Source organism: Mesocricetus auratus, unplaced genomic scaffold (assembly GCF_017639785.1).
Source record: "Mesocricetus auratus isolate SY011 unplaced genomic scaffold, BCM_Maur_2.0 Super-Scaffold_4256, whole genome shotgun sequence".
Taxonomy (NCBI): domain Eukaryota; kingdom Metazoa; phylum Chordata; class Mammalia; order Rodentia; family Cricetidae; genus Mesocricetus; species Mesocricetus auratus.
This window is the reverse complement of record NW_024429182.1, coordinates 21,694,379-21,766,467: the sequence shown is the minus strand read 5'-3', so window position 1 is coordinate 21,766,467 and position 72,089 is coordinate 21,694,379. Positions and strand designations below refer to the sequence as shown.

Sequence of the window (72,089 nt, the reverse complement as noted above, 5' to 3'; positions counted from 1 at the left end):
AGACTTGAACAACAGCACAAATTGCAGAAAGACTTTAAACTCATGGAAACTGAAGAAATAATTTTCTTGACAATGTTTTTGTTATTTATCTTGATGTTTGCTGACATATACTTCTAGAGTATGAATGATTTATTTTGGTATTCTGCAGGCATTTTAAAAATGAATCATATGAGCCATAGTCCTGGAATCCAGTCATAGAGAGGGAGGAGGGATGAGCAAAAGGGTCGAGTCTGTGTTGGAGAAACTCATAGTAACAACTCATTTGACCAAATGAGAGTACAGGGACCCCAGTCGTAAAGCTGTGGTACCAGATTTAGAGTGAACCAAGCCCTCTTTATGTGTGTGCCAGTTAAGAGGCCTTGGTAGACTATGGGACCTCTGACAGTGGAACCAGTATTTATCCCCAGTGCACAAATGGAATTTGGGAACCCATTCCCCATGGAGGGATACTCTCTCAGCCCAGATATGTGCCCCAAATGATATGACAGGCTTTGATGATCCCCCATGAAGGCCTCAACCTCCTTCAGAAGTGGGTGGGGGTTTGGTGGGGTACATGGACAGATGGGAGGGAGAGGGCCCTAGAGTTGATATGTAAAATAATATTATTTCTAAATTAAATAAATACATATAATAAAAAATAAGCTATAGTGTGCTTGTTGCATTTAGGGAATTAGATTAACTACTGACTTTGAGTCTTCATTTTCAATATTGTTTTGTCTTATATATCTTAAAATATCTTTTCCCCACATGTTTGACAAGAAATTTCATTGCAATATTCTTAATTTACTGGTAATGAGCTTCTTCAGATACATAACATATTCCTTTATTAAAGATAAACCTACTGAATATTTTGTGGGCCTCAACTATTATTTCATGTTTTGTCTCTGACCTGTGTATCTGTATTTATTATGCATATGTGGTACTTCTAGACTGGTTTTCACAATGTTTATTTTTCTATTCCTTTTATATACCATGTATTTATGTATAAATTTTGTCATAGTTATTCTGTGTCTTTTGATAATTTACCGATTTTTATACAACTTTATATTCTTAACTTTTGTGAATTTTTTGATTGTTTTACTGACTAGGTAGACAGTTCAGCAGGTGAAAGCTCTTATGGCACAAGAAGGAAGGTTTGAGTTCAGATTTCCAACACTCACTTGAAATCTTGGCATGTCTGCACACTTCTGGAACCTGGTACCCTGATTTAGTATTGTCACTTCTGCTTTTGTGAATCCAAACTTCCCGGCACTGGCCAGGGCACACCCTCCAACTGTCCTCAACTCACAGGCCCCTTGTGCCACTTTCTAACCTCTATGTTCAACCGTATGCTGTGTATCTCTCCCCAGGGTTGAACAAGCTGATTCAGCCTGATTGTCTCCTCTATCTACTCAACCCCAGATCTATCCCTTAACATCAAACTTGAATCAGGACATTTCCTTCACATCAGCCAATCTCTATGTATCCATCTGACTTCATTGCATATAAACCCTTTAGGCCCAACCTACTCCACACATCCTGTATTCAATCCCAATCTGATCTGTTGGTACCAGATATAGAATTGACAAAAGGAAATGGGCCCTGCACCTTGCCTTCACCACAGTAGTGTGGTGATATATTATTTATGATCCAAGAAAGCTTGTCTGAAGATCAGAATGCAAAGCTAGTTTCAGCCATAGAGGCCAGGCACTGGTGGCACACACCTTTAATCCCAGCACCACACAAGTTGCCCATAGACGCTGGGTGGTGGCAGCACATACCTTTACCCCTGCACTAGAGATGTATGTAAGGCAGCAGCAGGGTTTCAGAGCAGGTATTCAGTTTGGGAGACTAGTCTTAAACTACGTTTAGGACAGGATTGCCCCAGCCTTTGTGGCGGTTAGAGCTCTCTGGTGGTTTGACTACTTTTCTTTTCTCACCTTCATCTTGAACCCCAATATCTGTCTATGGTTTTATAGTATTTGAGCTACACAGTAGAGCTGACCCTATTGATAGGGGTGCAGGTGAACCGGCACTGAGAATGTGAGCATGGGAGACCTTGTCTTGCCCCTCATCTGCCATATGGTAGTGTGAACAGAGAGAGATGACCTATCAATTCCTGCCTTCCTACACAGCCTGTGGCAAGTGGGGGAATTCACCCAAGATAATAAGAGTGGGAGAGCTGTCCATGCTTAAGCATTTGGCAGAGTGGCCCCTGTACCTCACCTGGACAGCACAGTGGAGTTGGCCCTGATGGTGTAATTGTGAGAGCTGATCTTGAGGGTATGAAATCAAAATAGCTGACCATACCCCTGCTCATTTTTGCAAGGAGTGAAGGAGCCTGAACAATGCTGGAGAGGGCAGAGCTTGGGGGATGACCAATCCTGCAACTACCCTGGCCCAGAAAATGGTTTATGAGTTGGCCCACACAACATCCAGACCATCTGTGATCTGCTGGAGCATGTGACGGGGCTGGTCCTACAGACCCAAAGCTGCAGGATCTCTATGACACAGAGTAACAATAGGATTTCCAAGAGGTGTCTCAGTCAGGGCCCAGCATTGATAGTGTATCTGTGACCAGGAGACTAGCACCAGACCAATGACTCTTGGCAAGGAGCACTTATAAGTAAAGATACATGGACAGTTATCCTTTGCTCTATGTCTAATAACCACTTATGAGTTAGTACATACCATGTTTGTCTTTCTGTGTCTGGGTTACCTCACTCAGAATGATTTCTTCTAGTTCCATCCATTTGCCTGTGAATTTGAAGCCCTCCCCCCACCGCCCCCGCACCTGGCTGACTAGTATGCCATTGTGTAAGTGTACCACATTTTCTTTATTCAGTCTTTGGTTAGATTTATTCCTAGTGCACTAATGGGTTTTTGGAGCCCATTCACTATGGAGGGATACTCTCTTAGCCTAGAGACGAGGGAGAGGGCCTAGGCCCTGCCCTAAATGATGTGTCAGACTTTGATTATCCCTCATAGGAGGCCTCACCATCCCTGGGGAGTGGATGGAGAGGTGGGATGGAGGTTGTTGGGGGGCATGGGAGGATGGAAGGGAGAGAGAACTGGGATGTATATATAAAATAAGATTGTTTTTAATTTAAATGAAAATTAAAAAGATTCATAACAAAAGAAAAAATATATATGGAGAGAAAGGTTTATTGTATGACTCGATGTGTCACACTAAAGCTTCCATTGAAGATGAAACAATGCAATGGGGAAACAAGGATAGTTATTAACAGGAGTATAACGATATTCGATGCTATATAGGGAAAACAATATATTTATTTACCAGAGAGAGAGAGAGAGAGGGAGAGAGTCACACAGACCAGGAGTTAGAAGCGTGGCTGGCTTCCAGGAGAAAAAGGGAAGCCCCTTTTCCTTTCACTTCCTTTTATCTCTACCTTGTACCTGCCCTGATGGGTGGATAGCTTTGTGGGGCTCACTCCTACAATTCCCCTTTTAGTCTAAATAGAAGATTTAAATTTGAAACAAACTCAAACATATACAACATATATACGTAGAGGGTGATAATTAAGTTATAATCTACTTATCCTAAACTAAACATATCCATTCCACCTAAATTCTAAACTTGTCTGAAAGGGATGCCTAAGTCTGAACACCTCCTTCCAATCCCAACCCTAAAATAATTGCAAATTAACACTAACAGGTCTAAACTATCCTCTAATGTCAATAGTAGGGAGACGGGACATGGAATTCTCAAATTTACTTCCTGCTGAAGTGGGACGATGACAATCATGGGGACCTGTGGGAAGAAATTGTTAGTGTAACAAGAGTCTTAAGTAGGTCAGTTAGTCTCTGCTTTGCAGGAGAGGCTTGACTGAAGTTCCGGATTAGATTTCTGATTTTGATTGAAGCTCTTGCCTGAAGCTCTGATCAGATTGTAGAAGATGCACTGTATCAGTTCCTTGGCCTGACGATGTGTCGAGTGATACGGTTCCAAGCTGGTTTCAGGATGGTGCTTGTCAGGTGGGGTCGATGATGTGGGGCAGTTTAGATGTATCCAGTCGGATCAGGTGGAGTCGGGGAAGTGAGTCCACATTCTCTTTCCGAAGCAGTTGAAGATCACTGTCAAGAAATCCTTTTGTCTCTGGAAAACTGAAATATTAATGTTAGCACAGAAATTCTTAACTTTTATGTGTATGAATACTGGGAAAGGCGACCCTAAGGAAGATAATACACATGAAGGAGATTAGAGTTTTAGAAAAGAATCAAATATACACAGATGACAGTCCCCATATATCTATCTATATATCTGTCTGTCTGTCTATCTATCTATCTATCTTTTTTTTTGTTGTTGTTGTTGTTTTTGTCTTATATCAATGGCACTTTGATATAATACAGAAAGTCTGAATTGCATTTTAACAATATGCTTGGGTTTAAAGCAGGAGCCCTAACTCCAAAGCCAGCATTAATTAGATGAATTGGGACTCAGGCATATTAAGAAGTGGAAGAAATAGAAATTATAATAACAAAATAGAGAGATTTAGACATTGATAACACATTGTATTATTGTATGTTTGGTGGTCCTCTGAGTAGCTATCATTTCTTCTTTAGGTATCCATATACCTAGGGTTTTTCACTGTTCAGAACTAATTTTCCTGTAAAGACACAAACAGAATACTTCTCTTTCCTTTAATGAGGTCTCCTTATACATAGCAGACCCTGTAGATGAGCCGTCATCCTTCCTCCTCCTGAGACGTTTTCTGTTCTGATCGAATCTTAATTAATTTAGATGGGGCCCAAAGCCTTTCTTCTCCTGTGGAAACAAAAGCATAACCCATTCCCCAACGTAACACATATCCTGGTTTCCAGACTGAGGTCATAACATCCTTAAAATACACTGGTTGTTTCAGTTCAGAAGTCTTCTCTGTAGTCCAGTGTCTTTCTGCTGCAGTTTGTCCTTTTTCATCAGCATTAAGAAAATTCAATGTTAGTAAATCATTATGTAACCTGTGTTTAGGGGCCTTTGTTCTCCCTGGCTGTTTATGAAGCATCTCTTTTAAGGTTTGGTTAGATCTTTCAATCACTGCTTGTCCTGTGGTATTGTAAGATATACCAGTTACATGTTTTATATTATAATATTTGAAAAATTGTTCCAATTTACTGGAGACATGCTGGAGCATTGTCAGTTCTTATTGTTTTAGGTATAACCATAACAGCCATCACCTCTAAGAGGTGTGTAATAACAGAGTCAGCCTTTTCAGAGCTGAGGGCAGTAGCCCATTGGAATCCTGAGAATGTGTCTATGGTATGGTGTACATATTTTAAACTGCAAAATTCTGGGAAGTGAAATACATCCATTTGCAAAAGTTCATTACTGTGAGTAGCTTTAGGATTACAACCTGCTGGCAATGGAGTTTGTTTGTAGAATGAGCAACTGGGGCAATTTTTTACTATTTCTTTGGCTTGTTGCCGGGTGATAGAAAAATCCTTCTTTAAGCCTTTGCTGTTAACATGGTGTTTCTTATGAAATTCTGAAGCTTCCAACACATTACCTACTAACAAACAATCAATTTCATCATTGCCTTGTGCCAGAGGACCTGGTAGACCTGTATGGGATCTGATGTGTGTTATATATATAGGATGAGTCCTGTTTCTGATGGTTTCCTGTAATTGTAAAAATAATGAGGTTAATTCTGTACTATCAGGAACAAATTCTGCAGTCTCAATGTGCAAGACAACTCTTTCTGCATACTGAGAATCCGTGACTATATTGAGAGGCTCTGTAAAGTCTTTAAGTACCATGAGAATGGCATATAGCTCTGCCTTTTGTATGGAGTTGTAAGGGCTTTGAACTACTTTACTTATATTTCCTGATTTATACCCTGCCTTACCTGATTTGTTTGCATCCATGTAGAAGGTAAGAACTCCAGAATTAGGTGTTTGTTTAATGATACATGGAAGAATCCAAATTGTTTTCTTTATGAATTTGATTCTCTCTGTTTTGGGATAGTTATTACTAATAGTTTCCAAAAAGTCACTGCAAGCTATTTGCCAATACTCATTATCCTTCCATAAGGAGGAAATTTCATCATTTGTTAAAGGTACAATAATTTCAGCTGGGTCTTTCCCAGTCAGTTGACAAAGCCTTAACTTAGCTTTTAATATCAAATCAGAGATCTTTTCTATATACGTTTTCAATTTTTTATTCTGTTTATGTGGCAGAAATACCCATTCTAGTATGATGTCTTCCCTCTGCATTAATATTCCTGAGGGGTATTCTCTAGATGGCAAAATAACCAGAATACAGTCCAGTTTTGGATCCACACGGTCTACATGTGCTTCTAATATTCTCTTTTCTACCCATTCTAATTCTTTTTCAGCCTCAGCTGATAGTACTCATGGGCTGTTTAGGTCTTTATCTCCGTTTAAAGCCATTTTTAGGTGTTTTAATTCATGCCCTTCTACACTGATAATTGTCTATAATTGAGAGATTTCTCCTAATAGTTTTTGAAGATCATTAAGAGTCCGGTAACGATCTCTTCTGATCTGTACTTTCTGCGGTCTAATTTTCTGAGCATCTATTTTATAACCTAAATAGTTAATAGAATCTCCTCTTTGTATTTTTTCTGGGGCAATTTATAATCCCCAGCGAGGCAAAATTTCCTTTACTGCTTCAAACATCTTTTCCAAACTATCTTTATTTGAATCAGACAATAATATGTCATCCATATAATGATATATTAATGAATGTGGAAATTTTTTACGAATTATTTCTAGAGGTATATTCACAAAACATTGACACAAAGTTGGGCTGTTTAACATACCTTGAGGTAGTACCTTCCACTGGAATCTCTGTACCGAATGGGAATTATTATAGGTAAGTACCGTGAAGGCGAACTTTCTCCGTCGTTTTCTTGTAACGGTATGGAGAAGAAGCAATCTTTTAAATCTCTAACTATAATTGGCAAATCCTTAGGAATTAGAGAAGGTAACAGCACCCCAGGTTGTAGAGACCCCATAGGCTGAATTACCTTGTTGATGGCTCTAAGATCAGTAACCATTCTCCACTTACCAGACTTCTTCTTGACAACAAAAACAGGTGAATTCCATGCACTAGTTGATTCCTCAATATGTCCAGCATCTAGCTGTTCCTGAGCTAACTTCTCCAAAGCCACTAACTTCTCAGATGTCATAGGCCATTGACCCACCCAGATGCGTTCATCTGTCAGCAATTTTAAGGGTAGAGCTTTTGATTGCTCTGTTGGTTTGGCACTAGCATCCTGCTTCTGTACAGCCTGTACATTTGGCATCTGTTTTCTGTACTGCCTTACTATATTCTTTGTACCACTAAGAGCTTGTCTGTAATTCCCCGCTGATACACGAGGAATGTTAATCTGCGTATTCCATTGCTGGAGTAGATCACGACCCCAGAGGTTTATAGCAATATCTGCAACATATGGCTTTAACCCTCCTCTCTGTCCTTCTAGCCCAATAAAGTCAATCCATGTAATGCTCTGTTTAACTTCAGATAGGGTTCCAATCCCTAAGAATTGAACATTAACCTCTTTTAAAGCCCACTTGGAGGGGCCAGGACTTCTGATTAATGACAGTCACGTCACTTCCGATGTCTAAAATGCCATTAATCACCATATTATTTACCTTAACTGGTAACTTGGGTCTGTGATATTTTATAGAACTTTGCCAAAATATATGTTTTGTATCTCCTCCTGATATAATTGATTCATCCTCTGGAGCTAATGTATTATCCAGTGCCATATTATTTACAATGGGCAGTGGATCTTCTAATTGTCCTGGGAGAGGCTGTCCTCCACTGTCACTGGGAATGACCGGATAATCTTTCTTTCTGGGGGCTCGCTTGAGTCCCTGATCCCTGTTTCCCGGCTTTAAAGATCTACCTTGTCTATCTCTTGTGGACCAGCATTCGTCATTCCAGTGTCAGCCCTTTCCACACCTCCTGCAGAGACCAGGAGGCTGAGGCCTTCTGTTTGATGCATTCCTGTTAGAAGCATTATTCCTAGGAATGCGTTGTCTACAGTTCCTACTCAGATGTCCTATTTTACCACAATTAAAACATCTAAAGTTTTGATGTCTTTTGAAACTTCTAAAGATTGTTTCCCCAACCCAATTTGGTATCTCCTCTTGGGTAGGCCATATTTCATCCTGATTGCTCCTAAATCCTTTAGAAATGGCTTCTCCTATCCAGGTTCCTGCCTCTGGATTGTCATACTCAACATTAGTTGTATATAAGCACTCACCTTGGGATGCCGATTTCAGGCGGTTACCTGCCACTAAGGTGTGGGCTTCTGGTACCAGATATAACGATATTTGATGCTATATAGGGAAAACAATACATTTATTTACCAGAGAGAGAGAGACCAGGAGTTCGAAGCGTGGCTGGCTTCTAGGAGAAAAGGGAAGCCCCTTTTCCTTTCACTTCCTTTTATCTCTACCTTGTCCCTGCCCTGATGGGCAGATAGCTTTGTGGGGTTCACTCCTACACAGGAGAAATCACTTATGTGAGAAGCTGGGAAGACTAGAAGCTCTCATAAACGTGGCCTGCATCAAGAGAGAGATTTATTTTCTCTTTTCCTTTTCTCTCACCTGTCCCATATTCCCTTGCCCCTGTCCCAGTATCTTGGGCATGTGACCTTTCCCCTACATTCCATGATGGAATTTTTCAATATTTCCTCTTACATTTTATTTTATATTATTTTGTCAGGGGCAGGGGAGAGGTTGCTAGGGGAAATGGGAGAAACAAAGGGGTACAGAAATGAATGGAATCAAGATGCTTTATATGAAAGACACAAAGTTTAAATTAAAAAAATAAAATAACACTTGAGAATTTTGAAGGAATTACCTAATAAAAAGAAGTCACTTTCTGTAGTTTAAATTCATCTCAAATATTTAACACAGATTTATCATGAAAAAATTCAAAATTCTTTCCCTTGCTTTTGGGAATACAGAGTACATTTTAAGTAGTAGTATTTATTCTAAAATAGCACAATAGAATTTGTACTTCTATGAAACTATTACTACCAATTGATTAACTTTTGCTCATCTTCTATTTTCATCAAACTCTGATGAACAGCAGTCTATTCCCAATTTCTATTAGAAAACCTTTTAAAATACATATGCCACATAGGTGAGAAATTGTCAATAACTGCTGTGCTGTTCCCCACATACTTTCACCTAACATAAGGATGTCCAATCCATTCATGTCACAAATAGGATTGCGATTTCCTTTGTTGAATAGTTAGTTGTTTTGTCTAAACACTCTCTCCTGAATGGTAAGTTTAAGAAAGGAATGAAACATGGCAAATTGAGAAAGTAAATAAGAAATATAAAACATAGACAGGCCTTGAAAGTTACAAGATTCACAATGTCTTCCACATTATCAAATAAATTGTAGCAGTAGTTGAGATGTGATTTTGTAATGGGTCCATCTGCCTTTAGAAGTTGTGCAGTCAATTCTAGGAATGTAGCTTTGGAGAGTAGTCACTGAGGCTGGCTGTTTGGTGGTACAGCTACTTTGAGTCACACTTGCTCCTCTGAACAACACTGTGCCAGGTATTGGTTCCGTCTTGTGAAGGGGCCTTCAATCCATTCACAAAGTTGATACTCACATAACATCGGTGCCACTGTTGAACCAGTAGGCAATCTTGCCAAACAGTCATTCTTCTAGCTCACATCATACACAGTTGAGGAAGACTGATGATTAGTTTTCTCCTCTTGTTACATGCATAGCATGGTCAACAACAGTGATGAAATTTCAAGATCAATAGTCCATTGATTTCTCCATGTTCTACAGCTCAACCATATGATGTCTTCAGAACTTCAGTGATAGTCATACCTCCAGCATTCCCACCTTGCTCTACCATCTCTCACAGTAATAGTAATCTTTTGCCTGGTTCATGTATCTCTACCTCTTTAAGTATTTCAGTTCTTGCTGAAAAATACACCCCTTAAGCAATTGGACAAACTGGCTTTAGATCACCCTCTACTGATGAGATGGAGACACTTCATTGTAGAGGTCTGTCTTGTGTCAAACCTAAATTCAAGGTACTGGATACTGCAAGATAACAATGTAAACATGCAGGCAAGTACTCATCAAAACCACAATGTGTTACATTAACTATTCATAGTAATATTGCTTACTATTGAAAAGACAATGAATTTCTACCATTCTTCTAGTCCCAAGTAAACCCACACCCTGAATCTCAGGCCCAACATTCTGTAGTCCTCATATGTTCCAGTACTGCAGGTGAGCGGTCTTCAGAACCACACACCAAGCCCCACATTGCTGCCCTCCCCTAAGATCAGCACTGACAGGTCAAGTTCCCCCAAGCTTTCACCACCTCTATCCCCACATTTCCATCCACCCTGCTAACACCAGATAAGCAAGTCTCAGTACAAAACCAAAACCACACAAAAAAGTCAACATGTTGAGTCACAGGTTGTGAAATGTCCTTTGGACATGACCTATCACCTACATTCCTAGCCACAGGTGAAGACCCTGGCTTACACAGACAAATGTAAATCATTTTCCTGTATAGTAGTCCTCACATCCGATCAGGAAGTAGTTAGTTGCGCCCGTAATAGTTGCTTCATTATTATATCAATTGGCGCATCTTCCTGGTAAGGTAGGGGAGACCCTTATGGGGTTCAAAACTGAATAGGACTATTGAGGACATGTTTCCACTAGGATCCTGTGTGGTATCTTCAAGTGGTATAAAATCTGTCCAGAAAAGAGGAAATTTCCAGCTCACCTCCAGTCAGATTTTTCCACATCCTGTACCAAAAATGTGAGATGTTTTCATATAGGGTCTTACTATCTAGCATGCAGCCAACAACAATGGAAAAAAACTTTATGGTTAGGGGATTTCAAATATTTCTTTAGCCAAAGTTTTTTGTGTAAGCAACATAACTTAATGTACCTGTGACCTTGGGAAGTTACCTTATAGCCTTATGGCTCCTGAGGGTTCTGCTTCAATTCATGCATGATTTCCTTATATAAACTCTACAACTACTGTTTTTTTCTGTTCTAAACTTTTTACAAATCTACAAGGCATTCAGAACTTACCCTCTTGTGCCCAAGATTTGAAGACTCTCAGAGACCACCAAGGAAACAGACTCACAGAACTGCAAATGCAGGACTTTATTGTTTAATCCTATTGGTAGGGGGTCTAGCAAGTTGATGCAGCAGTCTCCAGAGGAAGTGAGTTCCCTTGCCTATTGCCAGAATTTAAAGGAAAAATCATAGGATTATATCAATAGATATGGGATGGGCACAGGTCAGATCCAGATTGCTTGATATTTGGGGAACAATTAAAGCAATTTTCCACAGTCAGGGCAACTGGTTTGTTAACATTTTTGATTAGTTGGAACATTAGGTGGTTTTTATGACTTTGTCTGTCTCTTGGAGGTGGTTTGTTGTTAAACACAATTTCTAGGCACTAGATAAGTCTAAGAAGAAGGTTGTCTTGGAGCTTTTGCTCACAACACAAGAACTAGAGTCTAAGGGACTGGATTTGTTCTGAAGGCTTTTCTACAAACTTTACATTTATATAGTTTCTCTCTAGTCTGAATAATAAGAGTTGAATGGGAAATTAAGATTTTGCTACATTCATACAATTTTTCCCCAGTGTGGCTTATAACTTAAGTTTACCTCTTTCAACTCTATGTTAAAAAATCCATTTAACATATTTCTGAAGACCTACTCTGTACACTGTAAGAAAACACCAATTGGTCTTAGTCAGCTAAGTGGTGAAGTTTAAAAGAAACATTAACAAAAATATAAGGAAACTGTCCCATAATTTGTATCCATTTCTCAGTCAAAAAAGCAATGATTGGTTTAGCAATATGGAGGGGGCCTTTATCTTATTGTATTCTCCATGATCTACAATATTTCTCCAAGATCAGCCCAGCAGGAACTGCTGGGCTAAAAAGCTCAAGTTACAAAATGGCGCCTGGACTTGGGGCACAAATTTCCACTTAAAACCTGACAAAAACTTATAAAGGAATTTTAAAAACAAAAGAATAGAAGATGCAAGCATGGCTTCTTTGTAGCAGCATTTTTTCGGGTGGGCTCTGTTTTGCTAGAGATAAGCAGACTCATGTGGCTCCTTTAAGGGAGGTTTCCTGACTAGGCATAAGCAGCAAAAAGTCTCAGGGCTCTTTTAAGAGGCCCTGCTAACAGATGAATGGTATACAAGCAGCTGGCAGTGGCAGTGACCACATTTTCAAGCTGGCAGCATGGTACTTAATGGCATCATAGACCAAGGAGGGTGAGCACAGCTCCCAGTGCAGCATACCCCTGCCATCTTGGAAAGACAGCAGCTAAAACAGCCATAACTTTAAATTAACAATGTTGTTTAGCACATAAAAGACTCCTGGCTAGAAAAAGGTAGAGAGTTACAGTAAAGATAGATTCAGATGAAGTAAAACCTCTACAGGGTTTACAGTGTGTGTGTGTGTCTGTTTTTTAAATGTATAAGCTTGGGAGAGAACAGAAACAGGATAAAGTGATTAATAAAAAGAAAGAAATAGAAGAGCTGAGTTGTGGTGGCACACGCCTTTAATATCAGTACTTGGGAGGCAGAGGCAAGCAAATTTCTACAATTTCAAGGCCAGCCTGGTGTACAGAGTTAATTCCAGGACAAACAAAAGTACACAGAGAATCTCTGTCTCAGAAAATGAAAAAAAAACAAAAGGAAAAGAAATAGAGTAACAAAAAAGCCAGGCAAAGATGGAAAGTACACAGGGAGTCTGGATACTGTATATTATGGTGTTGTCTTTGAATTATTTGACTGCTAAGGAAATAGCTACAGTTTCTAACAGACATTTGTTTGTGAATGCTGCTATTCCCTTAGAAACACCATCCCAACCCATACCATGATGCCTTACCTTCAAGTAATCCCAACATAACCCTTTTGTCTGGTCTGTTCTTTTCTCATTACCCCCCCTTTGGTTTTGCTTTTGCACTTTAGAAATACACTTTACCTGACAGTTTAACCCCTTCAGATCTGTTAGGGCCTCTCCTACCACATAAAGATCTCACCTACCATGGACACAGCAAGCCAACAAAGCCCTGTACTAGTTCAAAGGTTTTTCCTGGGTGAAAAATATTTTAATTCTCTTACTATCTGGCTCAGTAACCTGGGCACCAAACATGATTTTCTCACACCCAAATCTCTTGCAGTGCCTGTCTTTCCTTTGTTGTCTGCTGGAAATTTTATTTCTATTGCTATAGTAAACAGAATGGCCATTGGAATTTTGAGGAGGAAAGGGTCAGACTGTGACAGGTTATTTCATTCTTTGAAGGTTCCTCCTAGTTCAAGCAGTTCATATGTGTTTAGGCCAGGAAAGACCAGTTGGCATCCAGGCCCTTTGTGCCTGGACAAATATTCTGCAACTATCTACCTCATCCTTCCATTTTCAGCTTTTCCTGACAAATTAGAGACTCACATAGCAGATAAGACCTCAATGCCTTTCCCTATCATACTCCTCCCTGATGTAGGTAACGTTTTCAAGGCATGAGAGCTCCTCATGTGCATGGCTTATCATCTCCAGCAAAAGCCTGGTGATAATGCAATTTTCTCACATATACTACACATTGCAATATATTTCTCTTACCAGTCAGTAAGGTATATCCTATATATCAAGCCATGCCACTGGGGTTCTTCCCAAAGATACTACTCATCTGGTTTGGACTTGGTGTCATGTCTCATAACCCACCACAGGAAATGTGCAATCACTGCCAAAGCTAAGAGGCATGCCTTCCAGTACCACTCAAGAAATGGTAGCTCTATTGGTTTTTGCCCCAATGGAACAATCCACCCTCACAAGATTTAATCTCAGCTGCAAGATTCAACCTTCTTTAGGGGTAATGGAACAACTCTCCAAACATAACACAATCAACCTCCAGTTGTTTTGTGTGACTTTTTCTTGAGGGAATATAAACAAAAGTCTTAGCCATTAGGTAAATGTAAATCAAAACAACTCCGAGACAACATCTTGCTACAGTCAGAATGACTAAACTCAAAAACACCAGTGGCAGTTTATGCTGGAGAGGATGTGGAGAATGGGGAACAGTCTTCCATTGGAGATGGTAATGCAAACTTCTACAGTCACTTTGGAAATCAATATGGTGGTTTCTCAGCAAAATTGGAATCAATCTACCTCAAGATCCAGCAATTCTACTCTTAGGCAAATACACAATGGATGCACAATCATACCTCAAGGACATCCGTTCAACTATATTCATAGAAACATTATTTGTAATACTCAGAACCTAGAACGAAAGTAGATACTCCTCAAGAAGAATGAATAAAGAAAATGTGGGAGCATTTACACAGTGGAGTACTGCTCAGCAGAAAAAAAAACAATGGAATCTTGAAATTCGCAGGCAAATGGAGTGAGGTAACCCAGACATAGAAAGATAAACATGGTATATAGTTACTTGTAAGTAGGTAGTAGGCATAGAGAAAAGCATAATTAGCCTACAATCCACAAACTCAGAGAAGCTAGGAAGCAAGGAGGACCCTACGAGATACACACATGAACTCCCAAGAAAGGCTCAAGATCTTCTGAGTTAAATTGGAGTATGGGGGAAGGGAAGGGAGGTAGGAAAAACAGGAGGAGAAAAGCGAGTGGGGAGAACATGAGGCATGAGGAAGGTCAAGTTGGAGGAAGGACAGAGGAGAGCAAGAAAAGAGATACCTTAATAGAAGGAGCCATTATGGGTTTAACAAGAAATCTGGCACTAGGGAAATGTCCAGGGATCCACACGGATGATCCCAAATAAAAGTCTAAGCAATAGTGGGGAGGGTACCTTAAATGCTCTTCCTCAATAATAAGATTGATAACTACCTTAAATGCTACCATGGAGTCTTCATCCAGTAGCTGATGGAAGCAGAAGCAGAAATTCACACCTAAACAGTGAGCCAAACTCATGGAATCAATTGTAGAGAGGGAGGAGTGATATGCAAAGGTGTGAAGACCATGCTGGGGAAACCCACAGAAGTAGCAGACCTGAGCAAGTGGGAGCTCATGGACCCCAGTCTGGTAGCTGGGGAAGCAGCATAAGTCTGAACCAGGCCCCCTGAATGTGGGTGTCAGTTGGGTGGCTTGGGCAGTCTATGGGGCCTCTAGCAGTGGAACCCTATTGTAAGACTGAGCTTTGGGAGCCCATTCCCTATGGAGGGATACTCTCTCTGCCTAGATACATGGGAGAGGCCATAGGTTCTGTCCCAAATGATGTGTCAGACTATGATGATCCCCTATGGGAGGCCTCACCCTACCTGAGGAGTGGATGTGTGGTCAGTTGGGGTTGGTGGAGGCTTTAGGAATGCAGGAGGGAGAGGGAACTGGGATTCATATGTAAAATAAGATTTTTATATTTAAATAAAAGTTAATTATAACAAAGCTGTATTATGGGTTGATAGACTTCAGTTACAAAAACATTCAGCATGAAGTGGAACTATAGGAGCCAAAAAACAAAGTTAGTGCATTCAGAGACTTTCCCAGAACTTATCTTTGATGGATTAGGCCATTGTTTTCATTTTGGCATGTGGTACTGTCTATGTGCTGAGTTTTATGGTCTAAATGGTACTGGAATTAAAGTCGGTCATGCCAAGGTTTGGGGCCTATTACAGTTATGGCTGCTCCCTTCATGCTTATTGTGTCTGTTACCAGGCAAAATCACACAGTGTCTGACCACATATTGGTGATAATTCCAACGCAAAAAACAGAGTCCCCTTTTTAAAAAATATTTTAAATTTTCATACATAATTGGGTGAGATTCACCATCTTTCCCATCGTCTCCTAGATCTGATTTTTATTCCAAACACATCCAGTTTTATGTCCTCAGTTATGTTGTTTGTTTTTTTTTTTAACACATAGGATTCTATTAGTGCTGTGTATATAGGCTAGGTTGTATTACACTTACAGGGGCTACACATTTAAAGAAAGTTTTCCCTCTTCCAGAAGCTATCAGTTACTAATGGCTTCTTATCTAGGGGTGGGGCTTTATACTCATTTTGCACACCTCTGTCATTCTTGCCTTGTGCTCTTGTTGTTACTTGCTTTAGATCTTGAGGGAGAATGTTTGTAATTCTCAAGTACATACTTGCATTTTGCCACCTTTGCATATAGTTTTGTATAAAGTCTGTATCTTTTCTTTGGACTCAAAGGGAGATTGTAGTGAGGGATATTACTAGGCACCTGAAGCACTGACTACGCCCATTTTTTAAATATTATGACATAAAGCACATAACTGGTATACTACGCAATCCTACAGGACAAGCAGTGGTTGAGAGGTCTAATCACGCTTTAACAAAATGCTCTATAAACAGGGAGGGAGAACAAAGACCCCCAAGCACAGATTGCATAATGCTTTATTAACACTAAACTTTCTTAGTGCTAATGAAAAAGGAAAAACAGTTGCAGAAAGCCACTGGACAACAGAAAAAACTTCTGAACTAAATCAGCCAGTGTACTTCAAGGATGTATTGGCCTCAGTATGGAAACCAGGATATGTGTTACATTGGGGTAGGAGTTTTGCCCTTGTTTCCACAGGAGATGAAAAACTTTGGATGCCCTCAAAGTTGTTCAAGATTTGGTTTGAACAGGAGAGACCTCTTGATGAGGAAAAATGACAGTTCATCCATCAAGATATATCCCACGAGTTGCATGGAGACCTCACAAAGGAAAGGGGAATGCTTTGTTCTTGCATTAACAGGAAAACCCATCTCCAAAAGTAAAAAGATACTGAATGTGTAGATGCCTAAAGAAGAGAGGATAGCTATCCAAAAAGAGCCATCAAGCAAAGGAGAATCTGACTTGTGGTAAAGCCCAGAACTATTTCTACACAAAAACCTACTTCTCTTTACTTCCTACCACTGATTTAGTCCCAATTCACTCAAACCAATGCTGACTTTAGAGTTGTATTTGGCTTCTCTCCTCTAATTCCAAGCATGTTGTAAATACATATATGATACAGAGCCAATTGATGTAAGACAGAAGAAAATAAAATCTAGTGACTGTCATTTGTCTAAACTCGGTTCTTTCTCTGAAAGATTAATTTTCCTCTTATTTATTATCTTCCTTATTGCTGCCTTTCCCAGTATGCATACCTATAAAAGTTAAAATTTCTGTGTTGATATTAATGTTTAAGTCCTCCACAGCGAACAAAGAATTTCCTAACAGCAGTCTTTCTCCTTTGCAGATCTTAATATTCTTTCTTTATTTTGTATGTTTCTTGTTTTAATTATTATATGGCAAGGGGACCTTTTGTTTGGTGCAGTGTATTTGGTGTTCTGTGTGCTCCTTTTATTTTCATAGATATGTCCTTCTGTAGGTTGGGGAAATTTTCTACGATTTTGTTTAATATATTTTCTGTACCTTTGAGTTTGGGTTATTTTCCTTCCTCTATCCCATTCATTCTTAGATTTGTTCTTTTTGTTGTGTCCCAGATTTCCTCCAGGTTTTGTATGAAGGATTTGTTGGGTTTAATTTTTTCTATGATCAATTAATCTATTTCCTTCAAATTATCTTCAATGCCTGAAATTCTCTCTTCCATATCTTGTATTTTGTTCTTTATGCTTACATTTGTTGTTCCTGATATTTATCCAGATTTTCTATTTCCAAAGTTCCCTTGGTTTGTATTTTTGTTATTGCCTCTATTTCAAATTTCATGTCTTGAATCATTTCCTTTACTTGTGTGATTGCTTTTTCTTGGATTTCTTTAAGGTGTTTGTTGATATGTTCCTATTCTTTGTCTTTTCCTTGTTTTCTTTGAGAGTATTTTTCATTTTCCCTTGAATGGGCTCAATTATTCTCGTAAAATTAGTTTTTACATGCTATTCTTCTGCTTGATCTGTGTCTTGCTGCTGTAGCACCACTAGTTTCCAGTGGTGCCATACTGCTCTTTATATTGTGGAGAATATTCTTACCTTGTTGTCTGTGCATCTCTTCCTCTAATCAGGTCAGGTTCAACTTGTGCTTCAGTGGTTCTCTCTTTCTCCAATTGGTGTGCCTGGGGGCTGTGACTCTGTTGACCACTCCTTTAGGCAGAAGTAGAGTAGAACTTCCACTGAAAGCTCATCCTGGTGAAAGTGAGACCAATGCTCAAGTGGTCACTCCTTTATGAGCAGTTAGGGCTACAGCTCTGGTGGATACTCCTCCCATTGAAGGAGTAGATAAGGCTGAGAATCCAGTGGTCAATGTAGTAGCAGAGTGTCTCCCACCTGTGAAATGGCAGTGGATGCTGGCTGGGACACAGGTGCTCTTTCCCAGAGGAATTTTTGCGATAGTTTTTGGAAGCTGCTTCTGGAAACCACTGCTGTCCTTTCACCCAGTGATCATTCCTTTCTCCTGGGCCTGAGGCTGTGCCTCCCTCTAACATTGCTCCTAGGTCTGGGGCTCCTGGCTCCCTTGATGCTGCTTGGAGCCTGAAGTTCAAACCTCCCTCTGATGCTGCTCCTGATTCTGAGGCTCATGGCTCCATTGATGCTGTTCTGTGTCTGAAGTTCAGGCCTCCTTTTGACGCTGCTGCTCCAGGCCTGAAGCTCTGGCCCTGAGACTCTGTCCTCCCTCTGATGCTGTTTGTGACCTTACACTCAAACCTACCTCTGACACTGCCCCTAGGTCTGAGGCTCCTGGCTCCCTTGATACTCCACTGGGCGTGAAGCCCCGGTGTCCCTCTGACAGTGCTAGGGACCTCCTTTATACTGAATGTTTTGTATTTTGATTATTATGTAGTGAGGGGACAGTTTTTTTGAGCCAGTCAATTTGGTGTTCTGTAAACTTCTTGTACTTTCATAGGCATGTCATTCTTTAGGCTGGGAAAGTTTTCTTCTATAATTTTGTTGAATATGTTTTCTGTACATTTGAGCTGGGTTCGTTTGCCTTCTTGTCTACCTATTTAGTCTTTTCCTAGTATCTCACACTTCCTGGATATTTTGTGTTAAAGATTTATTGGATTTATCTATTTCTTTGGACAATGGATCTATTTCCTCTAGAGTATCTTCAACACCTGTGATTCTCTCTTCCATCTCTTGTATTCTGTTGGTTATGCTTGCATCTGTAGTTCCTGATCATTTACCCAGATTTTCTTATTCCAGCATTCCCTCAGTTTGCATTTCCTTTAATGCCTCTATTGTTTCTTTCACCTTTTTTATTGTTTTTCCCCCCTAGGGTTTCCTTGTTTTCTTTAAGAGATTAGTTTTTTCAATTTTTATTTGGTTTGTCTTTTTTTCATTTCCTCCATTTATTGTTTGTCCTTTCTTCCATTTTTAGGAGATTTTCTCATATCCCCTTTAAGGACCTCTCTTATCTTCATAAAGTTGTTTTTAAGGTCTTTTTCATGAGCTTCTTCTGCATTGGGATGTCAGGTCTTGCTGGTGTAGAACCTCTAGAACCTAGTGGTGTCATAGTACTCTTTTTGTTGTTGAATGTGTTCTTATACTGCTGTCTTCCTTCTCTTCTTCCAGTGGGTGAAGGTGGCACCTCTCCCAGTGGGTGAGGGCCAAGGCTTCAATGACTGCAGCTCTCCCAGTGGGTGTGGGGCTGCCCCCAGGTCTCTGTGGATTCTTTGGGTGTGATGGGGCTACATGTCCCAGTCAAGAGCCTCCAAAGAGGGTTGTAAGGAGGCCAGGAAAAGGCTCAGTTCTCATGTCTTTAGGTGGGCAAAGGGCCAAGTCTCCAGTGGAGGCAGATGCTGGATGATTTGAATGTCTCTGGGGATTTGGTGGCTGGGACCAAATATTGCTTTTGTTCTTTTTGTTTTTAATTTTTAATTTAAATTAGAAACAAGCTTGCTTCACATGTCAATTCCAATTCCCTCTCCCTCTCCTCTTCCCTTGCTCCTCCAACAGGCCCCAGTCCCCAACCAATCCCCACACCATTCCCTAGCGAGGGTTAGGCCCTCCACGGGGCATCTCCAGAGTATGTCATTTCATCCAGGGCAGGGCCTAGGCCATCCCCCATGTGTCCAAGCTGAGAGAGCATCCCTCTATGTGGAATGGGCTCCCAAAGTTCTTTCTGACACTATGGTAAATATTGATCTACTACCCAAGGCACTAGAGATTGCCAAGGCCTCCTCACTGACACCACATTCAGGGGGTCTGGGTCAGTCCCATGCTGGCCTCTCAACAATCAGTCTGGGGTTCAAGAGCTCAACATTGTTCAGGTCAGCTGTCTCTGTGGGTTTCACCAGCTTGGTCTTGACCACTTTGCTCATCACTTCTCCCTTTCTGTCACTGGGTTCCAGGAGTTCAGTTCAGTGTTTACCTTTGTGTGTCTGTCTCTGCTTCCCTCAATTGCTGGATAAAGATTTGGCAGTGGGATTGTAGGCTGGAACTTATCTGACCCAAGTCTAAAATCTATATATGAGTGAGTACATACCATGTTTGTCTTTTTGTGACTGGGTTACCTCACTCAGGATGGTTTCTTCTAGTGTCATTTAGTTGCCTGCAAATTTCAAGATAACATTGTTTTTTTTCTGCTGAGTATTACTTCATTGTGTATATGTACCACATTTTCTCTATCCACTCTTCAGTTGAGGGGCATCTAGGTTGCTTCCAGGATCTGGCTATTACAAGTAATACTGCTATGAACATAGTGGAACAGACATCCTTGTATGAATGTGCATCTTTTAGTTATATGCCTAAGAGTGGAATTGCTGAGTCTTGTGGTAGATTGATTCCCATTTTCCTGAGGAATCTCCATAGTGACTTGCAAAGTGGCTGTACAAGTTGATACTCCCACCAGCAGTGGAGGAGTGTTCCCCTCTCTCCACATCCTCTCCAGCATAAACTGTCGTTGGTGTTTTTGATTTTAGCCATTCTGACAGGAGTAAGATGGTATCTCAGAGTTGTTTTGATTTGCATTTCCCTGATGGCTAGGGATGTTGAGCTCTATCTCAAGTGCCTCTCAGCCATTTTAGCCTCCTCTATTTAGAATTCTCTATTTAGTTCTGCACCCCACTTTTTTATTTTTAAATTTAAATTTAAATTAGAAACAAGGTTGCTTCACATGTCAATTCCAGTTCCCTCTCCCTTTCCATCTCCTCCTCTCACACCCTCCCACCAACCCCTCCAATATCCCCTCATTTCCCCAGGGAGGGTGAGGCCCTCCATGGGGCTGTTGATAGTCTATCATTTCATCCAGGGCAGGGCTTAGACCCTCCCCTGAGAGTCCAGGGTGAGAGTGCATCTCTCATTGTTGGATGGGCACCCAAAGCCCATTTGTATACCCAGGATAAATACTGATCTACTACCCAAGGCTCAATAGATTACCTAGGCCTCCTCACTGACACCCATGTTCAGGAAGTCTTGGTCAGTCCCATGCTGGATTCCCAGCCATCAGTCTGGGAGTCAAGAACTAACCCTTGTCAGATCAGTTGTTTCTGGGGGTTAAACCAGCCCAGTTTTAATGCCTTTAGTCATCAGTCCTCCCTCTTTGTTCCTGGATTCCTTGAGTTCAGCTGAGTATTTAGCTGTGGATGTTTGCCTCTGGTTCCATCAGCCAATGGATTTTAGACACAGATCTGGGGAGTGCCAGCCTACAATCCCATGGCCAGAGAATCTGGGAAACAGAACCCTCATTCATTGGCTGATGTACCCCACTTTTTAATTGCATCCTTTGGTGTTTTGGAGACTTGCTTCTTGAGTTCTTTGTAAATTTTGGAGATCAGCCCTCTATCAGATGTGGGGTTAGTGAATATCTTTTCCCTCTCTGTGGGCAGCCTTTTGGCTTGTTGACTGTGTCCTTTGCCTTGTAGTAGCTTCTCAGTTTCAGGAGGTCCCATTTATTAATTGTCGATGTCAGTTTCTGTGCTAATTGTGTTATATTCAGGAAGTGGTCTCCTGTACCAATTCATTCAAGGGTATCTCCCACTTTGTCTTCTAAGAGGTTCAGTGTGGCTGGGTTTATGTTGAGGTCTTTGATCCACTTGGACTTAGGTTTTGTGCATGGCAATAGACATGGATCTATTTGCAGTCTTCTACATGCCAGCATCCAGTTATGCCAGCACCATTTTTTGAAGATGCTTTCTTTTTTCCATTTTATATTTTTAGCTTCTTTGTCGAAGATCAGATGTTCATACATGTGTGGGTTAATATCAGGGTTTTCAATTCGAATCCCTTGGTCTACCTGTCTATTTTTGTGCCAATACCAAGCTGTTTTCAGGAATATAGCTCTATAATAGAACTTGAAGTCAGAGAAGGTAATGCCTCCAGATGCTGCTTTGTTGAACAGGGTTGTTTTAGCTATTCTGAGTCTTTTGTTTTACATATAAAGTTGAGACGTGTTCTTTCAAGGTCTGTGAAGAATTGTGCTGGGATTTTGATGGGGATTGCATTGAGTCTGTACACTGATTTTGTCAAGATTGCCATTTTTACTACATTGATCTTTCCTATCCAAGAGCATTGGAGATTCTTCCATTTTCTGATGTCTTCTTTAATTTCTTTCTATAAAAGACTCAAAGTTCTTGTGATACAGGTCTTTCACTTGTTTGGTGAGTGTTACCCCGAGGTATTTTATGTTGTTTGTGGTAATTTATTTGGGTAACAATTCATTGTATACTTTGTTGTACATAATGAAGGTAACAATGACATTGGGTTATTGAAATTATCTTGGCTCCCTGTGCAGCTATTTTTTGTAATCTTTGGGCAGGATTACAAAACTTTAGCAAACTTTTCTGACTTCTATGTTAATACAGTGCATACATAATTATTAACTAGGTTCATGGTCCCTTGACTGTCAGTGATTATGATAAGTATAGTGCCATAGTTCACAGTTAAGAATTTGTGATGAATATAATTGAACTTTATGCAGGGAAGGGGATATCATGCATGAAACGTGGAGTAAGTCATTAATATCTTCTTTGGCTCAGGCATTTTATTACTTGGTACTCACTTGGTGGTGCTGTTTGGGGAGAAGTTGGGTTATACCTAACTATAGACTATTGTGCTTATCCAGTTTTACATCTGCAGTGGTAGGACTAGGAGAATTCAAATTCCTTTCTTTAAGAATCTATGGTAAATCAAGGGGAGTACTTATGCCATTGAGATAGTCAGTTTTATTTCTAATTTCTTCTGGCTAGGAGCTGTGAGACACGAATAGTTCTTTCTGTCCAGTCACCTTTAGTTCATGGTTGAACTACACAACACTGAGAACCACAGAATATTCTTTAGCTGAAAACTTAATATATATTTTCTTATTCAAGATGTGTTCCTGATAGCTATGTTTTGTTATCTTGGTTTTATAAAGGCCCAAATATTGAAATAAAGAGGTATAAGGCTTACATTGTTGAACAAAGTAAGTCCAAATGTTTAATATAACAAAGAATTATTTAAAATATTCATGAGCATAGTAGTGCACAAATGCATTTATAGCCATTGGGAAAATGTAACAGAAGAATTGTCAGTTTGAGGTCAACCTAAGATACATAGTAAGACTTTGCTAAAAAGAAATATATTTCATAAAATATACAAACTCTTCATAAGTCATAATCTCATCCCTGGTCACTAACCTGAGAATATAAATGTTGAGTGGTTTTCTTAAATCTCACAATTAGTCCATTGATTCTCAAGAGTAGATGCACATTATAAATGCATTTGTTTATTTTTTATTAGAACTATTTGGACAATAATCAGTACTGTTAAACCAGATATTCACATGGGTACCCTGTAAAGAAGTACAAGTGTAAAGAACATCTTATTTTTATATTTACCAAAAGGACAAAGTCTACTTGAGAGAGAGATTAAAGTTTATGTAATTGGTTAGTCAATGATGTTTCAAGAGGAACTTTTTGACCCAGCAGATAGTGTTATAAAAGCTCCATGCTGACTGATCACAGCTGTGTCAGTGAAAGGATCTCCATGGATGCATTTGTGGTGTTGGTGTTTATTCTCTCCTGTCTGTTTCTCCTCTCACTCTGGAGACAGAGCTCTGAGAGAGGGAAGCTCCCTCCTGGCCCTACTCCTCTCCCACTTATTGGCAATTTCTTCCAAATAGATGTGAAAGACATCAGCGGATCCTTAACCAATGTAAGTATTCTTTGTGCTCCTCCTATAGGTTGATAAAGAAGATACATTGAAAGCTTCTTTTAATGAAAATCCAATATCAAAACCCTTTCAAAGTATTGACTTTTATAGCTGGCCTTTGTAGGAATTCAGTAAAGGGAGAGGTTTCAGGTGAAAGGATATTTACATCATTGCATTTTATAAAAAAAGAAAAAAGTCCCATAAAATTGCAAAATATGTGGTTATTTCCTAATTAAAATACATCTTTTCCCATTATTTTTGGTTGAAAGTCAACAGTGAGTAATAGTTTATTTAATAAGTCAGGTAGAGTTTTAGATATCCATTTTACTGAGGTTATCTATTTGATGCTGGACTCTAAAAGAACTAACTAAATGCCTAACTTATCTAAATGTCTATAGCCATGGAATAACACAAGAACTTCAAGAAAGAAGTCAAGCTTCTGGCATATTTGGTGATATATCCATTTTAATAACTGTAATACCTATGTCTTGAGCTAAGAATGCTTCCAGAGAAGGAATTGTTTTTCCAGGAAATATTTCATAATCATGTGCAGTGTGTGTGGTGCCAACTCTCTATGTTTGTAGTAGTATATTGCCAAATCTAGACTGCTCAACAGAATCATTTGTGCTGATTTACAAATTTTCATCTCACATCTAAGTGGGCCTGACATTGTTGCTTTATTTCGGTATCATTTCATCTGTTTCTTTGGTCTACTTGTCTATTTTTTGTTAGTACCAGACTGCCTATATCACCATATCTCCTTAATATAATTTGAGGTTAGATATTGTCATACCTTGAACAGAATTTTAGTTCTTACGAGTCCCTTGGCTACTCTTAGTTTTTTTTTTTTTTTGTTTTTGTTTTTTACGAGACAGGGTTTCTCTGTATTGTTTCGGAGGCTATCGGTCCAGCCCGGCCTCGAACTCACAGAGATCCGCCTGCCTCTGCCTCCCGAGTGCTGGGATTAAAGGCGTGCGCCACCACCGCCCGGCCTACTCTTGGTTCTTTGTGGTCCCATCTGATGTCTTCTGTTGTTTCTCTAAACTGTAAATATGGCATCAGGAGTCGGATGCATAGCAGTCAATCTATAAATACAGACGAATGGGTTTAGTAGTAAGGGTGTTTCGTTCCTTGGTTTCTGCTTCTTCTCTGGTCTTTTGGCTAGAGTGTTTGAGTAGAGCGTCTCCACACCTATGTGCTGGATTTCCACATGTCAGAGTGGAGTGGCCTTTGTTCAAACAGGGCATTTATGCCCAATCTGGGGGACTGGAACATGTGGGAAAGACAGGAGGGTTGATTGTGTGTAGGATGGGCAGGCACTGAGAGAGTGGGGCAGGTAGATGGCCTTCATGGATTTTTGGCGGTCAGCTTCTCGCTGGCTGTTTTGATGTGAACATTCCTTGCAATTTTTGTGTAATAAGTATGTGAGTCTTCAGCAGTTACATGGTTCACTGTAGGTGATCAATAACTGATAATCAACATAATGTGATACAAACGTGCTTCAGAAGCCGATTTTTGCCTGAATAACAATATTAAAGTACAGTGAGTGATAATTTTATTGTGAATAAGGTTGAGTATATGGTGATCATACTGACTTTTTTCACTAATATTTACAATTTTCTTTCCTATTTCCAGTTCTCAAAAGTCTATGGCCCTGTGTTCACCCTATACTTGGGCAGGAAGCCCGCTGTGGTGTTGCATGGGTATGAAGCAGTGAAGGAGGCTCTGATCGACCATGGGGAGGAGTTTGCTGGAAGAGGAAGCTTCCCAATGGCAGAAAGATATAATAAAGGCCTTGGTAAGTAAGTGTTCATGTGAGTGCTGCATAGTGATTACTGTGAAAGTGACGACTGAAAGGAGGGGCTGGGCTTCTTCCTTTGGTACAGGTTGGACCTCTCTGTGGTTTCCACATACAAGATCTCTCATCTGTTCCCAGAATCTATTTCTAGTGTTTTACTATTTCTTCAGGCATTGTTTTTAGCAATGGAAACAGATGGAAAGACATAAGGCGCTTCTCACTCATGGCTCTGCGGAGTCTGGGCATGGGCAAAAGGAGCATTGAGGACCGTGTACAAGAGGAAGCACAGTGTCTTGTGGAGGAACTGAGGAAAACCAATGGTAAGTGCAGGTTTATACATTTACATCTCAGTTAGGCATTTGTGTATGCCATGTTTTAAAATCAGAAACAATGATTATAGGTTTCATGATAATTGTCTGTTGAGCTGCAGAACTAAGCATTTTCATTAACAAGGGAGTAATTTGTCTTTGTAGTTCATTTCACCATGGAATAAGTGATTGTGTTAATGGTGACAGAGCCCAATCAGAGGATATGTGATTACATTTTCTTGCATCACAGTGGTTTGAGCAAATTAACTGTGCAACACAGGGGTTCTTCTAGGCCCATGTTTACAGTCCGGGGTAACAATGATGTTACTTATGATTTTCCTTTCTTAGTTGAGTGTAATAAAATTTTCATCAATGGCTGTCTTTTTCTTTTTTTTCATTTTCAAGTATGTATTTATTTTGCTACTACTAATCAGTCATCACAGATTACATATTTACATTATGCTAATGCCTAAACTGTTTTTCTATGAAGACATCTGTACTGTACTTGCAGAAGTGCCCAACTATTTACTACAAAGTGGTTAAGTACATGCTTACTACTAAGACAGACAGAGATGTGTAACCTTGAGCAAGTATCTTCTAATACTCTAAGTTCTCCTTCATAGGCCACATCAATGGCTGTCTTCTATAGTGTGATATCAAGTTGTATAGTTATTTGTTTAAAAATTTTTACTATGTTGAAAATGTTACAAAATGTGTTTTCATCGTGATCCCCCACCAACTCTTCTGAGATATACCCTCAGTTTCCTATCTGTCCTACTTTGTTTAGTCTCCTTATTTAATATCCACGAAACCTGATTTGTGCTTGACATATATGATTTTTAAAGAAAATCCGTTAGAGCTTTCACAATTTTGAACTTGTTTAAAATGATTTATTTGAAATAGAATTACTTAATTCCTTCCTTTTCCCATTCTACTCCCTTCCAGATCTTTCCCTTGTCCCCTTTTCATTCTTGTTAGTCACTTTTCTTTGATTATTATTGTATATATGCATGTACATAGTCACATATGTATACAACTTGCACCCTGCCCAGCATATGAAGTCATATAACTGTCATCCACATTGAGAGGGTCTAGTTCTGTCCCATGCAGGTTCCTAAGCTGTGAGTTCACAGTGGGTGAGCTCCCACTAGTTCAGGTCAGCTATCTCTGGTTTTCCACATCATGGTCTTGGCTGCCCCCCTTGTTTATATGATTCCTCCTCCCTCTCTTCATCTGAACTTCAGGAGCTCAGCCCAGTGCTTGGCTGTGAATCACTGCATCTGCTTCTACCAGTTACTGGATGTAGGTTCTATGATGATAATTAGAGTAGTCACTAATCTGACTAAAGGGGAAGGCCCCTTCAGGCACCCTCTACACTATTGCTAGGAGTTTTAGCTAGGGTCATCCTTGTGGATTCCTGAGAATTTCTCTAGCATCAGGTTTCTTCGTAACCCCATAATGGCACCCTCTATCAAGATATCTCACCCTCTGTCTCTCCCCCAGCTCTGTCTTCTTGATCCTGATGTTCCCATTCCCCCATCCCTTATCTTCTACCAGCCTTCACAGTCTACCCAGGAGATCTTAACTATTTTCCCTTCCTGGTGTCCTCCATGTGTGCCCCTTTTAGGGTCCCTGTTTTACCTACCTTCTTTGAGGTTGTGGACTGTAGTCTGGTTATCCTTTCCATTACATTTAATATCCACTTATGAGTGAGTTCATGCCATGTTTGGCTGTCTGGGTCTGGGTTACTTCACTCAGGATTTTTTTCTGGTTCCATCCATTTTCCTGAAAATTTCAAGATGTCATTGTTTTTTAACAGCTGCATAATACTCTATTGTGTATGTCATTGTTTTTTAACAGCTGAGTAATACTCCACTGTGTAAATGTACCACATTTTCTTTATCCATTGTTTGGGTGTGGGGCATCTAGCTGTTACAAGTGATGCTGCTATGAACAAAGTTGCACACATGTCTTGTGGTATGATTGTGCATCCTTTTGGTATATACCCAAGGGTGGCATTGGTGAGTCTTGAGATAGATTGATTCCCAATTTTCTGAGAAAGCCATACTGATTTCCAAAGTGGCTTACAAGTTTGCACCCCACCATTAGTGTTTTTGATCTTAGCCATTCTGATAGTTGTAAGATGGTATCTCAGAATTGTTTTGATTTGTATTTCTCTGATGGCTATGAATGTGGAGCAATTCCTTAAATATATTTTGATCATTTCAGTTTCTTATGTTGAGAATTCTCTGTTTATGTCTGTACTTGATTTTTTAATTGGATTATTTTATGTTTTGGTGTCTAGTTTCTTGTGTTCTTTGTATATTTTGGAGTTCAGTCCTATATCAGATGTGGAGTTGGTGAAGATATTTTCCCATTCTTTAGGCTTCTGTTTAGTCTTGTTGATCATGCCTTTTGCTTCAGAGAAGCTTCTCAGTTTCAGGAGGTCCCATTTATAAATTGGTGCTCTCACAGTCTGTGCTACTGCTGTTATATTTAGGAAGTGGTCTCCTCTGCTCATGTGTTCAGGGCTACTTCCCACTTTCTCTTTTCTCTGGTTCAGTGTAACTGGATTTATGTTGAGGTCTTTGATTCACTTGGAGGTGAGTTTTGTGCATGATAATAGATAGGCATCTATTTGCATTCTTCGACATGTCAACAACCAGTTATCCTAGAAAAATTTTTGAAATTGTTTTCTTTCTTTCCATTGTACATATTGGTTTCTTTGTAAAAAAAAACAAACAGATGTTCATAGGTGTGTTAATTAATGTCAGAGTCTTTGATTCAATTTCCTTGATCCCCGTGTCTGTTTTAATGCTAATACCAAGATGTTTTTATTACTGTAGCTCTATAGTAGAGCTTGAGGTCAGGGACAGTGACTCTGTGTTTTTTGTTTTTCCATAAGAAGTTGAATATTGTTATTTCAAGGTCTGTGAAGAATTGTTTGGGATTTTAATGGGGGTTGCATTCATTGAATGTGCAGATTCCTTTTGGTAAGATTGCCATTTTTACTATATATATATCCTAACTCTCCAAGAGTATGACAGGTCTTTTAATTATCTGATATCTTCTTCAATTTCTTTTTCAAATACTTAAAGCTCTTGTTATACTGTTTTCTCACTTGTTTAGTTACCATTACCCCAAGATATTTCTTGTTATTTGTGGCTATTGTGAAAAGCGATATTTCTGATTTGTTTCTCATCCCTTTTATCATTTCAACATAGGAGGGCAACTGATTTTTATTTTGTTAATCTTGTATCCTGCCACATTACTGAATGTTTTTATCAGCTGTAGGAGTTTCATGGTACAGCAGTTGGCGTCACATAGGTATACTATCATATCATCTGTCAAAAGTGGAACTTTGACTTCTTTCCTTCTAATGTGTATCCCCTTGATTTCCTTTTGTTTCATTATTTCTTTAGATAGAACTTTGAGTACTATATTGAATAGATATGGAGAGAGTGGACAGTCACTTCTTGGTCCTGATTTTAGTGGGATTGCTTTGAGTTTCTCTACATTTACTTTGATATTGCAGTCGACTTGCTGTATATTGCATTTATTAAGTTTATGTATGTTTCTTGTATTCATGATCTCTCCAAGACCTCTATTGTACCTTTATCTTTTGTAGCTTTGGTATTTGTCATCATCTACTGTAAGCAAAAGGTTCTCTGATGGTGGTGGAGATATGTCTTGTACATCTGGCTTTCTTCTGGATTATGTTGAACTGACTCAATGTCTTTAGAGAGCTAAGTAGTGTCAGTAGCTTCCTGACTATTGCACCTACCTCCTCTCTCTTTACTGTAATTCGGTCTGGCTTAAACTTACATGGGTTTTGTAAATGTTGTCACAACTGCTGTAAAGTGACATGTGCAGCTTCATTGCTGTGATCATGACACACTGTTTACTACCTCTGCCTTTTTATGGCCCGTCTTTCATAATGATCCCTAAGCATTAGGAAGAAGCAGTGAGATATAGATGTCCCATTTGTGGTTGACCATATGGCTTTTTGCTCTGTGCTTGAGTAGCTGTGGATCTCTGTGTTAATAATCATCTACCACATTAGCAGTTATTGTGATGTGAATTGAGAGATGCATTAATCAACAGGCATCATGACATTGTTTGGAGTTGATTAATATGATGCCCACTTAGCAGAGGAACAGTACTACATTCTACCCCAAGGTTGATTATATGTATAGGCACAAGATTTTGGCCTGATAATGGTGCCAAGTATGGATTTATTTTATGGAACAGGCCTTAAACTGAAAATGAGTGCTGCTTGTAACTTCCATGATACTCATGCTACTATGGCACCAGTTGATATGTCTTGCCAGGCAAGTCATTATTGTAACTTGCACAGTTTAGAGCTGGGTAATATTGATTGTTATTTTTTTCCTCTAGTAGCCACATAGCACATTCCAGCAATGTGAGAGCTAGTGTATCTAAAATTTTTGAGAAATATCATATTAATAACTCAATGATTCATCTAAAAATCTTCAAAAATGAACAAATAATATCATAAAAAGTAGATAGGAAGAAGACTGAGTGTGTTTGTGCATGCTCTTAATCCTAGTACTCAGGAGTCAGAGACAGGTAGATATCAGTGAGTTCAAGGCCATTCTGGTATACAGAGGCAGACACCCAAAGCTAAACACGGAACTGAACTTCTGGAATCCACTTGCAGAGAGGGAGGAGTGATGAGCAAAAGGGATCAGGCCCGGAAACTCACAGAAACAGCTGGCCTGAGCAAGGGGAGTTCATGGACTCAAGACTGGTGACTCAGAGGCCAGCATGGGACTGATCCAGACCCCCTGAACATGGATGTCAGTGAGAAGGCCTTGGAAATCTATGGGGCCTCGGATAATAGATCAGTATTTATCCCTGGTGTACAAATGAATTTTGGGAGTCCATTACACATGGAGGGATGCTCACTCAACCTGGACACATGGGGGAGGGCCTAGGCCCCACCTGGGATGATATGACAGACTTTGAAGACCTCCCATGGAAGGCCTTACTCTACCAGGGGAGCAGAGGGGTGATGGAGCTGGAGATTAGGAGGTTGGGGGACCTGGGGAGGAGTGGAGGGAGGGGGAGAGGGAGCTGGGATTGGCATGTCAAACAAGCTTTTTCCTAATTTCAATAAACAATTGTCAACAAAAAACCAATCAGGAAGAAATAACAATCAAGGCTGAAGTAAATTAACAATGTAAAAATTCACAAAAAATTTAATGTTATTTCTGCAATTGTTTCTAATTCTTTAGGGTCACCCTGTGATCCCACGTTCATCCTGAGCTGTGCTCCCTGCAATGTGATCTGCTCCATTATTTTCCAGAATCGTTTTGATTATACAGATCAGGATTTTCTTACCTTTATGGAAAAAGTAAATGAGAATGTCAGGATTCTGAGCTCTCCCTGGTTGCAGGTGAAGTAAAGATTTTTTCCTTCTGTAGTCTTTCATTCTTACAGGTCAAATTCAATGCAGTTCAAGAAGTGAGGTGACCAGACACCATGGTTCTGAACAACATATTATGGAAAGAATATGGGGAAGGCAGATCTAAGCCATTTGCTATCAAATAGAAAAACTGAAGGGCAAATTCCAGGTTGGCTCAAGCAAACTAGTTCCCTATCCATTTTCAATTGATGTTCAGAGAACTCTTTTTATAAAAGATTACATCTAAAAGTGCTGCCAGCTGATCATAGGACATTATTCCATGAATATTTCTTATCCTCTTTTCTATTATTAAACATATATATCCTCAACATATTGCTAGGCAGGGATATTTTAGTTTGGAAAGAATATTCTTTTAAAGGATAAAGATTATTAATGGCCATGAAATCTGCCAGGCAATGTTGAGTAGCTTCAGTGGTTTGATGTCTCAGCTGGAATCCTAGTTAACAGACAGGTAGAAAGGAGAAGATGAGTGATTTAATGCTGTGTGGCCCACATCCATCTTCTCAGAGTTGTCCTAGTCACTAGTGGCACCTTCTGTACTCTCCATAAAGAACAGCTTTGGGAAGACTAAGAAGGTGAGAGATACCATAATAGAGGGAGTCGTTAATAGGTTTGACTGGCACTAGTGAGATTTCGGTCTACAAGGATGACACCAACTGGCAAACAAAGCAATAGTGGAGAGACTACCTAAATTGCCCCTCCCTGATAATGAGATTGAGGACTACCTTATATGCCATGCTAGAATCTTCATCCAATGAGTGATAGAAACAGAGGCTGACACCCACAGCTAAACACTGAACTGAACTCTTGGAACCCAGTGACAGAGATGGAGGAGTGATGAGCAAGGGGTCAAGACTGTGCTGATGAAAACCACAGAGACAACAGACCTGACAGGGTGGAGCTCTTAGATCCCAGACTGATGGCTGAGAAGCTGGTGGGGGACTGATCCAGACTCCCTGAATGTAGTGTCAGTGAGGAGGGCAATCTCTGGGGCCTTGGGTGTTTACCATAGAGTACAAATAAACTTTGGGAGTCATTTCCACATGGAGGGATGCTCTCTCAGACTGGACATATGGGGATGGGCCTAGGCCCTGTCCCAGATGAAATGACAGACTCTCGAATCCCCAGTGGAGGGCCTCACCCTGCCTGGGGAATGGTGTGGCTATTGGTGGGGGGGGGGAGCTGGGGAGGCTGGTGGAGGGACCAAGGGAGAGTGGTGGGAGAGGGAGCTAGGACTGACATGTGAAGCAAGCATGTTTCCAATTAAATGAAAAAATATATTGGAAAAAAGAAAACCAAGACAAAATAAAGCAGATTTTAAGTGGCAAGGTACATCATTCCAAAGAAAAAATAAAATCATATTTCATTTTAATTGACAAATACCCAAAGAAAATATAGACACAGTATAGAAAAGTTTGGTCCAAGTTTGAAAATAAAAGAAGAAAAAGCAATAAATATGATAGCTTGTTCCAGTAAGAAAAAAAAAGAAAGATTGTGATCTGGGCACTCAGGGCAACAAGGCACCACCAAGTCAGAAACTACTATATTAAGCAAGAGTATGGTGTGGTACGGGAAAGAAAGAGAGTTAAAATGATTCATGTCCTGTAGAGAGAGACGCATCTGAAGAGGTGAGATGGTGCAGAGAGGGCTGAGGCGGGTGGCTTAATTGCCACCCAGGGCCATGGTGATGTCTGGGCCTTGAAAGCTGCCAGGCGCCATGTCTGGGTTCATAGTCCTGTTGCAGTGATGGTCTGTGTTGATGTCCGTAGCTCCTGACACCACTGAAGGTCAAGAGGAAACAGCTATACAGGGTTGGTCCTGACCCTCACTGGCTGCAACATTAGAGAGACCTGGCCCTATATTTCATCGGGGAAGCATAGGGGATCTGATCCTGTTTACAGGGGTGTGGAGCAGGCCCAAAGAATGTGCACCTGGGAGATATGACTCCACCCCTCATCTGCCAAATGGTGACTTGGGTGGAGGAGAACTGATCTCCCCCTCCACTGCCCAAGGTCATAAGAGCAGGAGAGCTGCCCTTGCAGATACCACTGCAGAATGCAGGGAGCAGACCATGCACCTTGCCTGGGCAGCACAGCAGAACTGACAGTGTCCACAGGGTCAGATGACTCAGCCCTGAAGTTGTGAGTGTGGGAGAGCTGGTCTCACTGCTTGTCTGTCATGGATGGTGTGGTTGGGGAGAGATGTTCCCTTTACCCTCACCCCCTCACCTCCTCACCACCTGAGGCAGATGAGGGAGCTGATCCTTCTCCTTACCAGCTGTAGCACCAAGAAAGCAGACCCTGCTCCTAGCCTGGGCAGCAAAGTAGAGCTGACCCTGTTGGCAGAGACACAGGTGAGCTGACTCAGAGCATGTGAGGATGGGAATGCTGACCACACCTCTTCATCTGCCATGTGGTGGTAAGGGTGAAGCAAACATGCCTTCCTCACCCTGCTGCTGCCCCCTGTGGTGGGTGAGGTACCTGACCTTCCTCCTTAGCAGCTTCAGCACCTTGGAAAGTGGGCCCTGCACCTCCCCTGGGCAGTACAGCAGAGCTGACCCTATTGACCCCATTGATTGGGGTCGGGTTGAGTGAACCAGCCTAGAGAATTCTCCTCTCCTCTGTTTTCTGGTGGTATGGGTGGGGGAGAGAATTCCTCCCCTCCCTTGCAGCCTGAGGTTATCAGACTGGGAGAGTTGTCCCTGACCTTCACCAGCTGCATCATTTGGAAGAGTGGCCCCTGCACCTGGCCTGGGTAACACAGTGGATCTGCCCCTGATATTGTAACTGTGGAAGAGCCAACTCAGGGTGCATGAAAGAAGCCCATTGCTATATGGGGTGAACTAGTCAGGGCAACACTATAGAGCTCACCTGGTCATGAGATCAGGGGGAGAGCTGGAGGGATGTCAACACAGCAACTACCCAGACCCAGAACTAGGGTCATGAGTAGAGATGCACCTCAATACCCACCCCATCTGTGATCTGCTGGAACACGTGGAAGGGCTGGTCATACAGGCACGGGGCCACAAGATCTTCACAGTACAGGGCAAAAACAGGATTTCCAAGTAAACTCCCAGAAAGGGCCTAGTATTGAGATCCAGAGGCCTCGAGCCAGACCAATGACTCCTTGCAGTGAACACTTGGATGTAAAGATATATGGATAAAGGGGTTTACTATGTGACTCTGTCACACTGCAACCTCCATGATGAGACTTTTGTCCCTTAAATTTATTTTATTTTATCTGGGTGGGGTTGTAAGTGCTGCAGGTTAATGTGAGGGGATGCAGAGGTAGATGGGATCAAGATGCACAGTGTGACAGACACAAAGAATAAATACAAAGCAAGTTAAAAAAAAGGAATGGCTGTGATCATAGAGAAATCCCCAAGGGCTGTGCTGTACTTTGCTTTCAAAGCCTCTTGGAGCCTCACCTGCTTCATTCCACGCCATGGGCCAGTTTACAGGAGTTCAAAATGCATGTGCTATTTTTTTTGTTATAAATCAAGGTGCCTGTCTCTCATCACTGCTGCTATCATGTAAGACCTGTAAATGACAATGATTTACATTGTATCCTATTTCAGACTTAAGGGAACAAAAGGAATAAGCCATCAGTCAATTTTCAAAATATGCTTTAAAGTGAAATTTGATTATGATCATTGATCATTTGGGTAGGAATTCCCCAACCCATATCTTTCTACTGTCACAGATAAATGCTGCACACATGAAATAAAACATCTCTCTCTTTTGTGGGACACTATTTTTATTCATGTCAGAATCTATAAACCCAAGTTAGTCTTGCTATGTATTATGAATATGTGTATTCCTCATATCTATTCCTTTAAAAAGTTTTTTGGTCAAGGGCTGGAGAGATGGATCACTGTTTAAGAGTGTGTGCTAATCTTCCTACTCTTCCAAGGGACCTGAGTCCAATATTTAGCATCCATGTTAGGTGGCTCCAAACCCCTACCTTCCAGGGATCTGATATCTTTGGACTCCAAGGTACCCATACATACATGGTACACACATGTATGCATGCATACACATACACCATTAAAAGTAAAACAATACATCTTATAAAAAATGCCTTTGATTTTGTAGGTCTGCAATAATTTTCCTTCACTAATTGACTACTGTCCAGGAAGTCATCATACAATAACAAAAAATGTCAATTATATCAGAAGCTACCTTTCAGAGAAAATAAAAGAACATCAGGAAACATTGGATGTTGCAAACCCTCGGGACTTTATTGATTATTACCTGATTAAACTAAAGCAGGTAAAATACTAATATAAATTCATTTTATTGCTTGAGCATTTTTTGTCTTGTTGAACACCAAAATGTTTATCAGAGATGGTTTAAGTCAGTTGTAAAATGAAAAGTAAAAACCCACAGACTGTTACTGATTTTCAGACTCCAAGCTAAAAATGAGAAACACAAAACAGCTTCTTATCTATACTTCAGGGTGGAAGGGCTGATCCTATCTCCATTAGTTGAAACAGTTTTATTCATCAACCAATAAGTGAAACATACATTCACAGCATACAGAAGGACATTCCTCCATCACCTCTTTTCTGTCTAAATAAAAAGGTTTTAATTTTAACATAGTAAAATTATATATGACAAAACTGTTATCAAGCAAGAAGTACAGTAACAACATTTAGTCCACTAATATTTGGCAAAATTTAAGGAAAATATTCTATCATCTATCCTATCTTTGTGAGACTAAACTTTTATATGTAACATCTTTATCATAAATAAGGGAAACCATAACCACAGCTATATGTCTAAACTCCATCAAAGACTCCAGAAGGATAATATATAAAATTTAGAATGAAGTAGTTTGGAGAGAACTATGCCCATATTCCCACACAGTGTTTATAAATGTTTGTCTTTATTTAAATGAGGTTGGCCATAAACGGCTAATGATCACAGTCAATCTCTATCTAAAGAAAAGAAATATGTTGTAGAAATGAATACTACGCATTTGTATTGATTTTGTTTATTGATAAAATTTTACGTCTTTTTGTTATATGTATAGTTCTACTCTTGTTTAAGTATTGTGTTTATACAGCTCATTTAAAATGCAATGTATACTAAAATACACATTATAGATAATCACTCAAATAGTTACGTTAGTTAGGTTTTCTAGATATTCAGCGATATATTTCAAATGGTTATGTATTCTTCAAAACCTTTCAAAGACATACAGGATGTGCATTTAAAATGGTTTATTAGGATTTTTCACAACAATGAGACACAATAGCTCCTGCCACACCACCTTGTTGCAAAGGAAGGATATAGTACTCCCTTCTTGCACTTACATAAAATCTTGGCAATTCATGTTGTTTCAGTACTTCCTCCATTCTTTGCATCAAAATTAATTTTCAAAATTTAATAGCACAACTCACTCATTCCTCATAGATGTTCATTTGTGTTATTTCTACCTGTGGCTCCTCATATGTATGGACATGTTTCTTCATAGCTTATTTTCACTTCCTCTATCTATATCCCCAGGACATGGGTTTCTGAGTCAACTGATAATCCCTTTCTTTCTTGATCAGCTGTTAAACTATTCATATTAATATACTATTTTGTGTCTGTGAGATCCAAATAGCTGCCAAAAGTTGTAATTTTGAAACTTTATTATTAACATCAACTCAGTGAGTGTGAAGTGGTACCTCAGGGCAGATTTGATGGATATTTTTTAAATAAACAGTGAACATGGACATCTTTTTAGGTGCTATTTATTCAAATCTTTTTACATTGCATTGCTTGCTGTGTGGAGCTATAGAATTGTGTGTATATCTAGATACTAACCTTTCCATATAAAATGACATGGAAACATTTATATCCTGTACATTTTCCTTTTCACAGTCTTAATTATAACTGAATGTATTATCATTTGTCATGGATGAAGTCTGGTTTACCTTGGTTTTTTGTACTTTGTTCTGAAATCTATGAGTTCAAATCATAGGGAATGGGTCATATACCTATTTTACTCTTCCACTATGCTTCTTTTCAAGTAGTTATATTGCCTTTCTGTCTTCACTTGTTCAAGACCGATCTTTTAGATGGAGCAGTATTGGAACTCAGTTGTAAAAATCTTGGCCATAAGTGTTTGTGTTAACTTCTGGCTATCAGAGCTCTGTTGTGTTAACTCCTGGCTATCAGATCTCTGTTGGTTTTGATGTTGTTTTGTTTGTCAACACTTCACTGCTTTCATCACCGTAGCTCTTTAATAAGATTTTAAACAGTTGTTTTATGTTTGATACATCTGTTTTAATTTATTTTGTAATATTTTGTTTATTCTTTGAGAATCTCATATGATGCAATTTGAACATAACCATCAACTTATATATTCTTCTGTCCACCCTCTCATCCATTCCTATCAAACACTGTGATTTCTCTTTTTTTCCCGTCTTTTCCCATTGAGTCCAGTTTCTGTTCCTTACCTAACCTCATGACTGACACATGATCAACCTACCAGGGATCACACAATTGAAGTAAACTGACTCTCTCCTTCCCAGAAGCTAATCTTCTAGAGGTTGGATTTCATATTTCCTCTCCCCACATTGTGCTGGGTTTTTATATAATGAAACCCACACAGGTTTTGTGCAGGCTGACACAGTCACTTCCAGTTCTTATGTTCATCTGTCCTTTTGTGTCCAGAAAACACTCCTTCTTGATGTATTGATCACTGGTGGCTCTTAACATTTCTGCCCCCTCTTCTCCAATGATACTTCAATCTTTGGGGGGAGGAGTGTGCCATAATTTAGGAGTGAGCAGGTCACAATGCTTTATTCTCTGCATATTGAGCAGTTGGGTGTCTCTGTATTAATTGCCATCTTCTGCAAGGAGAAGTTTCTCTGATGAAAAAGTAAGAAAGTTCTCATCTGTGGATATAGTAGTATATCAGTAGGAATCATTTTAACACTGTGCCCATTAGTTCATTAGACTAATAGATTTGACCACCAAATCTAAACACATTTAACAGTGGCAGTTATGGGTCCTATCTAAAGAAGTGGGCCTTAGATCCAATCAGAAAGTGGTTGCTTGCTCTCATGAAATTAGTGTAATTATTGCACTAGTGGCCATTACTTACCAGGCCAGACATTGTTGTAACTTGCAGGTTCACAGCTGGGTGAAAGAAACTAAGAATAACTTTTCTCCACTAGTAACACACAAATCACATTCCAGCAGCACAAATAATAGTCAATAGGAATGAAGCTTCTTGATGAGTAGCAGATTGATTTCTCCATTTTCTGTGGCTGGAATATATAGTGTCAGCAAAATAGGGTTTTACTGTCAAGTTCTGAATTGTCAGTAACCTGTGGTACTTAAGGATATATATGGCTCTATTGCCTAATGACTCAAAAGAATAAAATCTTTTACTGGTCCTGGGGCATGTATCCCAAGATTACACCTACCACACATTCTTCTTCATATGAATATGATAGGAGGAACTAGAAAATGAATAAATGTTCCCTTTACATTTTTAAGGCATAAAAAACATACAATTGTATATACTTACATGCAGATAATCACATCATTGTAAGAGTTAGGCTAGTAAGGAATTAGGGTGAAATTGAAAGTTATAAAAATCTGTGCCCTAGTCTTTGAAGTCAAAGACTAATTTCTCCTCTACTCTATATTCCAGGATCTTTCTTGGCAACAATATAAAAAATTTAGTAGAAATAATATTATAAAAAACTTTTACAGAAATAAAACATCATGTCAAATTACCTAGATTTAAAGTCTGTACAACTCAGTAAACTTCTTTTATACAGGCAGTATAAGCATTTAGCATGAAAGCTATGGAGTTTTATTTTAAATTTTATACTTTATTTTTTATATACATATATGTATATATATTATTTTTAAATTTAAATTAGAAGCAATGTTGCTTCACATGTCAATTCGAGGTCCCTCTCCTTTTCCCTCCCCTCCTCCCATGCCCTCCCTCCAATCCCTCCAATATCCCCTTATTTCCCCAGGTATGGTAAGGCCCTCCACAGGGTTGTTCCTAGTCTGTCATTTCATCCAGGGCAGTGCCTAGACCCTTCCCAAAGAGTCCAGGGTGAGAGTGCATCTCTCATTGTTGGATGGGAGTCCATTTGTGTACCCAGGATAAATACTGATCTACTACCCAAGGCTCAATAGATTACCTAGGCCTCCTCACCGAAGCCCACATTCAGGGGGTCTTGATCAGTCCCATGCTGGATTTCCCAGGTATCAGCCTGGGATTCAAGAGCTAACCCTTGTCAGGTCAGCTGTTTCTGGGGGTTAAACCAGCCCAGTCTTAATGCCTTTAGTCATCAGTCCTCCCTCTCTGTCACTGGATTTCTTGAGTTCAGCTCAGTACTTAACCAAGGGAGTCTGACTCTGCTTCCATCACCCACTGAATGAAGGTTCTGTTTCCCAGACTCTCTGGCCATGGGATTGTAGATGGGCACTCCCCAGATCTATGTCTAAAATCCATATATGAGAGAGTATATGCCATGTTTCTCTTTTTGTGACTGGATTATCTCGCTCAGGATGGTTTCTTCTAGTACCATCCATTTGCCTGTAGATTTCAGGATTCCATTGTTTTTTTTTTTTTCTGTTGAATAGTACTCCATTGTGTAAATGTAGCACATTTTCTCTATCCACTCTTCAGTTGAGGGGCATCTAGGTTGCTTCCAAGTTCTGGCTATTACAAATAATGCTGCTATGAACATAGTGGAACAGATGCCCTTGTTGTATGAATGGGCATCTTTTGGATATATGCCTCAGAGTGGAGTTGCTGGGTCTTGTGGTAGGTTTATTCCCATTTTTTTCTGAGAAATCTCCATACTGATTTCCAAAGTGGCTGTACAAGTTGGCACTCCCACCAGCAGTGAAGGAGTGTTCTCCTTTCACCACATCCTCTCCAGCATAAATTGCCGTTGGTGTTTTTGATTTTAGCCATTCTGACAGGAGTGAGATAGTATCTCAGAGTTGTTTTGATTTGCATTTCCCTGATGGTTAAGGATGTTGAGCACTTTTTCAAGTGCCTCTCAGCCATTTGAGACTCCTCTATTGAGAATTCTCTATTTACTCCTGTAGCCCACTTTTTAATTGAATCCTTTGGTGTTTTGGAGCCTTGTTTCTTGAGTTCTTTGTAAAATTTGCAGATCAGTCCTCTGTCAGATGTGGGGTTAGTGAATATTTTTTCCCATTCTGTGGGCTGCCTTTTTGTCTTGCTGACTGTGTCCTTTGCCTTATAGAAGCTTCTCAGTTTCAGGGGGTCCCATTTATTAATTGTTGACCTCACTGTCTGTGCTGCTGGTGTTATGTTCAGGAAGCTGTCTCCAGTACCAATTATTTCAAGGGTACCACCCACTTTCTCTTCTAAGAGGTTCAGTGTGGCTGGATTTATGTTGAGGTCTTTGATCCATTTGGACTTAAGTTTTGTGCATGGTGATAGACATGGATTGATCCGCATTCTTCTACATGTCAGCATCCAGTTATGCCAGCACCATTTGTTGAAGATGCTTTCTTTTTTCCATTGTATATTTTTAGTTTCTTTGTCAAAGATCAGGTGTTCATACAGGTATGGATTAATATCAGGGTTTTCAATTCCATTCCATTGTTCTACCTGTCTATTTTTGTGCCAATACCAAGCTGTTTTCAGGAGTAGCTCTATAATATAGCTTGAAGTCAGGGATGGTGATACCTCTGGATGTTGACTTGTTGAACAGGGTTGTTTTGGCTATTCTGGGTCTTTTGTTTTTCCATACAAAATTGATTATTGTTCTTTCAAGGTCTGTGAAGAATTGTGCTGTTATTTTAATGGGGATTGCATTGAATATGTAGATTGCTTTTGGCAGGATTGCCATTTTTACTACATTGATCCTACCTATCCAAGACCATGGGAGATCTTTCCATTTTCTGAGGGCTTCTTTATAAATTTTACACTTTCAATAGCAAATACATAGGTTTGTGTAAAACTGTAGAGCCATGGTATTCAGATTGCTAATAAATATTTTATCAAATTATCACATCCAATTATTCTTAGGGAAACTACAATCAACAATCAGAATTTACACTTGAAAATCTGGCAACCACTGTCAGGGATCTGTTTGCTGCTGGGACAGAGACAACGAGCACAACGCTGAGGTATGCTCTCCTGCTCCTGCTGAAGCACCCACACGTCACAGGTAAGGACCCACAGTGCTCCTGTATGATGATGGAAAGACTCTTCTAGTGTCATGTGTGTTGTTATTCTTAGAGAAGTCTCAGTCCTTCACCTTCTGTGCCATTCGATGGCTGTAACGAACATCGTGACTATGAGAAACAGACTTTGGGTGTCTGAAAAGCGATTAAATTCTGCTTAGTGTCTGAGTTCCCTGAAAGGTACACTGCTCCATGCATAGCCAGGGTACACTCTCTGATGGACATATGTTCTTCTATTCTTTAAAGTAATGTCTTTAGACCAGCTAAAATATTTCAGTTTCCTTTCCTCATTCGGAAGAATCGAACTTTGGGGTGGAGAAAACAAACCTCACCTCACTGAATCATAAGCAGGAAGCCTAGAATAATCTGAGACTTTCTGAGGTATTGTGCATTTTGAGAATTATCAAAAATATTTAGATTATTTAAAAGCATTTTCCATTGATGCAGAAAATGTAGATTAAGGTATTTTATCACTTCAGAAATCCATTTCCTTAAACTTCTGTTGAACAATGATTTATTTCAAGTGTACCACTAGTGTTTCACTTTACATTGTACTTTAAAACAGCTCTGTGTTTCAGCACCTCCTTCCTGTGTCCAATATATATAGCACGACAAAAGCACAAATATGAATCAAAATTTATATTTTTAGGATAAGAAGAGATACCAGTAAGCAGCCAAGAAGGTGTTACCAAATTACTGAAACAAAAGGATGAGGAATGAGAAAACATAGAACAGGAAATGTGATGTTGAAACATAAATGTTAGATGAACATGCATGTAATATGAAAAACAACCTGTGGATCTGTGTCTACAGACCCTTGAAGACTCTTCTTCCAAAGCAATAGAAGTTCAATAGACAACAATGTTGTATACAGGATGCTGGCCTTGTTGAAGTTCTCTCCCTATTCCCATTCTGCAGGTGACCCCTTTCCCGGATATAAGTAATTAAAAGAAATTAATTCAAAGAAGCCCTTTACCTGACACATTGATGATTGATAAGGAATGAGGAATGCATAGGGATGAAAGGGGAAGTTGTCAACATTTGAGTCCCAGGATTCTGCATGTCAGAGCCCTTTCTGTTTCTTATTCCATGAATGTGAGCAACAGGGTCTATCCTCCACATAAAAGGAATAAATCAGCATGTCATATTTTACCAACTTAATAGAAAATATTTCCCATGTATTAATCAGAATGGATTCAAAACATCCACACAAGGCAGACTCACAGAGTGTTAAGTCCGAATAGAAGCATGAAACCCTTCAGGGATATCCCTTAGTCACATGTAAACTGTTCTCACCAAGACTACACCATAATTCTGCAGATCAGCTGGCTTCTTGTAAGTTCACAAAATCAAAGGCAGATTGGAACTCTAGGTTTGCCATGATTTTTATCCAATTTTCCATTTCTTCATGATACTTGTGAGAATTTTTCACCCTAATATCTGAGGTAAAGTCACAGGAAGTCATGGGTTCCAGGAATCTAAATGGCTCTTGTGAGAAAGTGAGAGTATCAGAGAGGTTGCTGGGTACCAGGTCTGGGAAGCTCCCAATTCAGTATTTACCATGTGATTTTTTGTAGGGGTTTCACAAAAAAGTGAGGTATGAAAGAGAAACAACTTGCAGTATAATGCTCCTTTTAATTGAGCATATATTCCCAGCATTTAAAAATACCTAGTTAAATTTCCAGTATAATAGTAAATAAAGAAATGGAAAATTACAAAAAATAAAAATGTATCCATTTATCAAAAACTGATAATAATGGAAATAATTATACTTTTCATAATAATGCATACTATTTATGTAATTGCAATTAATCTAACAATGGATATTGTTATGACAAAGTATTAAAATCCAATCTGTTATTTTACACCTTTTCATTGAAAATGTTTTTTCTTTCATAATATGCTAGGATTATGTTTTCCCCTCCTTTTATCCCTTCCTGTTACTTCCTGTCTTCTCTCACATCCAGATGCCCTTGTTTTCTGCCTCTCATTAGGAAGCAATTAAGTTTCTAAATAATAATAATATATAATATAATATAATATCTATAACATGATTCAAGAAAAGACACATCAGAAGTGGACAAAACAAACATAGGAAAAAAACACAAGAGAAAGCACAGGAAACAGACACCCATTCATTCGTAATCAATGAATCTCATAAAAGCACTAAAGTGGAAACCGTACTATATATGTGAAGGACCATGCAGACCGACACAGTCCCTATGCATGTTGCCTCAGTCTCTGTGAGTTCATAAGTCCTTTGATTATTTTGATTTTAGATGGCTTTGTTTTCTTAATATCCTCCATCCCCTCTGGTACTTACACTTTCTACCTCCTATTTCAAAGGGCTCCCTGATTCCTGAGGGGAGAATTTTGATGGAGACATTCTATTTAGGGCTAAGTATCCCGAGGTCTCTCACACTCTACATGATGTCTGGCTAAGTGTTTCTGTTGCCATAAAGTGCAAGATAAAGCTTTTCTGAAGATGGCTGGGAAAGACACTGATCTATGAGCATAGCAGAATGTCTTTAGGAGTCTTTAAATTGCTATGTTATTGTTGTTATTTGTTTTTCACTTTTAGAAAAGAACTATTTGGATTTACCATAGGTTTCTGGGCTATCTAGTATCCAATTATTGGCCAACAAAGCATTTTCAGGAGTGGCTTTCATACCATTGGGTGGACCTTAATTCAAATCAGTTCTTGGTTGGTTACTCTCACAAGTTTTGTGCCACCATTTCCATAGCATATCTTGCATGCAAGACACCATTGTTGACCAAAGGGTTTGTGGCTGAGTTTGTGTGTATGTTCTCTTTTGATAGCATGTAGAGTGTATTAAGATGATGGAACATAGGGGTGAAGGTTCTATGTAGGCATCAGATTGACTTCTCCATGTTCACAGAGTTGTGTAGGTGTTGCTTCAGTAATGGGATCTTGCTGTCTGTGGTGAGCAAGACATTGTGTTGGCCACAGCCTTGGTTGTTTGGACATTTTATGGAGTGCTTTTGACCAATAATCAATTAGATGTAACCCAACCCTAGTACTAGAAGATTCATTTGATGACAAAGGATGTTCAGTTGGGGCTCTGTCTCCTAAATATTTGGCTATTTCATTTAGGTCATCTTCATATATGTTTCAAATGTGTATTTTGGAAGTTTTGACTATATTAAGATTCCATACTATCCCTCAAATGGCCTAGAATTTTAACTGTCTCTCCTCGTATTCCCTCCTGCATTCCTGTCTCTCCTTCCCACTTAATTCCCCTCATACAACGATAATTATCTATTCTACTTCCCCTTCCTGGCAATATCTATTTGTTCTCCATAGTCCCTTACTTATATATAACCACTGTGGTTCTACAGATATCAGCTTGGTTACCATTGATTTAACAGGTAATACACACATGTTAGTGGAAAAACCATGTTTGTTATTCTGAGTCCGGATTATATCACTCAGGTTGTTTTTTTTTTCTTGTTTTATCCATTTACCTGAGAATTTCAAGATTTTATTTTTTAATGGCTGAATAATACTCCACTGTATAAACTTATCACTTAAAAAAACTATCCTTGTGTGTAGTGACATCTACGTTGTTTCTGATTTCTGGATATTATGAATAAAGAAGCAATGACCATGGCTTAGCAAGTGTTTTGGTTATAAGATGAATCAACTGTTAGTTGTATGCACAAGACTATTTTAGCTGTATCTTGATTTAGATTGATTTCCACCTTCTTAAAGTATTGTCGCCGGGTGGTGGTGGCGCACGCCTTTAATCCCAGCACTCGGGAGGCAGAGGCAGGCGGATCTCTGTGAGTTCGAGGCCGGGCTGGACCGATAGCCTCCGAAACAATACAGAGAAGCCCTGTCTCGTAAAAAACCAAAAAATAAAAAATAAAAAAATAAAGTATTGTCACTCTGATATCCACAGTGGCTGTATATGTTTGCATTCCCATCAACAATGCATAAACATTCCTTTTGATTCACATCATTACCAGTATGAACTGTTGCTTTTTAAATACTGATATTCTCCATTCTGTTGGGTATAAGATAAATTCTCAAATAGTTTTGATTTGCATTTCTATGATAACTAAGGTTTTCGTTATTTCTCTAAGTACCTGTAAGTTTTTTCTCAGCCTTTTGAGATTTCTCTGCTTATATCTCTTCTCCATTTATTAATTGTGTTATTTGTTTTCTGATATCTTGTTTATTGAATTCTTTATATATTTTGGATATTGGTCCTATATTGGATGTGCAGCTTGTTAAAATCTTTTCCCATTCTGCAGCCTGCAGTTTTGTCCTAATGATGGTGTCTTTTGACATACAGAAGCCTTTCAGTTTCACGAGGTCCCAATATGTTATTGGTAATAAAGTGAGACAAGGGAAGGGTGTATATCTTTTGCGTGTATTTGTTCATATAGATGATGTAGATACAACTGAAGAATCCATTTCCCATATCTGAAAGTCTTAAATGTTGTTCATATGTGGGCATATAAGAAACAGTCATTTCACAAATATAAGTATATTTCAGAAGTAGGTGAAGAGGTTGATCTTCAATATGGGGTGTGAGCAAAATAGAAGTTTTTCTTTAGTTGTAGACATGGAACACACATACTCACATACACACACATGTTCTTAAACACATATAAATTAGAATGTGACTGTAAGAGAATATTGTATTTAGATAGAGATTTATTATTTGACTTCTTATGTACCACAGAAGAAAGCATTGTCACTACATTGTTTTACTTGATACTTTTAAATACTTTTACTTTGTAGCCATTATGGCTAGTAATTAGTAATTATATACTGACCTATCATAATATCTATATAGAAACCTGTAACACAGCATTTCTGCATGAATATATGTATAAATGCCTTTACCCCTGAAGGAAATAATGAGTATTTATAATTCCATGGAACACCTACATTATGCTGTGTATGGCCTGACACCTTGACAACATGTCGTGTTTCTATTCCCTCATTTCTCACTGTGATCAACCAGCTAAAGTCCAGGAAGAGATTGATCAAGTGGTTGGCAGACACCGCAACCCCTGCATGCAGGACAGGAGCCACATGCCCTACACAGATGCCATGATTCATGAGGTCCAGAGATTCATCGACCTCATCCCCACCAACCTGCCCCATGCGGTGACCTGTGACATTAAATTCAGGGACTACTTCATTCCCAAGGTAAGCTTGTCTCTTCTCTGCTGCACCTCCGTCCTCTTGATGTTCCCAGGTTCACAGTGTTGTTCCAGTCCTCTGAGCCACTCAGGGATGCTTGTGGTTTATACTGCTCTGTGATAAGGAGGGCAGCGCTACTACAGGTACAGAGATATCTGGTAATAATGCTTCCACATTTGCTCTGTGTTGCAAACACTATTGGGCAATGCTTAGGTATTTCTGTTTTAAAGTTCAAACATTTTGTCAAATTCGCAAAAGTCTTTTCTAGATTTTATCATCATGAGAAAAGAAATCTTCAAATTGGAAGGAATCCATATCTTGAGTTCTTCAACTCATTAATATGTTACATCATTTAATCATTTATTTGTGATATTGAATTCTTTTCCATGTTTCTTTTCAATAATGTAGCCTGTATATATCTTCTTAGTGGTTTCCTTAATTATTCATGTCTGTCATTTATTTCTCTAGTGACTCTGCTATTCTTTGCATTTTCTTAAGGAAGATATTTTTTAGAATCATTTTGTTGGTCTTATTTTTATCTGTAAATGAATTTTATTATTTCTAGTAATGTATCTGTAAATATACATGGGATTTGATGATGTTATGTGGGCTAGTAGTTTTGCAATGTACTTTTTGTATTCCTGTGTTCTTAAGTTTCTCTTAGGTGTGATGAATTTCAAGATAGTGATGAACAGACCTGTATGCAGTAGGCATCACTGTAGACAGAGTTTTCTACCCTGACTGCCTGATCCCAAATAACCAGCAGCCACTTCCCAAATAAGTGATTGGACATATAATACTAATTGTAAATCGTTGGGCAATATCTCAGATTTGCTACTACTTAACTCTTCCAATTAATTTAACCTATTATTATTATTTATGCTTTGCCATGTGGCTCATGGCTTGTTACCTCCTTTCCTACATATCCTGCTTCTTCAGTGGCTAGCAGACATGTCCTCTGATTCTAACCTACTTTTTCCCATCATTCTAATTTGGTTGTCCCGTCTTTAAATTCTGCCTGGCTACTGGCCAATCAGCTTTTTATTCAATCAATCAGTGTGGCTAATCTTCACACTACGCAAAAAGATCATTCCACAGTGCATCATTTGTCACATTTCTGATAAGAATAACAACTGTAACTCTAATATCTCCATATCAAGTTTGATGTTTTAGGGACACACTGATAGTTGTGTAGATCAGATAAAAATTTTGGGTCTGACTTATTTAAGGATGTAAGAGATACTTTATTCTGGAGCCATTTATGTATGATCATGGCCCAGGAACACAGATTTTTTTACTTTGAGGTAAATTTTATTCTCAAAAGTTTGTCTCTTTTCTAAATTGTTCTCTGAACCCATTTTTATGGATTTATGTATTGTTTCATCTTTGAAGACAATATAAAACTTCTTATTGAGTACCAGATTCTACAGATGAAAAATTCAGAATTTTTATATGAAAATCTTCATTCAAAAAGGATCAAGTTCTTTCTCCTGGAGAGTCTTGTATTTTTTTGGGTGGGGTGGTGCAAAAAGATATTTACAAGGTTTCAGTTACTAACATCATTGTAGATATGATGGAACTAGTTTTTTCCATGTGTCAATGAGTTTTGCGTTGTGATAATAGATTTAGTATATGGGCTAAGTTGCCTGAGTGCTCTTTTTGGCTAAAGGATACTCCTGAGGTAAGATCATTGAGGGGTCTATGGCTAATATGCATAACTTGTTTATGTTTATGTCATAAACTAAATGGTAAGTAGAACTAAGGACAAGATTAGAACAGTATATCTCCTAGTATCTTCCTTGGGTTTGAGGTCCAGTTTGAGGAGAGTGTTGCCTGAGCTAAAGTTACATCACATTTTCCCTCTGTGGCTGGATGATGTTATGACTGGTCTCTTTGTAGTCTAGTTAAGTAGAATATAACATTCTTTTCTTTTATGAGACAACCTGGCTATTTCACAGCCGATTCTCACATCTGACAAATAGGACAAGTGATTACTTTGATCAGAATGGAGCCACTCATCTCAGCAGAACAAAAAAGATAAGAAGGAACCAGTGATCTTTGCTATAATTGTTCTGGTAGATATCAGGATTTCTAGTTCATAAAAACTTTGCTGTCCCTTTAGAGACATTGTCATTATATCAGAGAAGCAGCCACAGGAAATGTGTAAACAAATGCTTATGAATATAATACATTCAAGTCTTATTGACACTAGAAATTAATTTTCACATAATTTACATATGTCAAAAATAAAAGCAATATACAGTAAACCAACAGCTAACATCAAACTAAATGGAGAGAAACTCAATGCAATTCCTCTAAAATCAGAAAAATGACAAGGCTCTCCACTCTCTCCATATCTCTTCAATATTGTACTTGAAGTTCTAGCTAGAGCAATAAGACAACAAAAGGAGATCAAGGGGATGCAAACAGGAAAAGAAGTCAAGATTTCACTATTTTCAGATGATATGATAGTTTACATAAGTGACCCGAAAAACTCTGCAAGGGAACTCCTAGAGCTGATAAACACCTTCAGCAAAGTGGCAGGATACAAGGTTAACTCAAAAAAATCAGTGGCCCTATTATATACAGATGATGAAGTGGCTGAGAAAGAAATCAGAGAAACATCACCCTTTACAATAGCCATAAACAGCATCAAATATCTGCGGATAATGTTAACCAAAGAAGTGAAAGACCTGTATATCAAGAACTTTGAGTCTTTAAAGAAAGAAATCAAAGAGGATGCCAGAAAATGGAAAGATCTCCCATGCTCTTGGATTGGTAGGATCAACATAATAAAAATGGCAATCTTGCCAAAAGCAGTCTACAGATTCAATGCAATACCTATCAAAATTCTGGCACAATTCTTCATAGACCTTGAAAGAACAATAATCATCTTTATATGGAAAAACAAAAGGCCCAGGATAGCCAAAACAACCCTATACAATAAAGGAACTTCAGGAGGCATCACCATACCTGACTTCAAGCTCTATTATAGAGCTATAGCCCTGAAAATAGCTTGGTATGGTCACAAAATTAGACAGGTAGACCAATGGAACCAAATTGAAAACCCTGATTTTAACCCACACACCTATGAACACTTGATTTTTGACCAAGAAGCTAAAACTAAACAATGGAAAAAAGAAAGCATCTTCAACAAATGGTGCTGGCATAACTGGGTATTAGCATGCAGAAGACTGCAGAGATATATGTCTATCGCCTTGCACAAAACTTAAGTCCAAATGGATCAAAGATCTCAACATAAATCCAACCACACTGAAACTCTTAGAAGAGAAAGTGGGAGATACTCTTCAACAAGTTGGTACAGGAGACTACTTCCTGAATATAACACCTGTAGCACAGACACTGAGATCGACAATTAACAAATGGGAGATCCTGAAACTAAGAAGCTTCTGTAAGGCAAAGGACACAGTCAACAAGACAAAAAGGCAGTCCACAGAATGGGAAAAGATATTCACTAACCCCTCATCTGACACAGGGCTGGTCTCCAAAATTTACAAAGAACTCAAGAAGCAAGTCCCCAAAACACCAAAGGATCCAATTAAAAGGTGGGATACAGAAGTAAATAGAGAATTCTCAATAGAGGAGGCTAAAATGGCCAAGAGACACTTAAGAAAGTTCTCAACATCCTTAGCCATCAGGCAAATGCAAATCAAAACAACTTTGAGATACTGTCTTACTCCTGTCAGAATGGCTAAAATCAAAAACACCGAAGACAATTTATGCCGGAGAGGATGTGGAGAGAGAAAACACTCCTCCACTGCTGGTGCGAGTGCCAACTCGTACAGCCACTTTGGAAATCAGTATGGAGATTCCTCAGGAAAATGGGAATCAATCTACCACAAGACCGAGCAATTCCACTCTTAGGCATATATCCAAAAGATGCAAATTAATAACAACAAGGACATCGGCTCCACTATATTCATAGTAGCATTATTTGTAATAGCCAGAACCTGGAAGCAACCTAGATGCACTTCCACTGAAGAGTGGATAGAGAAAATGTGGTACATTTACACAATGGAGTATTACTCAGCAGAAAAAAAACCAATGGAGTCTTTAAATTTGCAGGTAAACGGATGGCACTAGAAGAAACCATCCTGAGTGAGGTAACCCGGTCACAAAAAGACAAACTGTATGTATTCACTCATATATGGATTTTAGACACGGATCAGGATAGTGCCACTCTACACTTTCACTTACAGAGAGTCTGGGAATCAGGAAAGAACCTAAGAGAGATGTGCATGGTACCCCAGAGAAGAGGAATGAGGCAAGATCTTCTGAACAGATTGGGAAAATGGTGAGGGGGTGGGGGGAGTGGGAGCTGGGAAGAAGAGAGGGGGAGAAGAGGAGGAGACTGTAGGTCATGGGGGAACAGGAAGGTTGAGTGGGGATTAGAATAGGGGGTAGAAGGAACCATAGTTAGAAGACAGTTCTGGCAGTGTGAAACCTCTAGTGATCTAAAAGGATGACTCCAACTGGCAAGCTAAGCAATAGTGGAGAGACCACCTCGAATGCCCATTCCTAATAATAAACTTGATGTATATAACCATCCTAGAACCTTCATGCAGTGACTGATGGAAGCAGAGGCAAACACCCATAGTTAAACACTGAACTGAACCCATGGAATCCAGTGACAGAGAGAGTAGAGCAATGAGCAAATTGGCATAGAATGGGTTGGCAAAACCAGCAGAGACAGCTGATCTGAACAAGGGAGAGCTCTTGGACCCCAGACTGACAGCTGGGAGGATAGCATGGAACTGATCCAGACCTTCTGAGTGTGAGAGTCAGTGAGGAGGCCTGGACAACCTATGGGGCCCTGGGGAGTAGATCAGTGTTTATCCCTAGCATACAAATGGACTTTGTGTGTCCATAACAGAAAGAGGGATTCTCTCTAAGCCTAGACATTTAGGGAGTGCCTGGACTCTGCCCTGAGTGAAATGAAAGACTCTAGATATCCCCTATGTGGAAGGAAATGGCGATAGGGTGGAAAGCTGGGGGGGATGGTGGGGAATGCAGGAGGAGGGGAGGGAGACGGAACTGGCATTGACATGTGAAGCAAGCTATTTAAAATTAAAATACTAAAAGAAAAAAGAAAAAGAAAAAATAGTATTTTTAGTTTACAAAATATAACCATATTTGGTTTAGCCACATTCTAATTTTGTGTGGCTATGCTCTGAAACTTTTAGACCATATACCTAGAAACTTTGACATAATATAAGGTTAGTTTGTGTGCTAGTTGAAGAGACCTTTCCAGCATCATCACCCAGCAATTTCTGGGTATCTTCAGAAGTTGTATTGATTTAGCTCTCATCAGATCATGACATTATAAGTTACCAATAATGTTATTTGAATTTTATTTTATTTACTCCCTCTCTTCCCCATTCCATTATTTCCTTTCTTTCTCCCAAATAATCTTCATACTGTTTTTCTGACACATATACATATGTCCGTTTCTGTGTTTGTGTCTGTACCTTCATACAGACAGATTGCATATGTTACTGCAACACCTCTACTCTGGTACATAGCCCTACATTTACTTACTTACCATACATATATATATATATGATAGAGTGGTATTTTTCTTCCCAAATTTTCGCTGTTGTTTTTAATGAATGACCTCCTATTTTGTTCAGACACTCAATGAACTATTCCATCTGGAACCTGATTGGCATGTGAGGTGTGTAGACAGATGTGATGAGCTATAGCGAAGAGTGGTCAGAGAAGCACCAGTCTAATCTGAAGGAAAGGAAGAGGCTCGGGAGTTTTAGTCCAAGTACTCACGTGAAATGACGTGAAATGTCACTGAAGGCACTTTAGTGACACCATTGTGCCCGGCCTCAGACTCCTCCCTGCTCCTAATGTGCCCTGTGTGCTGAAACTTTTGTACTGTTCTTTAAACATTACACCCACTATGGAGCTGAAGTTGAACGACATTATTTTCCTAATGTGTTTTAGCTCTATGATGTTTTTTTGTAACTTGATTTCTATCTGTGGGTTGTTATAGGGAACAACGATAATAACATCACTGTCATCAGTGCTGCACGACAGCAAGGAATTCCCCAACCCAGAGGTATTTGACCCTGGCCATTTTCTTGATAAGAATGGAAAGTTTAAGAAAAGTGACTACTTCATGCCCTTTTCAACAGGTAAGTGAAATTCATTTCCATGGACCAGTGTCACGAGACTCTGGGAAGTAGACTTTCAATGATCAGGGGTACCAGTTTCAGTGTTCAAGCGCTGTCATGAAAAAGAGATTTCTTCCTTATCAGGATATGAAAGTGAGGCTTTGATTGTTCATCTATTGTTCAAAATTGAGAAAGCTAGAGTGTAGACTATTTGTTTTCTTCCTTTAACTACATCATAGAAATAGCAAAGGACGCAGACTTTATTTACACTTTTCTCACTCACCATGATAATTGAGACATCATAATTTACATTCATGTCTTTTTTGCTGTGTCAATCACCTCCTTGCTCTACTATGTAATCACAAGTCTCCAAAATACAGACAATTCATGAAATCCACAAGTGCCCTTGGTAAACACCTGAATGAACAATATTTATCAGTTGGACTAGGGCAACGAGAGAGTCTCCCAGATCTCTGGGTTATTAGGGATAAATCAGCACATTAATCTCTCAAACCTTATGTATTCATTAATGGCAAAAATGGAGCAAGATTCTAATACATGACTTCTTTGCTGCCTCACAATGCATGGGTAATGGAGAAGTATAAAAAGAAATCATATGTAACTATTAGAAGGTCATGCACCATTAGAATACAGATTTTTTCACAGTTCAGAATGCCAAAAGCTTTGAGAGCATCATGAGAAGATGGAGACATTGTCGTTGTGGCAGGACACTCTGCCCAGATGATTGAGAACCCTCTTCCTTCTCATTCAGGGTTAGAGTCATGGATATTGACTCAATATCTTCAGTGTGCATGCTGCCTTTGAATGTGAAGCTTCTGTCCTTGGTTTTGATACTTTTGATAATGAACACTTAATTCCTCTTCCTCAGTCTCCCGGGGAGTCTGATTACAGATGTTAATAACCACTTCTAACTAAAAAGTATTTTTGAGGAATGTAATTCTTAATAGTGTAGGTTAATTGAGCAACAAATTTGTTCCACATTTTTATATCTTCTTAATCATCTGTCCTTTCATGTAGCCATCCTTCTACCAACCTATCCAATAACTTACCCTTCATTCATAGCCTCTTGTGTCAGTTAAAACCACTGTGATTCTCACATTTACAAATGACAATAATAGTATTTTTAAAATTGCCCCCCAGGAAAACGGATGTGTGCAGGAGAGGGCCTGGCACGCATGGAGCTGTTTCTATTCCTGACCACCATTTTGCAGAACTTTAAGCTGAAATCTCTGGTTCACCCTAAGGACATTGATACAACCCCAGTGGTAAACGGATTAGCCTCTCTGCCACCCTCCTATCAGCTCTGCTTCATTCCTGTCTAACGAAGATTAGAGTTTCTGGCCCAGGCTGCGTTTTTTTTTCCGCAATCCCCTCTAGACCTTCAATCCATCAGGGACAAAGTGTCCTCCCTCCCCTCTCATGTATTCTCATTCAATCAAGTCTCAAGAAACACCTGTCAATCATTTTGCAAAATCTGGAGTCACTGCACAAATGTATTTCTATTTGCTATTCTTTGCAACAGTGTTACTATTCCTTGTGCTAATATATATGTGTTCCTGAGCTAAAATACAACTTTACCATTATATAACTAATATAATAAGATAATTCATTGTTATTTTTCATGCTTTCAATAATAAATATATCTGATCTGTGTACTTTTTCTGAGACTAGCTTACAATTCAGATAAGAAATGAAAGAAAATGCAGTTCCCAACACATCATGCTGTTCCACATACTGTGAAGGATAGAGAATGCAAGGGTGAGTGCTAGAGAGATGTTTCATCCACCTGAGTGCTTGCCACTCAAACTTGAAGACCTATATCTAAACTCTGGTATGTGTATAATGGCCAGCCAAGGTGCTGTGTGCTTGTTATACCAACACTGGGGAGACAAAATAAGAGATTCTTCAATCTTGCTGGACCCCTAACCACGCCTACTTAATGAGCCTCATTTCCCTATCTCAAAAAACAAACTTGTCATATCTCAAGTAACAACATGTAAGGTTTACCTCTGACTTCCACATATATTTATGTACATGTACACACATTCTCTCACATATATGTATCTGATTATGCACACACACATATTCACACACCCACACAGACATGCAAAACAGAATTTGAAAAGTAAGATACAAAAGCCCTTTTGATAAACATCACTTAGGATCACTGGAGTAGTTGATGTTTTTTAATTAAATTTATTTATTTAATTTAGAAACAATCTCATTTTACATATCAATTCCATTTCACTCTCCCTCCCATCCTCCGATGCTCCCTGCCAACTCACCCCTCCAACACCATACCCATTTTCCAAGGCCTTCCATGGGTGATCATCAATATCTGTCACATCATTTGTGGTAGGACCTAGGCCTCCCTCCGTTTATCTGGGCTAAGAGATTATCCCTCCTTGGGGAATAGGCTCCCAAATTCCATTTGTGCACTACCGATAAGCACTGGTTCCACTATAAGAGGTCCCATACACTGCCCAGGCCTCCTAACTGGCTCCCACATTCAGAAGGCTTGGTTTGATCCAATGCTGGTTCCCCAGCTTTACAACTGGCGTCCATGTACTCTCACTTAGTCAGGTCAGCTTTTTCTGTGGGTTTCTCCAGTATGGTCTTGACCCCTTTTCTCATCCCTCCTCCTTCTCTACAAATTGATTCCAGGAGTCGGCGCAGTACTTAGGTGTGGGTATCCTTTTTTTGCCTCAATCAGCTACTGGACGAAGTCTCTAGGTTGGCATTTAGGGTAGTCGTCAATCTCATTGTAGGTGAAGAGCATTTAAGGTAACCTTTCCACTACTGCTTAGATTCTTTGTTGGTGTCATGTTTTGGGTCTCTGGACATTTCCCTTGTGCCAGATTTCTCATTAAATGTATAATGACTACCTCTATTAAGGTATGTGTTTTCTTGCTCTCTTCTGCTGTTCCCCCAACTCAGTTTTCCTGATTCCTCATATTCTCCTCTCCCTCTCCTCTTCTGCCCTTGACTTTTCCCCACCTTCCTCCCCTATTCCTCAGTGCTCCCAATTTACTCAGGAGCTCTTGTCACTTTTCCCTTCTCCAGGGGACCATGTATGTTTCTCCTAGGTTTCTCCCTGCTTCTTAGCTTCTCTGCAGGTGGGAATTGTAGCCTAGTAGTCGTTTGCTCTACGCCTATAATCCATATGTGAGTAAGTACATACCATGTTTGTCCTTTTGTGACTGGGTTACCTTATATAGGATGGTTTCTTCCAGTTCCATCCATTTGCCTGAGAATTTCTAGATTTCATTGTTTTTTTTTCCACTGAGTAACACTCCACTTGAGGGGTGTATAGGTTTCTTCCAGGATATGGCTATTACAAACAATTCTGCCATGAACATAGTTGAACAGACATCCTTGTTGTATGAATATGCATCTTTCAAGTATATGCCCAAGAATGCAATTGCTGCATCTTGAAGTAGACTGATTCCCATTTTCCTGAGTAATCAGCATACTGATTTCCAAAGTAACCATACAATTTTGCACTACAACCAACTGTGGAGGAGTGTTTCACTTTCTCCACATTCTCTCCATTATAGGCTTCTTTGGTGGTTTCGATTTTAGACATTCTGGCAGGTATAAGGTGGTATCTAAGAGTTGTGTTGATGTGCATTTCCCTGATGGCTAGGGGTTTTGCTCAGTTTCTTAAATGTCTTTTATCAATTTTAAGTTCCTCTTGTCTGAATTCACTATTTAGTTCTGTACCCCACTTTTTAATATGATTAGTTTGTGTTTTGGTGACTAGCTTCTTGAGTTCTGTGTATATTTTGGAAATCGGTCCTCTCTCAGATGTGAGGTTATTGAAGATATTTCTCATTCTGTGGACTTCTATTTGTCTTGTTGACTGTCCTTTGCCGTACAGAAGCTTCTCAGTTTCAGGAAGTCCCAATTATTAATTGTCGAAATCAGTGTCTGTGATACTGGAGTTATGTTCATGAAGTTATCTCTTGTACTATTTCATTCATGGGTGCTTTCACTACGAGGTTCAGTGCGGCTGGATATGTTGAGACATTTGATCCACTTGAAGTTAAATTTTGTGCATGATGATAGATAAGAACCTATCTGCAATCTTCAACATGTCAGCATTCAGTTATGCCAGCGCCATTCCTTGAAGATGCTTTCTTTTTTTCTATTGCATGATTTTAGCTATCCTGTCAAAAACAGGTGTTCATAGGTGTGTGGGTTAATATCAGTGTGTCCATTTTCATTCTATTGGCCTACCTCTCTGTTTTGGTGACAATAACAAGCTGTTTTCATTACTATAACTTTAAAGTAGAACTTCAAGTCAGAGATGGTGATGCCTCCTGATGTTCCTTTATTGCATAGGATTACTTTGGCTTTCTTGGGATTTTTGTTTTTCCATATAATGTTGAGTATTGTTCTTTCAAGTTCTTGGATGAATTGTGTTGGGATTTTAATGCAATTGCATTGAATCTGTATATTGCTTTTGATAAGATCGCCATTTTCACTATGTTGATCCTACCTATCCAAGAGCAAGGAAGATCTTTCCATTATCTGGCATTTTCTTTGATTTCTTTCTTTATTGACTTAAATATCTTGTCATACCCAATCGGGTTTAACAGACATTTATAGAACCTTCCATCCAAACACAAAAGAATATGCCTTCTTCTCAGTTCCACATGGCACCTTCTACAAAATCATCTACATACTCAGTAACAAAGCAAACCTCAACAGATCCAAAAAAAATGGAATAACCCCCTGTATCTTATTAGATCACCAAGGCGTAAAACTAGAATTCAACAACAACACAAATTTCACAAAGTCTAAAAACTCATTGAAATTGAACAATTCTCAGTTACATCACTCTTGGATAGAGGAAGAAATAAAAAAAGTAATTAAAGACTTCCTAAAATTCAATGAAAATGAAGATACAACATACCCAAACTTATGGGACATTATGAAAACAGTACAAAAGGGAAAGTTCATAGCACTAACTGCCCATATGAAGAAACTGGAGAATAGTCACACTAGAGACTTAACAGCAGACCAGAATGCTCTAGAACTAAAAGAAGCAAACTCACCCAGGAGAGTAGAAACCAGGAAAAAAATCAAATTGAAGGCTAAAATCAATAAAGTAGAAACAAAGAAAACAATACAAAGAATCAATGAAACAAAGAGTTCATTCTCAAGAATATCAAAAAGATAGGCAAACATTTATCCAAACTAACCAAAAGGCAGAGAAAGAACATGCAATGTAACAAAATCAGAAATAAAACGGAGTGGGGGGGGAGACATAACAACAGACACTGACAAATCTAGAGAATTATTAGGTCATACATTGAAAACCTGTATCCAACAAATTGTAAGATTTAAAGATAATGGGCAATTTTCTAGATAAATATCACTTACCGAAACTATAAATCAAGAATATATAAGGCATTTAAAATAACACCTAATTAAATAGAAACAGTCATCAAAAGTCTCCCAACCAAAAAGCCCAGGATCAGATGACTTCAGCGCTGAATTCTATCAGAAATTCAAAGAAGAGGTAAAGCCAATACTCCTGAAAGTGTTCAACACAATAGAAACTGAAAGGTCATTGCCAAACTGTTTTTACAAGGTTACAATTACCTTTGTACCCAAACTACCCCAAGACACAAATGAGAAAAAGACTACATACAAATATCCCTCATGAACACTGATGCAAAAATACTCAATAAAATACTGGCAAATTGAAACCAAGAACCCATCAGAAAAAACATCCACCATGATCAAGTAGGAGTCTCCCAAGGATGCAGTGATGGATCAACACATGAAATTCCATCAATGTAATCCACCATATAAACAAACTGAAAAAGAAAAATATCATGATCATTTATCTCACTACATTCTGCAAAAGCCTTTGACAAAATCCAACACTCCTTCATGATAAAGGTCTTGGAGAGTTCAGGCACAACATGAACATACCTAAACATAATAAAAAGCAATATACAGCCAACATCAAACTAAAGGGAGAGAAAATGTGATTCCTCTAAAATCAGGAACAAGACAAGGCTGTCCACTCTTTCCATATCTTTTCACTATTTTACATGATGTTCTAGCTACAGCAAATGAAGACAACAAATTGAGATCAAAGGGATACAAATTATAAAGGAAGAAGTAAAACTTTCACAATTTGCAGATGATATGATAGTTTTCATAAGCGATCCCAAAAATCCTACCAGGGAACTTCTACAATCGATAAACACATTTAGCAAAGTGGCAGGATACAAGATTGGCTCAAATAAATCAGTATCCTTCCGAGATACAGATGACAAACGTTTTCAGGAGTTTCTCCACTCTATAGAGGACAAGTAACAGGGATAAATACACATGTAGGCCCAGGCCATGCCCTCCTGTGATGTTATCAATAAGAGGTAAAAGCAAATGAGTCAAGACCAGACTAATGAAACCTACAGAAACAGAGGACCTGAACAAGGGGGCGTTCATGGACCCAAGACTGATTGATAACTGTTAAACCAGCATAGGACTGTTCCAGATCTCCTGACAAGATGTCAGTTTGGAGGTCTGGATAATCTATGGGACCTCTGGTAGTGGATCAGTATTTATCCCTAGTACACGAATGGGCTTTGGGAGGCTACTCCACATAGAGGGATTCTCTCTCAGAAGAGACACAAGGGGGAGGGTAAAGGCCCTACTCTAAATGATATGACAGACTTTGAAGATCACCCATAGAAGGCCTCACCATCCCTGGGGAGCAAAAGGGGATGGGATAGGGGATCAGAGGGGGACAGGGGAGGAAGGGAGGGAGATGGAACTGGGATTGACTTGTAAAGTAAGCTTGTTTCTAATTTAAATAAAAAGGTAAAAGAAGGTAAAAATTTAAACACTCCTTTGTCTTTCTGTTCTCAGGTTAGAATTGAACATGTATTTTTGCTTTCCTATTGCTAACCATATGCTTCATATGCCTCACTTCTCTTTCCAAAATAAGAATGGTACTATGAAGTGTCACATTGGTATAATTTCTAGATGCCACATTCCCTTTCCACTGCATTACAAGTAACCTAATGAGAAATGACATTACTGACTTAGTGTCAAAGAAGCCCCTTTGTCTGGTATTGCTAAGTTTCTACCTTGGGGCCTACTGCAGAGATATGTCTCCACATGCTATTCAATCTATATATAGGTTGTTGTGGTACAAAATCTTTGTCAAAAGGGGATAAAATACTAATGCTTCTTTTTTCTTCTTCTTTTTTATTTTTTGGTTTTTTGATACAGGGTTTCTCTGTGGCTTTGGAGGCTGTCCTGGAACTAGCTCTTGTAGACCAGGGTGTCCTTGAACTCACAGAGATCCACCTGCCCTGCCCCCCCCGCCCCCCGAGTGCTGGGATTGAAGGTGTGCACCACAAACGCCCGGCACTAATGTTTCTTATATAGTACTTATTACAATTCTTATATATTTCTAGTAAAGGTATGCTACACAAATTACTCCACTGTTCACAGGCCTTCCTACTTGAATTGATATATGCCACCTGCTTTCCAGAGTATCCCTATTGCAGTCAGATTACAGAATTCTCAATTCTAAAAAAATGTGCACTAATTGATCCAATAGATTAACTCTCATCTATCTATCATGTATATGCCTATCTGTCTATCTCTCTATCATCTATTTATGTATCTTTCTAAGTATGTATGTATGTATGTATGTATATATGTATGTATGTGTGTACGTATGCATGCATGCATGGATGTATCTGTCTGTCTATCTATCTATCTGTCTATCTATCTATCTGTCTATCTATCTATCATCATCATCTCTTTCTCTCTCTCATATATCTATGTTTTGTCTCTCCTTCCAAAGTATGTCTGCCTATCAGTCCAGGCTTCTACCTATATACCATATTAGTTCTGCATCTAAGAAACCTGTGAAATCTAAGAAGTAATTTTTAATTAAATTTTTTAAATTTTTAATTAAATTTAAAAACAATCCTATTCCATACCAATCCCTGTTCCCTCTCCCTCTGAACTCTCATGACTCCCACCATTCCCCCATCTTACCCCCGGTTTTACTCCCCAGGGAGGTTGATGTCTCCCATGAGGGAATCATCAAAGTCAATTACATAATTTAGGGAAGTAACTAGGCCCTCTACTATGAATCTAGCCTTCAGAAGGAATAGACTCCCAAAATCTGTGAACTAATGATAAACACTGGTTCCAGTGCCAGTGGCACAATAGACTGCCCTGGTCTCCCAACAGACATCTACATTTAGGGGACCTTGTTTGGTCCTATGTTGGTTCCCCAGCTGTCACACTGGGGTCCCAGTGCTCCCTCTTGCTCAGGCCAGCTGTTTCTGTGGGCTTCCTCACCCTGGTCTTGACCCCTTTGCTCATCACTCTTCCCTCTCTACAACTGCATTCCAGGAGTTTGGCTCAGTGCTTAGCTGTGGATCTCTGCTTCTGCTTCCATCAGCTTCTGGGTGAAGGCTCTAGGATGGCATTTAAGGTAGTCATCAATCACATTATAGAGGAAGGGCATTTAAGGTAACCTCTCCACTATTGCTTAGATTCTTAGTTGGTATCATCCTTGTGGATCCATGGACATTCCCCCAGTGACAGATTTCTCTTTAAGCCTATAATGTCTCCCTCTATTATGGCACCTATTTTCTTGCTCTCCTTCTCTCTTCTTCCCTCACGTCTGATTCTTCATGTACTCACTCCTCTACCCCTCTCCTTCCTCTTTACTCCCTCTCCTTTCATGCATGCTCCCAATTTACTGAGGAGATCTTGTCCCTTTCCTCTTCTCAGGGTGTGGGGGTGTTGGGGTGGGGGGGTAGGAAGATGGGGATGGGGGATGTGGGGGTAGATTTTTTTTATGTCTCTCTTAGTGTCCTCCTTGCTTCTTTGAGTCCCTGGGGTTGTGAATTGTGAGCTGGTTATCCTTTGTTCTATGTCTAATATCCATATGTGAGTGAGTTTCCCGCTGATTAGTAAGCGATTCCATAAATGTGCCACATTTTCTTTATCCACTCTTCAGTTGAAGGGCATCTAGTGTTGGAGTAAAACCCCTGTATCCTATTGGATACCATGGTTTAGAGTTAGAACTGAGAAACAACACAAATTGCAGAAAGCCTTCAAACTCATGGAAATTGAAGAAGTAATTTTCTTGGCAATGTTTTTATTATATATCTTGATGTTTGCTGGCATACAATTCTAGAGTGTAAATAATTCATTTTAGTATTCTTCAGGCATTTTAACACCCCCACCTGATGAAGTGAGAGCACAGGGACCTGAGTAATAAAGCTGTGGAACCAGATTTAGGCTGAACCAAGCCCTCTTTATGTGGGTGCGAGTTAGGAGGCCTGGGCAGTCTATAGGACCTCTGACAGTAGAACAAGTATTTATCCTTAGTGCACAATGGACTTTGGAAGCCCATTTCCCAAGGAGGCAACTGGAATTGCTATGCACAATAAGATTGCTTCTAAATGAAATAAATAAACTTAATAAAAAATGACTTATAATGTACTTGTTGCATTTAGGGAATTTGATTAACTACTGAATCTTGAACCTTCATTTTCAATGTGTTTTGTCTTTTATATCATAAAATATCTTTTCTCCACACTTTTGACTTTTTACTGGTAATGAGCCTCTTCAGATGCATGACATATTCCTTTATTAAAGGTAATCCTACTGAATATTTTGTGGGCCTCAAATATTATCCTACTTTTTGACTCTGACCTGTGTATCTGTATTTTGTTATGCATATGTGGTACTTCTAGACTGGCTTTCGCAGTGTTTACTTTCCTATTCCTTTTATATACCATGTATTTATGTACATGTACATCCAAAAACTCAAATTTTGTCATAGTTATTATGTGTCTTTTGATAATTTACTGATTTTTATACAACTTTATATTCTTAACTTTTGTGCATTTTTTATTGTTTTGCTGACTATGTAGACAGTCCAGCAGGTGAAAGCTCTTATGGCACAAGAAGGAAGATATGAGTTCAGATTTCCAACACCCACTTGAAATCTTGGCATGTCTGCACACTTCTGGAACCTGGTACCCTGATTTAGTATTGTCACTCCTTATTTTGTGACTCCAAACTTCCAGGCACTGGCCAGGACACACCCTCCAACTGTCCTCAACTCACTGCCCCCTTCTGCCACTTTCTAACCTCTATGTTCAACCATATGATGTGTATCTCTCCCCAGGGTTGAACAAGCTGATTCAGCCTGATCGTCTCCTCTATACACCCAACCCCAGATCTATCCCTTAACATCAAACTTGAATCAGGACATTTCCTTCACATCAGCCAATCTCTATGTATCCATCTGACTTCATTGCATCTAAACCATATCTAATCTTTAGGCCCAACCTGCTCCACACATCCTGTATTCAATCATGATCTTTTTTTTTGTACTTGTTGTTTGTTTTTTGTTTTGTTTTATTTTTCGAGATGGGGGTTTCTGTATTGTTTTGGAAGCTGTCCTGGAACTAGCTCTTGTAGACCAGGCTGGTTTCAGACTCACAGATATCTGCCTGCCTTTGCCTCCTGAGTGCTGGGATTAAAGGCATGTGCACCACCGCCCTGCCCAATCTGATCTGTCTGTATCAGACATAGAATTGACAAAAGGAAGTGGGCCCTGCACCTTGCCTACACCACAGTAATGTGGTGATATATTATTTATTATCCAATAAAGCTTGTCTGAAGATCAGAATGCAAATCTAACCACAGCCATAGAGCCCAGCACTGATGGTACAACCTTTAATCCCAGCACCACACTAGTTACCCATAGAAGTTGGGTGGTCAAGACTGGGCTTGTTTAACCTACAGAAACAGCTGACCTGAGCAATGGGGAGCTCTTGAACCTCAGACTGATGGCTGGGAATCCAGCATGGGACTGATCAGAACCCCCTGAATATGGGTGTCAGTGAGGAGGCCTAGGCAATCTGTGGGTCCTTGAGTAGTAGGTCAATATTTGTCCCTGGCTGACAAATGGACTTTTGGGGTCCAATCCACAATGAGAGTTGCACTCTTAGCCTGGACTCTTGCAGTAGGGTCTAGGCTATGCCCTGGATGAAATGACAGATTATGAATACCCATCCCCCTGGAGGGCCTCTCTGTCCCTGGGGAAAGGAGTGGGGATGGGGAGAGGGGGTGGGGTCGGTGCCAGGGCATGGGAGGAGGGGAGGGAAAGGGAGAGGGACTTGGAATTGACATGTGAAACAACCTTGTTTCTAATTTAAATTTTAAAAGAACAGAAAAAAAAGAAGTTGGGTGGTGGTGGCACATACCTTTACTCCTGCATTAGAGAGGTATATAAGACAGGAGCAGGGTTTCAGAGCAGGTATTCAGTTTGAGAAATTGGTCTTCAGCCATGTTTAGCACAGGATTGCCCCAGCCTTGGTAGCAGTAAGAGTTCTCTGGTGACTTGGCTGCTTTGTTTTTCTGACCTTCATCTTGAACCCCAATATTTGTCTATGGGTTTATAGTATTTGAGCTACAGTAGAGTTGGCCCTATTGATGGGGGTGCAGGTGAACCAGCAGTAAGAATGTGAACATGGGAGATCTTGTCCTGCTCCTCATATGCCATATGGTGGTGTGGGCAGCAGAGAGATGACCTATCAACTCCCAACCCCAGCCTTCTTCCTTCACAGCCTGTGCCAAGTAGTAGAACTGGCCCTGAGGTAATAAGAATGGGAGAGCTGTCCCTGCCCTTCAGCAGTTTCAGCAATTTGGAGAATGGCCCCTGCACCTCATCTGGGCAGCACAGTGGAGCTGGCCATGATGGTGTAGGTGTGAGAGCTGACCTTGAGGGTCAGGGCAACTGATCAAGCCCCTTGCTCATTGTTGCAAGGGCTGAAGGAGCCTGAGCAATGCTGAAGAGCTCACCCTCGTGGTGAAGATAGGGGAGAACTGGGGGAATGACCAATCCTGCTGCTACCCAGGCCCAGAAAAATGTTTATAAGTTGGCCCATCCCAATATCCACACCATCTGGGATCTGCTGGAGCATGTGAGGGGGCTGCTTCTACAGACCCAAAACTGCAGGATCTCTATGACACAGAGCAACAATAGGATATCCAAGAGCTGTCTCAGTCAGGGCCCAGCACTAATAGTGTATCAGCAACCAGGAGCCTAGAAACAGACCGTCTTGGCAATTAATACTTTCGAGTGAAGATATATGGACAGTTATCCTTTGCTCTATGTCTAATATCCACTCATGAGAAAGTACTTACCATGTTTGTCTTTCTGTGTCTAGCTTAACTCACTCACAATGGTTTCTTCTAGTCCCATCCATTTGCCTGAGAATTTCAAGATTTCCTTCCCCATCCCCCACCGAGTAGTATGCCATTGTGTAAGTGTACCAGATTTTCTTTATCCATTCTTCTGTTGAGGGGATTCTGGCAGTGGAATTAGTATTTATCCCCAGTGCGCTAATAGAATGTTGAAGCCCATTTCCTATCTTAGTCTAGATACAAGGGGGAAGGCCACTCCATGGGGAGTGGATGGGGGGTGGAATGGGGTATCATGGGGTGCATGGGAGGATGGGATGGACAGGGAACTGGGATGTATATATAAAATAAGATTGTTTTTCATTTAAATAAAAATTTTAAAAGAAGATTCATCACAAAAAAAGATACACGGAGAGAAAGGTTTATTGTATGGCTCACTGTGTCACTCTAAAGCTTCCATGATGGAAGTTTTCCTTTTTTCCACCTACATTTTATTTTATATTATTTTGTCAGGGGCAGGGGAGAGGTTGCTAGGGGAAAGGGGAGAAGCAAAGGAATAGGGAAATAATGGAATTGAAATGCTTGATATGAAAAACACAAAGTATAAATTAAAAAATAAAATAACACTTGAGGATTTTGAAGGAATTACATAATAAAAACAAGTCACTTTCTGTAGTTTAAATTCATCTCAAATATTCAACACTTATTTATCATGAAAACATTCAAAATTCTTTCCCTTGCTTTTGGGAATATAGAGTACACTTTAAGGAGTAGTATTTATGCTAAAATTGCATAACATAATTTGTACTTCTATGAAACTATTATTTACTACCAATTGATCAATTTTTGCTCATCTTCTATTTTCCTCAAACTCTGATGAATACCATTCTCTTCCCAATTTCTATGAGAAAACCTTTTGAAATGCATATGCCACATAGTGAGAAATTGTCAATAACAGCTATCCTGTTTCCCACATACTTTCACCTAACATAAGATGTCCACATCCGTTCACATCACAAACAAGATTGCAATTTCCTGTGTTGAATAGCTAGCTGTTTTGTCTAAACACTCCCTCCTGTAGGGCAAGCTTTAAGAAAGAAATGAAACATGCCAAATTGAGAAAGTAAATACAAAATATACAACTTAGAAAGGTCCCGAAAGTTACAGGATTCACAATGTCCTCCACATAATTAAATAAATTGCATTAGTAGTTGAGATGTGATTTTGTAATGGGACCACCTGGAAGTTGTGGAGGAAATTCTAGGAATGTAGCTTTGGAGAGTAGTCACTTATACTGTAGTTGGCTGTTTGGTGATGCAGCTACTTTGAGTAGCTCCTCTTTATCTCTCATTCATACTCATGCAAGTCACCCAAATGAACTCCATGGTTCACTAAACTGGATTTTGGAAAAAATGTCTCTTTAGTCTACAGTGTGTGCATTATTTGGCTTGGTTAGACTTTTGTTTACATCCCCTCAAGTAAAGTCACACAAAACAATTGCTGGTTGATTGTGTTATATTTAGGGAGTTGTTCCATTACCCCTAAAGAAGGTTGATTATTGCAGCTGAGGTTAAATTTTGTGAGGGTGGATTGTCCCATTGGAGGCAATCCCAATACAGCTACTATTCCTTGAGTAGTACTGGAAGGTATGCCTCTTAGCCATAGCAGTGATTGCACATTTCCTGTGGTGGGTTAAGAGACATGACCGGATGAGCAGTATCTTTGTGGAGAACCCCAGTGTAAATGTCTTCTTTATATGCAGTGGCATGGCTTGGCACATAGGATATACCTTACTGATTGGTGAGATAAAATATTGCAATTGGTAGCATATGTGAACAGGTAGCATTATCAGGAGGCTTTTGCTCTGGGTGATAAACCATGCACTTAAGGAGCTCTCCTGCATTGAAGAAGTTGCCTACTTTAGGCAGGAGTATGATAGGGAAAGGTATCAAGGTGTTATCTGTTATGTGAGCCTTCAATTTTTCAGAAGAGCTGAAAATGGAAGGATGAGGTAGATAGTTGAAGGATATTTGTCCAGGCACAAAGGGCCTGGGGACCAACAGGTCTTTCCCGGCCTAAAGCACACTAAACTGGCTATCTGATCATGCGGTATTTAACTTCCCCAAATTGAGCCAACCTAAGTCTACCAAGGGAGCCCCCAGCAACCGCTGACATGCCATGAGACAGGACAATCTGAACCAATCTCCAGATGCCAGGAAAGACCTGATGCCAGTGCTGCTCCTTCCCCTGTCCCAGGCAGGGAAGAATATATGAGGTTTCCCCTTCCTGAAATAACCTGAGCTTGCTACACCCAGCTTGTCTCCTGGGAGTCTTTGCCATTGACCCTGTGCCTACTCATCCCCTCCCTCAAGAGGAAGTTCAGTGGGGCAAAGCAGCAGGTAAAAGCAACAGTAGGTGTGTTGGTTTTTTATTTCTTAAAGCTGGTAGGTTTTAAGGGAAATTTAGTACAACTTGAACCTTTGTCAAAGAGACCATACTGGGATACTGCCAAACATGTAATATATGGGCATAATCAGGTGATAAAGAGGAAGTGAATGGGGTAAATACAATACAATAAAGTCCTCAGATATGATCTTTAATGTAGGGGAAAGGACAGTCTGTGACTTAGCATATAGGGGACTTAATAACAGCCCAGTACTAGACACCGATGTTTAGAAAATAAGACTTGAACTAGGAAAGACCTTCAAAGAATGAAATAACTTGTTGCAGTCTGACCCTTTCCTCCTCAAAATTCCAATGGCAATTCTGTTTACTATAGCAATAGAAATAAAATTCTCAGCAAACAACAAAGAAATGACAGCCACTGCAGGAGATTTGGTTGTTAAAAAATGTTTGGGTTACTTAGGCAGATAGTACTGTGTTCACAAGAGTACTAAGAAATATTTTCACCCAGGAAGAACCTTTGAACTAGTACAGCTCTTAGTGGCTTGCTGTGCCCATGGTAGGTGAGATCTTTAGGTGGTAGGAGAGGTCCTAACAGATCTGAAGGAGTTAAACTGTCAGGGAAAGTGCATTTCTAAAGTGCAAAAGCAAAAAACGGGGGTAATGAGAAAAGACACACCAGACAAAAGGGTTATGTTTGGATTACTTGAAGGCAATGCATCCTGGTATGTGTTGGGCTGGTATTTCCAAGGGATTTGTTGACAGAAAGCTGAATGCTGTGTTAGTGAGTCTATGGAAGTCTTTAAAGACTTAGTTCTAGTTCTTTGAAAACAAATATGAGTAAACAGTACATCTATAGAAAGAATAAGGTCCCTTCAGGTGTGGGAAATTATCCATCTAGAGTACATAGTGTGTGTTTCTTCCCAGTAACTATGTATCCTTCAGTGAAGACTTTTTACCAAGTCAAAAACCTTCAATCAAAAATATATGTTCTATGAAATAGCCAGATGGATCTTTGTGAAATGAGTTCTTAAGTGATCTAGATAATAAAATACCAGAGGCAGAAATAGAGGGAAATGCTGAGAGATCAGAGAGAAGGAGAAAACCACAGCACACCTTCCCTCCTAAGCATCTCTGCAGAGAAGGCAGTGGTTTCCTGTTTGTCGCTGCTCATATCCTGATTTTGTCCAGCTACATCACTTTCTTTCTGGCCAATTAGGCAATCAGTGTTTTATTCATTAACCAATATGAGAAACCTATATACATAAGAACATTCCCCCATCATCTCCTCTTTTCTGTCTAAATTAAAAGGGTTTAACATTAATGTAGAAAAATATACAACAAAACAGTTATCAAATGAGACCTATAGTTAACAATATTTAGTCCATTAATATTTATCAAATTTTAAAGAAAATATTCTGTCATCTATCCTATCTTTGTGAGTCTAAAGTCTTATATGCAACTTATTTCTTATCATAACTAAGGAAAGCCATAAACATAACTATCTGTCTTCAACTCTATCTAAGACCACAGAAGGATAATACATAAATTATAGAACTGACAGAGTTATCTTGCTGCCTGGACAGTCACCCAAAGTTCCTCTGTAACTTTGGATCATCCATCTTTATCCCATAGGCCACAGTGTGTCTGGCAAACTTCTCAGCAAAGCAGAAAATTTGAAACTGTCCCAACTGTATTGGCAGTTTGTCTGCCATTTTTTTCTGTGCTCTGCAGAATGTCTGGAAGACTCTTCCATGAAGCATGAGCCTATTAGGACTTTCCCATCACATTCAGCATTCACTTTCCTGCAGATTCTGCATGTCCAGTTTATCAAACAGTCCAGGAAAGAGCAGTTTCTTGCCCAAATGGCTAATCTTGCCATGTGGAAGGCAAACTCCACAGTGAGTTTCTTCAATGCCCATCCTCCTTCCTAAAGTAATTGGCTGCTGCATCAACCTGCTAAGCAGAGTCCCTACCAATGGAATTAAACAATATAGTCTTGCGTGTGCAGTTCAGTGAGTCTATCTCCTTGGTGGTCTCTGGGGATCATTGGAATTTTGGCACAAGACAGTAAGTTTTGAATGCCTTGTCATTTGTAAATAATTTGGAACAGAAAAAAATCAGTAGTTGTAGAGTTTATATGAAAAAATCATGCATAATTGAAGCAGAATCCTCAGGAGCCATAAAGCTATAATGTAATTTCCCAGTGTCACAGGTACATTATGTTGTGTTGCCTCCCTAAGAATTTCTGGCTGAATAAATCTTTGAATTCCCCCACTGTTGTTGGCTGCATGCTAGATAGTAAGACCCCATATGAAAGCACCTCACATTTTGGTACAGGATATGGAGAAATCTGACTGGAGGTGAGCTGGAAGATTCCTCTTTTCTGGGCAGATTTTATACCACTTGAAGGTACCACACAGGATCCTAGTGGAAACCTGTCCTCAATAGCCCTATTCAGCTTTGAACCCCATATGTGTCTCCCCTACCTTACCAGGAAGATGTGCCAATTGATATAATAATGAAGCAACTATTATGGGTGCAACTAACTACTTCCTGATTGGGTGTAAGGCCTGTGATACGGGAACTATTTACCTTTGGCTATGTAAGCCAGAGTCTTCACCTGTGGCTAGGAATGTAGGCGATAGGTCATGTCCAAAGGACATTTCACAACCTGTGACTCAACATGTTGACTTTTTTGTGTGGTTTTGGTTTTGTGCTGAGACTTGCTTATCTGGTATCAGCAGGGTGGATGGAAATGTGGGCATAGAGGTGAAAGCTTGGGGGACCTTGACCTGTCAGTGCTGATCTTAGGGGAGGGCAGCATTGTGGGCCTAGGTGTGAGATTCTGAGAACCTCTCACCCGTCAGTACTGGGGGCTATGAGGACTGCAGAGGAAAGGCCTGGGTTTCTGGGTAAGGAGTTCCTTGGGACTAGAAGAATGGAGGAAACTCATTGTCTTTTTAATAGTAAGCAATATATTACTATGAAGAGTTAATGTAACACATTGTGTTTTTTATGAATACTTCCCCTGAATTTTTAACATTATTATCTTGCCATACCTGGTTCCTTGTATTTAGGTTTGCCACAAGACAGACCTCTGAACTGGATTGTCTCCAACTCACCAGTAGAGGGTGATCTAAAGCTGATTTCTCCAATTGCACAGGTGGTGTATTTTTCAGCAAGAATCGGGATACTTAAAGAGGTAGAGAAACATGCTGAAAAGATTATTGTTACTGCGGGACATGATAGAGCAAGGTGGGAATACTGGAGGTATGACTAGCACGGAAGTTATGAAGACATCATATTGTTGAGCTGTAGAACATGGAGAAATCAATGTACTATTGATCTAGAAACTTTATCTGTGTTGCTGACCATGCTATGCATGTGACAGGAGGAGAAAAGTAGTCATCAGTCTTCTTCAACTGTGTATGCTGTGAGCTATAAGAATGATGACTTAGCAAGATTGCTTACTGGTTCAACAGTGGCACTGATGTCGTGAATATCTACTTTGTGAATGGATTGAAGTTCCCCTTCACAAGATGGAACCTGGTACAGATTTTAGTGTGAAAAACCTCTGGCATGTTTATATGCCTTATGGAATAACCCACTACTATTTCTCTGCTAATCGGACATAGTATTAAGCCAATCCCTAACAAATGATCACACTATATCATAGTTAAGTGAATCAACCCTCATCAGAGAAAATTCTTTTTTGCAGTATATTTTAGTCAAAACAGAATCATAAATGGAAAATATACAGAGAATATGTGACTGTGGGATGCCCATCTCTAAAAGGACATATCTAAATCACACAGATACACCTACTGAGGCTCAGAGATCATTGGGAAAGAGTGGTCAGAAATAGTCTAAGAGCCAGGATTAGCAGAGCACAAGAAGCCGTGTTTTCATAATATAGTAAGGAGGTTTACATATGAACTCAATGATAACATATCGAAGACCCCACCCAAGTTCTAGCCAGATGAAATCTCAAAAAGGAGGTGTGCAATGAATAAAAAGCCCCATCCCTAGATAAGAAGCTATTGGTAATTGATAGCTTCTGGAAGAGGGAAAACTTTCTTTAAGTGTATAGCCCCTGTAGATGTAACACAACCTAGCCTATATAGACATCACTGATAGAATCTAATAAGTTAAAAAACACAAACAACATGACTGAGGACATAAAGCTGGATGTGTTTGGAAAAAAGAACAGATCTAGGAGACAATGGGAAAGAGGGTGAGTATCACCCAATTATGTATGAAAATTTAGAATTTTTTTCTGATCAATGCGACAACTTTATTTCACCCCAAAGGGATTTATATAGGGGAAGTGAAGAGGGGAAGGAATAGGGAGTGTGCTGC

At 39.5% G+C, this 72,089-nt stretch overlaps 1 protein-coding gene across 2 annotated transcripts; it reads left to right on the top strand.

Moving 5' to 3' along the window:
• Positions 1 to 19,453: 19,453 nt before the first annotated feature.
• On the top strand, positions 19,454 to 54,761 carry LOC101841752 (cytochrome P450 2C27-like). Of its 2 annotated transcripts, XM_040741786.1 has the most exons (10): positions 19,454 to 19,654; positions 23,992 to 24,023; positions 25,656 to 25,818; positions 25,989 to 26,138; positions 31,385 to 31,545; positions 35,670 to 35,846; positions 41,608 to 41,749; positions 46,763 to 46,950; positions 52,967 to 53,108; positions 54,249 to 54,761. In XM_040741786.1, exons 1-10 carry the CDS (start codon positions 19,510 to 19,512, stop codon positions 54,428 to 54,430), a joined length of 1,482 nt encoding a protein of 493 aa, XP_040597720.1. In that variant the 5' UTR covers positions 19,454 to 19,509; the 3' UTR covers positions 54,431 to 54,761.
• Positions 54,762 to 72,089: the final 17,328 nt, after the last annotated feature.

Coding starts and splice junctions, on each gene's coding strand:
- LOC101841752 (XM_040741786.1), top strand. CDS start 19,510: ATGACTGCAGCTCTCCCAGTGGGTGTGGGGCTGCCCCCAGGTCTCTGT. Junction 19,655..23,991: donor CTCAGTTCTCATGTCTTTAG/GTGGGCAAAGGG, acceptor TCTTCCAAATAG/ATGTGAAAGACATCAGCGGA. Junction 26,139..31,384: donor GGAACTGAGGAAAACCAATG/GTAAGTGCAGGT, acceptor CTAATTCTTTAG/GGTCACCCTGTGATCCCACG.